At 35.6% G+C, this 72,089-nt stretch overlaps 2 protein-coding genes across 10 annotated transcripts in view; both read right to left on the minus strand.

The window, feature by feature from the left end:
* Positions 1-11,889: 11,889 nt before the first annotated feature.
* Positions 11,890-51,968, minus strand: CEP135 (centrosomal protein 135). Of its 4 annotated transcripts, none has more exons than XM_085322714.1 (26): positions 51,820-51,968; positions 47,605-47,767; positions 46,170-46,360; positions 44,730-44,897; positions 43,060-43,201; positions 41,603-41,687; positions 40,471-40,599; positions 38,539-38,754; positions 37,908-37,973; positions 37,297-37,447; positions 36,079-36,272; positions 35,787-35,930; positions 35,106-35,249; positions 31,812-31,889; positions 31,505-31,656; positions 29,778-29,893; positions 29,541-29,695; positions 28,858-28,913; positions 27,564-27,732; positions 24,087-24,197; positions 22,069-22,254; positions 21,038-21,247; positions 19,619-19,821; positions 15,571-15,675; positions 15,041-15,187; positions 11,890-12,432 (listed from the first exon to the last, which is right to left on the minus strand). In XM_085322714.1, exons 2-26 carry the CDS (start codon positions 47,715-47,717, stop codon positions 12,384-12,386), a joined length of 3,480 nt encoding a protein of 1,159 aa, XP_085178840.1. In that variant the 5' UTR covers positions 47,718-47,767; positions 51,820-51,968; the 3' UTR covers positions 11,890-12,383. The 4 variants fall into 4 exon arrangements, with proteins under 4 accessions (XP_085178840.1, XP_085178841.1, XP_085178842.1 ...); XM_085322715.1 differs by having other exon boundaries at positions 11,890-13,290; XM_085322716.1 differs by lacking the exon at positions 29,778-29,893 and having other exon boundaries at positions 29,541-29,718.
* A 1,061-nt stretch (positions 51,969-53,029) lies between these two features.
* EXOC1 (exocyst complex component 1) overlaps positions 53,030-72,089 on the minus strand; it is a 33,235-nt gene continuing 14,175 nt past the window's right edge. For 4 of the 6 annotated variants that reach the window (XM_085322869.1, XM_085322872.1, XM_085322874.1 and 1 more), the window contains 11 exons: positions 68,779-68,928; positions 67,001-67,106; positions 63,568-63,612; positions 62,200-62,363; positions 60,340-60,450; positions 59,803-59,879; positions 59,119-59,347; positions 58,176-58,359; positions 55,645-55,844; positions 54,271-54,465; positions 53,030-53,705 (listed from right to left, as the gene is read on the minus strand). In XM_085322869.1, coding sequence (XP_085178995.1) covers positions 53,553-53,705; positions 54,271-54,465; positions 55,645-55,844; positions 58,176-58,359; positions 59,119-59,347; positions 59,803-59,879; positions 60,340-60,450; positions 62,200-62,363; positions 63,568-63,612; positions 67,001-67,106; positions 68,779-68,928 — 1,614 coding nt within the window. In that variant the 3' untranslated portion in view covers positions 53,030-53,552. The remainder of the gene's footprint in view (positions 53,706-54,270; positions 54,466-55,644; positions 55,845-58,175; positions 58,360-59,118; positions 59,348-59,802; positions 59,880-60,339; positions 60,451-62,199; positions 62,364-63,567; positions 63,613-67,000; positions 67,107-68,778; positions 68,929-72,089) is intronic. The other 2 variants (XM_085322871.1, XM_085322873.1) reach the window with 1 other exon arrangement.

Consider the following 72,089-nt stretch of genomic DNA (forward strand, 5'->3'; position numbering starts at 1 on the left):
TAAAGTATTCAAAACCAAGCACCTCTTATCTGCTAGATTGATGGCAAACAAGAAAGAGTTGGATTTTTTAATTTGATGATTCCTAACCTGTATTCAGATCACATAAAGTAAGCTATACGCATAGCTGCTAATCACAGCCCATGTTAAAATATATCAGTACCTTTGTTGAAGACGCTTACAATAACATTTATGTCCACTGATTAGTGTTTTGATGTAATTAATGGTCCGTACGAGGTGCAATTAGAATTATTTTGGTGATGGGAGTACTTGAGCGTGCATTACTAAGTATTAAATTAAAAAAATCAATTCTAATCCCTATTTATTATCCTTAATCTAATAAAATACAGGACCTAGTAAGCATTTTTGCTATTGGGTGGCTAAATCTCCTAAAATTTTAAAAATAAAGGTCCTCTCATATAATTGCTATACGCAGTTCATGGAACATACACACAATCTGTTTAGGAATATAACAAAATTAAACTACTACAGAATATTTGCTATCAGGCCTACGATTGTAAATTACACTTACCTTTCTCTTTGCTCACCATCCCCCATACAACCAATAGCAGATCAGGTTCAGTACCATTATTGTCAGGCATATTAAATTTTCAGGATGCACAGTTGTGGCTTCCAGGTCTCTATTTACTCCTTGAACTCTGTTTCACTGGGCATTTTTACACTTAAAATAACAGACTAGGGGTATAACAATGTTTTGTGAACTACAGCTACAGATATGCAAATTTGTGAGATCTGTTCATGTTAATACCAGCAAAATGAGTAAAAACACCTAAACCTCATTCACTAAAAATCTCTTAATGATATATAACAAAAAGATTAAAGTAATATTTTTATCTCAAAAAGAGACATTTTCTAATAGAAGAGATTGTGTAAGAAACCAATTTTCCATGAGAGTTATTATTACCTTTAGCTTACCTGCTTCAGTCTTAAGAAAAAGGTAGGAAACAGAAACCATGTACTACTGTCTTTCAACCATGAAAAGCAGCAGATTTCATAGCTCATTAAAACGTGATGGCAGTTATGTGATAAATGGCTTACAGGAGCTTAAACAAAGCAATGCAGCCCTTGAGAAGCATACTGTGCAACAAAGTCATCTTTCTGACAGACTGTGCTTTTCAGCAAAGCTCAAAGAATACAGGATTCTTTGGGAAAACACTAACAAAGGAAAGAGAGAAGAAATTTTTAAAAACAGCAATCATTGAATTCTCTGGCGGCAACAAAGTAGCACCACCTGAAAATCACCACATGCATTCTTACTCCTTTCATTTAACAAAGATAGTTGAGCATTGGCATATAGCTACTTACATGTGCTATCTTTTTGGCTCTCCTCACTGTGCATTCAGCTGCCGCTAGCATATACATGGCTACAATTCCTTTTTATTGGCATTCCAAAACGAAATACCACACGTAGCAAAACCGGCTCCCCGCCTCAGACGCGGCATCAKCAGCAGCAGGCAGCCCTCCCTCAGCAGGGCCGGAACGGCAGCCGCGGCTAACAATAGAAGGYAGCCCCGACGGGTACCCAGCCCGAAACCCAGCACCTGCCGGGCGAAGGCAAAGACAGGCTAACGCCTGAGTGCCAAGGTCAGGATGCAAAGCAGCATGCTCAGCTGCAACAGCTTCGGGCTGGGGAAAGCCTGGCACTGAAGCAGCAATTCGTGAAGGAGACAAAAAAGGTCCTACCTGTTTTCCCTCGCTCGTTTGGCAAGAAGCGACCGAGGAAAGGGTGGTTTCCTCTTGCAGTGGATGCAGCAGCAGCAGCAGCAGCCGCCCAGCGCGCCTCAAGCAGCCTCCCCGGCTCCCCCCGCGGCTGCCCCCCCATGGCGATGCAGGCGCCGCCGCCGCTCACATGCGCCCTGCAGCCCGCCTCGCCCCGCGGCGGCCGCGCCGCCTCACCAAGCCCCCGGCACGCCGCATCCTGCCCGCCCTTTGCCTCCACCACCCAAACCCATCGCTTCGCTCTCGACCTCGTGTTCAACTCCTTTCTTTGGGAAGAAAGGCACAGGCTGGATTTATCGGGATTCAGSCGGATCCTACTAATGTTTGTATCCATGCAGACCCCCCTCCCATTGCAACGCCCCAAGAGAGCAGCCCTGCAGCCCTGACTGCACCCAGGCTCTGGAGGCTGATTTGCTCTCATGAGGCACTAAATCCCAAATCTGAATCTGCTGCTTAGCTAGCACTGTATCGGGACAAYTTTTGATCCCTCTCATTTACCAAGCAAAGAGAGAAATAACAAAAAATAACCCCCCCAAACCAGCTGTTCCCCACCACAGCCACAAGGGAAACACCCTCCCTTCTTTTCCACATCCTTAAAACTGGTGGCTGTCAGCTCTTTKGGGGCCCCACGCCTCCTGCTCTGCTATCGACGCTGAGATTTTACCAGTGCTGGACACCACTTCTGGATACATTYTCCACAGAGAGCGCAGCAAAGCCAGATCTTGCACTTAGTCCTATCCCTGCTGCCACTTGTTTGCTCAAAACTGATCATGTGATTCTTGTTCTTCCACCACTGAGAAAGAAAACTTATTCTACCAGTCAACTATCTCAATTCAGATGCACCTATGGACAAAATGCCACTCAGYTTTGGATTCTACTTGCTCCTTAACTATCTGGCCCAGTCAAAAGTGTTCCTTCTGCTATTCTTAAAAGGAACTGCATCTTACAGAAACATAGCACTTACACTACATCAGACCAAAGATCTATATTGCACATTCTTCTGTATCTGTGACCCATACTGCATATTAAAGGAAAAATATATGTACAGGCAAGCTTTTACCGTTACATTTTTAGAAAACCYGCCCACTCACTAGCGATTTGCAGCTCAGTGAACTCCTGAGACACAGGTGTTATTTGTGCAAAAGATTARCTGTATGTCTCTGGAATAAGCATTAATTAAGTGCTAGAAGGCATTTTTTTCACCTGCAGTGTTGTACTGATGACCAGTCATATAAGCCATAAGAGGTGCATTCCATTCCCCTTCAGTCCTTTTGCTGCTGAAGTCATAGCAAACAGGGCATGATATCTTTAACAGATGCACCAGAAATGAAGCTGTACACACCAGATCCAGTATCTGGAGGGATGWTAAGTATGTTAAACGCATCTTTGTATTAGTAACTTTTTATATATGGATACAAAAATCCCTTAACTATCAGATTTTGCAGCACTCCATTGAAGGATTCATTTTTTTTAGTTGTGTTTCATTTTTGTGCTGTAAAATGCTTACACATTTTTGAGCAGTAGAATTTGGCAGTATAGATGCAAAGTTTCCACAGTAACCATCAGAATACAAGTAAATTCTGCTTTTACGAGGTCCTTCCAATAACTTCAATTACTCAATTTATTTCAGATCTTGTTTTGACAAAGATCAATTTTACATTTTCATGGAGGAGAAAAATAAGCTAAAGTAAGATTTTTTTTTTCTTAAGAAGTGACACTTTCTGTAAAGTAATGCAATAGTAAGCCTCACTGGAAAAATTGTGGATGAGCTTTAAGAACAGATGGCTTTATTATTAGTTGTTCCACTCTGAGCCTATTAGAAGTATCTAGACTTTTTATGGAATAATCCTAACTTGCCAATGTTAGGGATCGTTAGGGAAGACATCAGTCCACTAGGTGGTGCAAATACACCACTTAAAAACGCGGAGCAGGCTGCTCGGAGTGGGGGGTAATTTCTCTCCCATTCAGCACATTTTCATTGATCCATTTATTCAAAACAAAAGCATATAAAAAAGGTTACACACGCAGCTGTTGTCCAGTAACCCACATCCCTCTCTCTCTCTTATAGAAAAAAAAAAAAAAAAAAAAAAGAGAGAGAGAATGTCAAGGTGTTCTTCGTACTTCCAGCCTCAAAGAAAAAAGGTACAAACTTCCTAAAAAATAGCATTTGCTCCTGTAGACTTCCTGTCTTACCAACACCAGAACAAGCATGCTGTAACTCATTTCTGTATTTCTGTGTCTGCATTCAAGAAAATATGGCTGTCACTTCTCARTGACATTCTCACTTTCTCCCTTTCCTCCATTTCCCATCATAGTATTCTAGTTAATTTAAACTATCTAATTCCCTCATCGCTGACTCGGAATGATAAAGGAAGCATCCCTGACAAATACCTGGTGAAGCAACTCTGCTCAAATGATGCTGAGCTAGCACCACAAACAGGTAGGATAGGCAAAAATAACACAAAATATACCAAAACTCATGATCTACCTGAGCTCTAATATAGATAAATCCTAAACTGAGCCAAAATAATGGTAATGCTATTATTTTTATCTTGATAATTTAAAATAAGAAAATGAAAGCTAATATAGGAAATAAAGTATGATTTCACAGCAGATACAGGGACGTTAACCTAATCAGCTTACTGTTAGGAAAATTTCACAGAATTGCTGGAGTTGGAAGGGACCTCTGAACAGGGTCAACAAGAGCAGATTGCTCTAGTGTCACATTTTGAGTATCTCAAAGAATGCAGACTCCACAAGTTCTCTGGGCAACCTGCTCTAACATTTAACCATCCTCACCCTGAAAATGTATTTTCTTATGTTTAAAAGAATTTCCTGTATTGTGCCATTTGCCTCTTGCCCTTACACTGGGCATCACTGCGTAAGTCTCTCTCACTTTTTACTCTCCCCACTAATCAAGTTTTTTAAACATGATTGTAAGATTCCCCATGTGTCTTCTCTTTTCCAGGCTAAATAATTCCAGCTCTATCAATTCATGTATCAGATGCTTATTCATCTTTGTGGCCATCCACTGGACTTGCTTATGTACATCTATATCCTTCTTGTACTGGGGAGCCCAGAATTGGACTCAGCAYTCTGGATGTGGTCTCACCAGCACTCAGTAGAGGGTAAGGAACACCTCTATCGACCTGCTGGCAGCACTCTTCCTAATGCCACCCAGGATATCATTGGCCTTATATGTCACATAAGCATATTGCTGACTCATGATCAACTTGTCATCCACTATGTACTCTTCTGCAAAACTGCCTTCTATTCTCCCAGTTTTGTATCATCTACAAATTTGCTGAAGGTGCAGACTGTCCCACCATCCAGATCATTAATAAARATGCTAAGCAGTGTTGATCCCAGTATTGACCCCCTGGTGGACACAACTAATGACTGGCCTCTAGCTCTGGACTAAAGACACCCTTAGCCACTAAAGACAACCCTTTGACCCTGGCAGTTCAGCCACCTTTCAAGTCCACCTCACTGACCACTTATCTAGTCCATACTTCTTCAGCTTGTCTGCGTTGTAGAAGATAGTGCCAAAAGTCTTGCTAAATTCAAGATAAACCACAACCATTGCTCTCCCCTCACCCACTAAGCTGACTACTCCCGATCACTTTCTTGTTCTTCATATATTTAGAAATGGTCTCCTGGAGGATTTGCTCCATCACCATCCCAGGGATCAAGGTGAGGCTAACTGGGCTGTAAGTTCCCAGCTTCTCATTCTTGTCCTTCTTGAAAATAGCAGTGACATTTGGTTTCTTCCCGCCCTCAGGAACCTTTCCCTGATCACCATGACCTTTCAAAGATTATGAAGAGCGGCCTCACAGTGACACAATGACACTGGCCAGCACCACCAGCACTCGTGGATGCATCAGATCAGGTCCCATGAACTTGTGCATGTCCAGTCTGTTTAAATGTTCCCTGATCTGATCTTCCTCTTTTGAGCTACATACTTCCTCATGGTCCCAGGGTCTGAGGTTTCTGAAGGAAAATCTTACCAGTAAAGACTGAGGCACAGTAGGTTTTGGCTACCTTGGCCTTCTCCATGTCCTTTGTCACCAGGGCCCCTGCACTATTCAGCAGCAAGCCCACATTTTCACTCATCTTCCTTCTGCTGGTGATAACACTTACAGAAGCCATTCTTGTTGCCCTTCCTGTTCCTCACCAGATTTAACTCCACATGGGCTTTGGCTTTCCTAATCCCATCACTCCTGCACTGTCAGACAGCATCTCTGCATTCCCCCTGGGTCACTTGTCCATGCTTTCACTTCTTCTATGCTTCCTTTTAATGAGTTTATTCACGAGCTCCTAGTTCCTGACACCTTTGCTTGACTTCCTGGATGGACAATTCTTGAGCTTGGAGAAGATGATCCTTGAAAAAAAAAAAACACCAACCAGCTCTCCTGGACCCCTTATCTCTCCAGGGCTGTATTTTACATGTATCTCATATTTCATACAGGTCCCTGAACAGATTGCAGTCATCTCCCGAAATCCACGGTTATGATCCTGGTATTTATCTCATTTCCTCTTCCCAGAATCTTGAGTTCCACCATCTCATGGTTACTGCAGCTAAGGCTGGCCCTGACAAGTTCTTCCTTGTTTGTAAGTATGAGGTCCAGCAGAGTACCTCTCCTCATCAGCAACTCTATCACTTATCATGAAGTTATCAATGTCCTCCAGAAACCTTCTGGAGTGCCTGTGACCTTTTATGTTGTCCCTCCCACAGATATCAGGGTGGTTAATACCCCCATAAGGACCAGAGCCTGCAAACACGAGACTTCTTCCACTTGTTTGAAGGTGGCCTCATCTACTTTTCCTGATCAGCAAGTATGTATCAGACATCCACCACAATGTCACCCACATTGATCTGCCCTCTAATCATAACCTATAAGCTCTCAGCAGCTCTCATCATCCATCCCAAGGGCATTTCAACTGCTCTCTCTGCTTTGCCTTCCCAGTCTGTCCTTCCTAAAGAGCCTGTACCCATCCACTGCAGCACTCCAGTTATGTGAGTTATCCTACACCTCCGCGATCCCAATGAAACTGCAGCCCTGCAGCTGCATGCAGACCTCAAATTGCTTTCTTGTTCCCCAAGCTGCATGCATTAGTATACAGGCAGTTCAGAGGCATGCAGTCATGCTGATTTCCCAGAAAATGTATGAGTTTCTCTCAAAATGCTGTTGTCTCAGCACTTTTTTATTTGTGTGCATTACAGTTACAGAYGACCTCCTTCCATCCTCTTCTGTTGTTTTCAGGGCTGATTCCCGTCCACATCACTCTGCACCCTTTGCTAACCAACCTGGATCGCTACTTAATCACTTGTTTGTGGGTCCTCATCTCCTGCCCCATCATTTCTGGTTTAAAGCTCTCCTCAGCAGGTTGTCCAACCCATTGGCAAAGATGCTTGTGCCCCAAGAGGATCCTGTCCCTTCCTAGCAGTCCTCAGTCCTCCTTCCTAGCAGTCCTTGATGCTCAAAGAGGGTTCCCAAGGTTGTAAGGAATAATGCAGGATCCATCCACTCTTCTTCAAGTCCTTCCCCTTCACTGGCAGAATAGAGGAGAAAGCTACCTTGGGCCCCATGCTCCAGGAAAATATTCAGCTGTTTAACTGAGAGAGATTTCATCACTGTGTCATTCGCTATACACTTTCCCACTTGGAACAAACACAACAGCAGTTATATAGACTCAGTTTCTATTACTCAGTCAGAATTCATCACCTTCCATCCCTCACTGCAAGACTGGCATTGTGTTTTCTTCCATCAGAAGTACAGATTGAGATGATTCYGTTTACTTAAGGCAGGATTTCGACAAAATACTGAAAGAACATTAGTAAAGAATACAAATAGTAAGAACATAGAGAATCAGAAGAAAGTGGAGACTTGTAAAGATGAGATAAGAAGGAAATACTGTTGCTCATAGTTTTTATGAAAACGGAGTCTAATTGACTTCTCACATAYGAAACTGCTTTCCAGCCTTTTCAGCTGTGACCACAACCAGGTTTCTTGGGCTTTCAAAGATGCAGCACACTACTTGAAAGAGTTCATGCATCTGAATGACTTTTCCCTAGATTAGAATGCTAGCTCTTTAGGGTACATGTTGAATCTTACTTTCAGTACCCAATACACACACGTAATATAGTTCTGTATTTAAACAGAAAACAAAATAGTAGGATAAACTGTTTATCCMGAAAGCAAAATTATCATTCTTTTAAAAATACCCCAAAAAAGTAAATCTATCATTTTCTTAAGCAAAAAACTATTTCCTGAATAGTTGGGATGTTAATATTTGCATCATAGCTGAATACATAAATTCCCTTCACTAATGCTAAAATTTCAGATAAAAAAGAGGGAGATAAAATGTCAGTAGATAATTTCTTTTTGTTTCAATATCAATAAAGCTACACTCAACACTTTTTTTTTTATATAGCAGATGACTGAAATTAGTATTTTGCCTGATAAATGAGTGCAAGGCCATGCACAATTACTTATCACTATTTATTACTTATTAATGTTACTTATTATACTATATTTACACTATTAACACTACTGCTACACAAATACTTATCACTATGCTAGTATATCAACAGCAAGTAACACTGACAATGTCTAAGGGAAAAACATAAACAAAGCATATAGAAAAATTACCTCATTTTACAATAACCATACGTCTTTAAATCACATTTGCTATTTTACCCGTGCAAAAAATATAAATCAAACATTTCCTCTTGGRAACTTTAACTTTCTAAGAAAATGGTAGGCCAAGAGTACACCAGCAATGTCCTTGCATTCCCCATCCAGGGCATACACATCAGGACAACTTTCACCTCAGTTCCTCCTGGTAATACAGGATTTAAGTTTCATTGTTGTAACAGCAAGGAAACAGATCACAGCATATAGAAGGACTTGGTTTCTTCTGGACTTATTAGGCCTGCTGCCAGGTCCTCTATAATAGGACTGGAAATACATTGATCATACAAATATGGATATCTTATGATTATGAAAGATATCTCTCTGCTCATGGGACATCATATCCAAGATTCAATCATACGACCCAGATAAGTAAAWACATCTATTAACATCAAAACAGACATCCAATGAGCAGGATATCTGTTTATTGGATAGGTGACAGGATACATCTAGATACATAATTAGGATGAGGGCCACATCATACAACCTCAGTGCCTTCATTGCTAAGTAACAGGGGAGTTCCCAGGTGCACTTAYGTTCTACTGATGATATACAGATTACAAAAGATAGAGTCCAGAAATCTAACTATTAGGAGCAATCCGATCAAAATGACATTGGAGCTTAACATTTCCACTATGTGGTAATTCTGGATAAATGTATTCACTGAGGCCTGCAAAATATTTTCTAATATTAGAACATTTTTCAGGGGACTAACRCAGACTGCTAGTATTCTTGCAGTATGTACTTGCCACTTTCCTTGATATACCAACACTAAGTAACTCCTAGCACATCCTGAGACAAACAAAAATTCAGTCTTGAGCTGCTTTCCGCTGGACACACTTATCACRCTCACGAATCCTTCTCTGGGCTCATGTATCTGAAATCTCATCTATTTTTTTCCARTCATACCTCTCACCACAAACTCTGCTTTGTTAATATGCTTTGGCCACTGTGGGCATAATGCTGCTGGAAGAAATTTCTTGGCAATAACCTCAAAAGAAATAAAAAAATCCTGGAGATATTTCCACTATATGTTTCCTCTCAAACTGACACTAAAACTGGAACTGAGCGTTAAAAGAAATCTAGTTTATGAAACTTCCTTGCACCTTTACTCAAATATAATACTTAGCAGGTATATAAACTGCTTTAAAATTTAGATTAATTCAAATACTTATTTCATATTAAGACTCAAGAAATATTTGCTTAAGAAAAATTTGGGGAGAGAATCTCTCTCTTTGCTGTCAATATCATTTTTACCAAGAAGGGTTAATGTGCTGAGCAGATGGTACATTGCTTCAGGCTCAAGTGGTAGGCCTTTAAACCTGCTTATACAATATTTAAATCTCAAGAATGAAACATTTCCTCATAAGCTACTTGGAGGAAAAAACCCACAAAAATAACAAAAAAACCCCACATAATACCCCAGAGCTTTAGAAGTTTATAGCTGACATGGTTACTAGCTGAACATTCAAGAAGCCCATCAAAAATCCAGAAATCATTAAATGCATCTCTAGAGCTGATTCCACTAAATCAGAGTCAGTACCAAGCAAAACACTCTAGCTGAACACAGAGTAAGTAAATCTGAGTTTTGTTTGGCTTTGTTCTTTTTTAATGAATCCATTTTACACCTACATTGAACAGGTTCTCTCCACAAATAGCCTACAGATGTCTACAATCAACATTCGTAACATGTAGCGTGTGAGCAGATTTGTGTGAAAGAAGCAACATATCCTATGTGATACTACATTTGACTGAAAAGATAACCATGCTGGAGGATGAAAGTACAGGCTATAGCTCTAAAAATCGAAACCGCCACAGCTAATTATGATCTTTGCACTGCCCAAGATAAACATCTTGGGCAAAGGATCAACTGAAATTGGAATGTCTGTATACATAAGACTAAAAGATTAGGGCATCAAAGCAACACACCTTTTTTTTCTTACACTGTTAGCACAGAAAAAGAGGAATTATAAGGAAAAAGAGGAAGCAAGTCTGGGTCAGACTTGCTACACATGCATCAATTTCTCTATGAAGTATTTTAGATGGAAAGATGGAAGCCCTAATCTTAATCTTAAAAAATAAATAATAATAAWAAAAAAWMCTAGCATCACAGAGGAATCTGAAGCTTTCTCAGATTCCGAGTGAAAAAATTCAGAGGACAACTCAGGTCTTCCGAACGAACCCTACAATTGCTTATTTAACTTTAGATTAATCACCCAAATTTTAGGGACATCATGTAAAGCAGAAAAAATATTTTTAATTCTAAGAGGTTCTTAAAAAATATTCTGAGGTTTCTTCAAGGAATTCAGGCTTTAATCAGCTGGTAAAAACTGTCGTTTTATTCTTCAAAGATTCCTTTTTTTTTTTGTATTTGTATTACTGCTTCAGCTTTATTATTTTTCCAGGTGCTCCCCTCACCCCTGGCAGACACTAAAACAGACAACCAGCCTATTCCAACTTTTTCTATGACTTAATTAGGCTGCCCCACTGTGCTTTCAACTCACCCCAGATGAGGACTAAAACAGGTCATAAGGCTTCCTTGATCTTTTAATCTTCCAGAAGGTAAGGACAGCACAGAAGTTTCCTTGAGTTCAATTACTCCAGCAGAGTCCAAAACAATCATTTTAATATCCCTGACTTACAGAAGGCTTGTTTCATAAATGACATTCCAGTGATTTAAATCTTCCAAAATTTTTTACTCATTTTGTACTTTCTGAAATAAAATAATTGATTTTAAAGCAAAAATTGTATAACTTACTTCTGAGTTGCTAACAAAATATATTCATAATAACATATGAACAGAAGGTAAAATGACTGCCCTACTACAATCTGAATATTAATATCATTTCAGTTTTACAAAGCTAAATGAACATATGGACTTGAGCCACTGAAATAATACTAGTTTTATTATACCAGCTGTGCTGGACATTCCTCATTCTACATAACTAATTTTCACGCAAGTAGCATTATTAGAAGACGTGGAGGATTTTRCTTGTAATGTCAGAATAAGGTGTTATATGCAAAATAATTAAGATACTTAAAAGTTATCAATGAAGACACTGAGATCAGAAAAATAAGTTCTTTTCTCATTCTTAATGAACAGTTTCACCTGAATAACTGGTGTCGTTGGGAACTACTGACCCAATTAAATACAGTATTAAATTAATATCTAAATAAGACTAAGTAACAATGATCTCCCCATTCCTGTGGGAAATGAGTGACCTAAAGAACAAAAAAGTGCAAGATGCACCCATTGAAAACAGACAATTCCTTTCAGAGGCTTAGAAGCCTATGCTGATACAAGTATTTCAGGTTCTTCTGAACACGTGCTCTAAGTTGTTTTGAATAATTTAATACATACATAGACACACTGAATAAAATTCACAAAATACAATATATGAAAAATAAAATACATCTGTATAGCTGATAACAATTATCTATGAAGACGAGACAATAGTTCCAGTTAATACATTATTCTTTATTAATTTATAACTGTAACAATTTTAGTGCAAAATAGACAAAATATAAAAATTTWAAAAATTTCTTTCACATCATTTAATATGTTGCTTACATATTAAAGATGCTTGTAATTTTAGCTGGTGATCACAGTTTATTTAATGTGCAGCAAGTAGCACGTTACTAATTGTCAATGCAAGAATGCACAACAGTATACGTTTACCATTTCTAGTCCTCTGYGTAACACCAACCCATAGATATTTTATCAATCTGAATGGCACAATTATCAGAAAAAAATAGAACAATGATCTGCTACACAATTATCTGTATAAATGGACTTTAACAGTTTATCACAACATTCCATGTTAGTTGTGCCCTACTTCATAGYCCAAATTTGCTCTTCTCCTCTGCTAAGTATATCGTCTATTTTAAAGATTAGTTGTCACTGCACTTACCTAAYGTGTGTGTCATAATGTAAAGACCTGTGTCACCTCTCTAACAGCTTGAGCTCAACTGTGTGAAGGATTCCAGATTTTGTTCTGATCTTTTAAAAAGAAAATTTGAAAAATATCTCCAGATATGATTTGGAAATATGAACATAAAATCCTGTAGAATTAATTTTATARTATTTGAAGGATTTCAATACTTTTAAAAAATATCGTTTTTTCTTTCATTTTCATTTAATATTGGGAAAATACTTTAAAATTCATTTTCACAAAAGCATTAAAGAAAAGCAGATGAGTAATTCTATTACATGTCAAAAACGTTTATAAATAATGAGTCTATTCTTTAAGAAAAATCTACAGTAAACAACATGTATTCACGAAATACATTGGCATTCTTCATGGTATTTAAAAGTAATGATATGTAAACAGAAACACTTGTTAAAAACACAAATACACAGGAAACCAGTATCAGTATACACATATGTTGGCTCAGCAATTTTTAAGATAAATAAGCATGTTCTCCAATGTTCACATTGTAGAGGTTCATACTGTAAGATGAACCTCTGTAACCATATAAGATAAGCAATGGAAATAAAACAGTAAAATGAAAGCAAGAAGCTGTCCTATCAAGGACTTGTTTCCTTCTTGTAATTATTACATTAGGTTTGCAAAATAGCTTAGCCAGTCTTGATTAAAAAAAAAGAAAAAGAAAAAARRAAAAAAAACACAATTCAAAACAGTGAGCAAAACTCTAGTCAACCCAGATAACTGGAAAAGTAGAATTTTGCAAAGCTGATTATTTCAAAGGTTTTCACAAATTTTAAAAATAACAACTGATCTGAAGAAAACTCAGAGGTAGAATACATGTCAGCCTTCATAATTTTCAAAAATAAGTCCTTGTAACAAGGTAATGCTTCTATTGCTTAAGTATTGGTTATTCCTTGAAGCTCACATTTCTGGTGGAGAAAGAAAAAGTTTCAAAATAAAGCCATCTGCATATAATTCTTTTTACTAATTAAAATTAGAACAAGAAGTTATAATTAGATCTAATCTCTTCATGTTCTCATGTTAGCCAAAACCATAATACATATCATTCTTAATTAATTGCTCAAGTGAARAGAAAATTTCTGGAGAAGATTAAATCAAACTACAGAACAGTGTAATTACACAGTACCTTTACTGTGGCAAGCTCCCAAGAAGGAATAAATAAGTAATGTCAATAAGAAAGATGGTGATGGTAATATAGAGATCATTCTAATGTAAAAATTGATTAATAGGTTGAGAAGGCAATATAGTAAAARTTAATCTGTATGTGAATGCAGTTGTTAAAAAGCACTTTCTTTAAAAATATACACTTCATGAAAACATGAATTCCCTGATAATATATGGCATAGARTTGTCATTGTTAAAAGGGAATAAATAAACTTAAGAATAAAAATGGTACACCCTACAATATTCCTCAGATAAAGCAACTGGACTATTTATATTGCTTTTGGACAAAAGGCAATATATTTTGACTCGCTGTAAACTATGGAAGAATACAGACAATTCTCTAATTATGCTACTTATTCTCAAAAACATATCATCTAATAGCCTGTCAAGAATGAGACAAAAAGCAATCTGCCAATTACTGTGCAAAATATTGGTCTGCAGGACAAGAGGATATGTCCAACAGCTTGGCAGCAGAGCAAAAGTYGTAAGTGCTATATCATACCCCACTATTCATATCTCATCTGCTACAGCTTTCCTTTTTAACTCTCTGGCCATAAACTCTCAGAAAGAAAAAAAGAAAAAAATTGCCTAGAAATGTGGATCATATGCCAGTCCAAAAAAGCAAGCCTGAGGACAAGCCATATGTATTTACCAATATGAAAAAAGTCTGAACTCTCACCAGTCTTGAATTGTCTCTGGAGTTTAGCAATTAACTAGTTAGGTTTGTGAGCACACATCGCAATTTCCTGAAACAATCACTGTTTATCTCTCTCCATCTTTTAACTCCTTACTGAGATGTATGATATAGTATGGAAGAGGCAAGATGTAAAGTTAATAATCAGGCCTCTAACACCAAACAGACATTATCTAAAACACAAATGATTTCTAAAAGTAGAAAAATGACACTGAAAATGAACAGATGAGAAGCTGATTATGATTTACTTTTGGCAGACTTTGAAGACCATAACTTTAGATATTAATAATCTTCAAGTGCAAATAGGAAAAAATASATTCTGATTATTCTTAGACACTTCTTTGGAGACAGCTTCATCTAATGTGTCAGGATCAAATGTATTTTAGTTAAACTTTCTCCTGCAGAGTGTCTTTCCTTCACTGATGTAATTGAGAGAATTTTGTGGTTCACCTCCTAACATGAATCATTTGTTGGTTGGACTTAAGTAACAAAAAGAATAAATTGACAATATATGTTYGGACATAACTACTGACAATAATAAGTCAAACTGGGTTTGAAAACTGTCAGCTGATGCAAAACCATTAAAAAAAAGGAATCCGAGTGTCATACAGTCTTTAGAGARCACTCTGCAGCTAACATTACTAGTCAATATTTTACTGTATCAGACTCAACAAAATAAAGAACTTAACATCTCCTAAAATGTTTAAGGATTTAGTATAATTTAAAAAGTAAATATTTACAAACAGTTTAAATTCAACTCATATTGAAACAATTAATCTGATAAAAATCAAATTACTTACTTTTCAGGTACTGCTCGATCAGCTGTCCTTATGGCGGCACGCTCTGGAGAATGTGAAGGAGACCTTAGTGTTGWACTGAGAGGAGGCGAAGCGCGTAACGATGATGTAGAGAGGCCATGTCGACGCATCTCCTGAATTGCACGCTCTCTATCAACAGATAATAGTTTCAGTCACATAACAACTTTGGTACTACAGCATATTAGAGGAAGAAAAATTAACTTTTTCCCATGTTTTTTTCTTAGTGATACTTGCAACGCTTTACAAAGAGCCTTGCTTTCTTACAACATTACTCAATTTTCTTCTTGTTTTCATGGGAAAGAGAAAAAAAAAATTAAGTGATAATAAATTCACAAACTTTAGGAGGGAATTCAGAAAGTGTGTAACTGAGCAGTTTTCAACTTGAGAATGTTAGATTTTTGCATGACACTGGAAACACAAATTTCCATAAACTTTCCCAGTATTTTAAAAAAAATCAACAGTATCAAAGATGAAAAAGAAGTCACCTTACTATGAAATAAACAGCCCCTTACCGTTCAAATCGTTCAGTTGTTAGCTGTCTTTTCAAAACATCATAGTCTGTCTGCAGCTGTGCTACTTTACTTCGAAGAATAGAAACCTCTCTGTTATGACTGTTTCTACCAAAAAAAAAAAAGTAAAAAAAGTTTTATTTGAACACTGTCAGCTAGGAGCTTAGACGAATTAGTGCAAACAAGAACGAAAAGAGATATTTAACAAGTTGCTTCACATAGCCCAAAACAGAAACAAATCTGAAGCAGTGAGAACAGAGTAAATAYAACAGTATGTTTCTGGAAGCAACTGAAGTCAGAAAGGAGTGAGAAGCTGGAAAGCCTCTCACTATGTTCTTACTATAGTACATGATATTCTTTTTCGGACAAAATTAAACATAGATATCTTTTATAATAACACAYGAAAAATGATTGTTTATTGATTTACTAGCCTCGGTTGTAATATGAGAAGGTCCTTAGGTGTACATTTAAGAAGAAGAAAAACGGTAATAGCTATCCACAAAATCACAGAAGTAACAGATACAGTTTCAGTAAAAAGTATATCAAGCAGGCTACAACTGTGTGGCTAGAAATAAGCATAACTGAATCAAATTTAAGTAGAACTGGTATAAAGCAAACTCAGACCAGCTATCTCTTGATTGGGCCTAATCAGTTCAATCGCAAGAATTAGAAAGAAAAGTAGCTTTGTCAATCTTAAACAACAATTAAATGTACTTCTCAGTTAATCATCAGTTTAGATAGCTCAGTGTTTGTTCACAAAAYGCCATAAACTCTATTAGAAAGCAAGCAAAATCATTAATTTAAGTGTAAAGTTAGGTGTCTAAATCAGAATTTGGACAACCAGATTATTCCATATAGCCTTCAAAGCCAAGACGATGGAGAGTGCTCAAAAGTCACTTCTGGAGGATGCAAAGTTTGTGGCTAAAGCCCTGGACCCGAATTCCAGAGAACGGATTCCATTCTTAGCTCAGTCATGGACTTTCCATTTGGCACCCGCTGGTCTGAATCCAGGGAAATACAAGCTACTCAAATGATTTGATCCCCTCAAAAATGCAGATTTTTCCTGTGTTCCCTACTCATCAGCAGAATTCCTAGAATGATCTCTTGCTCCAGTGTGTTGTGAACAGGTGCAGAAGAGAAGAGGTTTCAGCTTTCGATGGCATCTTATTCTAAGTCCTTCAGAGACTGGCATATTCTTTCAGGATGGAGGTAAGAATTCAGTACCCAAYATCATTATTGTAAAATAAAGAAAGAAAGCAAACAGTACTGTAAGTTCTGAGGTTATTACGTGTAAATGACACTAAAACAAAATCAAAATCATGAAGTCAATCAATTACTCAAAAATTAGAAAAGATTAAGACTAATTTAGTTTGGAACCTTCATGCAAAGTCATGATATAATAAGATTATATGATCACATTTTTCCCACAGGACCTCTACTTCTTTCACAGTAGATACAGATAGCTCTTTACAAGTAGCTTAACTATTTAATACATTGTTTATTTAATATTTAATCACTGCAGAGTCTCAGATCTCATTTACTGCCTTATCACCCAAATAGAAACCCAAGCTTACAACTACTCACTCCTTTGTAAGCTTCACAGAACTAAAAATTATAGCACTGAAGAGCTTCTCAAGCAAAACTTCATTTTGAGAATCTAAAGTTTTGAGAATCTAAAGCTGTAACAACTCTATTTTATAAATAGAGAGRGCAAGCGCAGGCACAGTAAGGCCAAAATTGTAAATAACATTCAATATTGACAGAAAATTTTCATCCACTGTCAACTGAATTCTTTTATTTCACAAGATACAAGCATAATCACCATGGACTTCAGCCACAGCTGTGAGCATTTAAAGTTTCTGTTCTTTAGTCTCCAAGTACTACAGACTCAATAAGGCATATACAAATAGTTCCCCCATCTGAACATCTGCCTAGAAATATACAGAACATCTGGRGTAAAGACAGTTGAACAACTCAGCGCAATAGACTAGCCACTCTTCCTCCAAGAGGACATTTTCCCTCTTCCTGCAATATTCTACTCTATCAAAAACAAAACTACTGACATTTCCAACAAACAAGAAAGAGTCCTATAATGTCTTTAGAAGAAACTTTGTGAAGAAATCACTATGAAGTAATTTAAATAGCTGTATAATGTTTGTACACAGGAAAGTCAGATTAACATTAAAKGAAAACCTAATTCATTCATTAATCCTTTCTTTCTTTTGATTTTTGTAGCTTTTTCATTGTTTGTTTAGTAGTCAGGACATTCCAATAGTTAATGTTCTTTGTACATGATTTAGAGTTTTCTTCTTCAAGTAAACAAAATGCAGTGATTCTAAGATACAGAACCATGAGTTGCTTTTTGTGACTGATAGCACTGTCATGTACAGATTTAGTATAGGAATGCTATAGTCTGTATTTTATAAGGGAGCACGATCTGTCCTTTTAGCTTCCATATGTTTCCTTTCTGCCCCACCTCAGTACTTATTAACTGATTGTATCTGTTCTTCCTTTCTTGAAATTCTGGTTTGACTTTACTCTTCACCACCTTCTACATTCARCTGCTACTGCTCCTTCTTGCTATTTAATGCAAAGATACCACTATAATAACTGGAAAATTAATCACTGGGAGAATAAAAGGTATTTACATAACTTGATATCTATAACCAAAACTTCATTTTTCCTCMTCCAAATCATATGGAAAATGTATTAAATCCCTCACATCTCTGGTACATGAATTTCATACGAATAACATGTTATCCTTTAACTTCATTCTTCCAAACAGGTTATAACCTTACCCCTTTCCTCTTCAGAAGTGTTCAGAAAAACAAATAAACAAATTCAGGCAGATGCACAGCACAAGAAGTTGCGGTTAGTTTACTGAGATTACAAATAAAGGCAGTTATAAGTGCTGGCCACATGTACTGTAGGTATCAGTTTCAATTCTACATTTAAAGAAACAATAAATATATCACTTTTTCCTTCACAGTTCATATTAATAGAAGCAAATATAGTTTTGTTTTTTCAAAGAGTTGTGACTTTACTATTTAATATGCAAGTGATTCATATTGTAATCAAAGTAAGGWCATCAGGCATCTTCACTGTACATATGCCAAAATAATTCAGGTAAGATTCAGATTCTGTTTCCTTTGAGATGCTTGATGATTCCAAGCTGCTCTAAAGGAGTKAGGACTTCAGAATACTCTCCAATAAAAAAAAATAATTAAAAAAAAAAAATTAAAATCTAGTTCATAATTAAGAAAATTTGAGCTGCCTTAACAGTTAAGCTCACAGATGCCAGTTYTTCAAAGACAAATAAAAATGTGACATTTTGGCTAAAAAGCAGAGCTGAAATCCATTGCTTCCTGAAGCTAAGAAGAAAATCAGAACCTGTGAAGGAGTCATGTACTTTAAGGAGTTATATATTGTGACGCAAAGTTTAAAAATTCAAATCATACTGGAATGCATACATACATCTACAGGCACACTCAACTAAGCAATTTTATAAATTATTATGCCTTGTCTAGCTCTGTAGTAGAAATAAAGTTCAGTAATGCCAGCAACAGATCAGCTACCTGTTAGGCTTAAGGAAAGGATTTTAGTGACTCCCCTGAAAAGACAGGAGAATAAATCAGACATGTAAACTTCATGAAAAACATCATCTCATGTGTGGGATGTGGGAAAGATTCTGATGTGAAAATGAGTAACGACTAGCACAGAAAGAACTAAATTGAAGAAAACAATCTGGAGTCATACTAGGAACAACTTCAGAGAGAAATAATGTACTTATTCTCAAGACTGTGAAAGCAAGCTCAGCAGAGTGTACCACCATGGAAACAGTAGGTTTCCTTTAGAATACTGCTAGCACTAAACTGATGTCTGCTGCAATTAGTTGGGATCTTTCAGATCTCTTTTGTTATTCACAAGAGAAACTTAAAAGTAAACAATGTCATGATAGGCCAAAAGGCATGGCTGCTAAAATCCACTCAACCAAGATTTGACTATAAGTTTCCTCATAACTCATATAAAACAAACAACCGTTGAAACTTACAGTTTGCTCTCGGCGAGTGTTAGCTTGTCTTTCAGTAGCTGAATTTCTGAATCTTTCTCATGAGATGTTAAATGGTTCTGAAATTCTTTATCTCTACTAGTAGCCAGCAATGTTTCAAGGTTCTGAATTGTAAGTCTCTCACTGGATAACTGCTTTTTCAGCAACTCTGCCTCTGACTTTACATCTTCTAACTCGGCTAGAACCTAAGGCAGAAATTTATATTCATTATTAATACACTGGTTTACAAATACAAACAYACGGAGTTCTCTTTCCTGAAGTCTTGTTACAAAAACTGAAATGATTCAAAGTTTCATAAAATGAAAACTGAAATAGAGCTCAAAAAACATACTAAGCCCTAAAACTACTTTAAATTACATTTAGTTATATAATAGACACATCTGTCAAGTATTTTACCAGAACTGGGATCATTCAATGCTAGAAATACTTGAGTAAGGAACTRGAACATTAACCAGCTTTTCATAACAGCAGGCTATTTTCCTCATCCAATTTATGAATATAAACATTCAGTTCTCTGAGGATGAGACTTGCTGYCCCCACATTTTTGAATACAGTAACAGAAAGATCAAGTCACCAAGTATAGACACAACTTCATTTAATAATCAGTGGCACAGAAAAAAGCTCATGTATTAAGGAAATGTAATACTGTTTTTATTTCATTTAAATAATTATTTTATAGAATCATAAAAGAGTTGGGCTTGGAAGGGANAGCAGGATTAGCTAAAGCAGGTTGCTCTGGACTGAGTCCAGTTGTGTTTTGAATATCTTGAAGGATGGAGACTCCACAACCTCTCTGGGCAACCTGTTCCAGTGTTCAACTACCCCCACAATTAAGTGTTTTCTTGTATTCAGGTGGAACTTCCTGTGTTTCAGTTTGTGTCCATTGCCTCTTGCCTTGTCACTGAGCACCACTGAGAAGAGTCTGGCCCCATCCTMTTGACACACRGCCATCAGGTATTTATATACATTGATAAATCCTTCCTGAGCTTTTTCTTCTCCAAGTTAAACAGTCTCAGCTCTCTCAGCCTCTGCTCATGTCAGAGATGCTACAGCCCATTAATCTTTGTGGTCCAAACGTTTCAAAATATATTATGCATTTCAGGTAAATCTAAAATTTCATTTCAATTGAAAAAAATCATTAGGAAAAAGTCTTTAATAAGAGATTCACTATTCATCTTTTATAAAAGAAAAGCTTAAAATTCGAAAAATTGTGGTAAAGTACATAAAAACACATAAATATAGCTAGCCTTTCTAGTTAGCAAATCTATTGGCTGCCACGTGTTGTAATGATAATGAATCAAATTCCCTTTTTCTGTACAAAAAATATAGTATAACGTGTCTTGATTAAAAGCAAAATATGACATTCTACTATAATACATTAAATTTGCCTCTGTTACTTACCCTTTCATAATCCATGCTTTTGGATGTCAACTGCCGGGATAAAAGGTCTTTACTAGACTCAAGTTTCACACACAATTCTCTCACAGAAGTCAGGTCAGCCACCACAGAAGACTTTTCCTGATTTTCACGTTTAAGGTCCTCTTCCAGTTTCGACATATTTTTTGTAATGGAGGAGATCTGAGATTCATATGTTTGATGTGCAACAATATGCTGAACAAAGACAAACATATTAAATGCGACAATTCTCTGTTGAGTAACACTTTTCTTTGTACTTTCTTTTCCCTGCATGGTAAACTGAACTTTAGATTATACTAATTGCCTTCCCTCTCCCTAAATCACAGCTAAGAACAACTATTAAGATAATGAAGAATTACACAGGCATCACACAAGAGTGGAAAGAGGCTGTATTGCAGCATTGAAGAGGAATTAGAAGCTTAAAAAAACAAAAATACAATTTATTCTTTACTCAGCTTATAATATCAAGTCCATTACTTTTTTTTTGATAATTAAAAGATAGACAAAATATGGCAAGTCTGCAACTACTGTACTCTAAAACCTTCTTGACCTCCATAACATTACTGCTTCTAAAATATAAACCTAATTATTTTCTATAATACTGGCCTAGGTTCTGCATAATGGAATTCTTGAGGGATAATGGATTTCTGGATTTAGACTACCACTAGATTCAGACTACTGTTAGATTTTATCTACCTTTATTCTAGTCACCAATCCTTCAAATTTTTTATTCAAAAGCTTCAAAAATATTTCATAACTAAATTTTCAAAATACTCTTAAAGCTGTATGAAAATATTTTTAAGCAAATAAACAGAAGTTTCCTACAGAATCTTTAAAGAGAAAATGTGTCTAACCAGAATCAGTTCAAATTCAAAATCTGAAGTGTCCACAACTGAAACATTCAGGTGTAGGAATCAATTTCAATTAAAGCATTAAAAGAAAGAAATTGAGTTAATTAAAAACAACTTGAATGTAATTCACTTTYCTTGACATAATTAGACTACATTAATTATTACCTCTTGAATCTCTTTTTCTAGAAGTTCCACTCTCTCTCGAAGATGTCTCCGGTCTGTATCTACAGAAAGGAGTTCGAGCCGTATTGAGCTGCTTTCTCCTTCAGCTTGGTGAGCCTTGATTTCCCAGTCTTCAGCTTGTGTATGGAGCATTCGGAACTTTTCCAACAAATCTTGATTTTCTTTTTCCTAGATGAAACAGTAAATCACTCTATAATGATCAACATACTTTCAAGTCACTTGACTTTCTTAATGCTTATTCCTCATATTTATAACATTTTTTCCACAAGAAAGTAGAAACTTTCTCCATTTTCCTAACCTTATTTGCTGGCAATTAGTAAAGYGCATCATCCCTTTTGCAGGTCCAAATTGCAAATAGATCAATGACGGCATTCAGTTTTATTAAATGGAAATACTGACAAGCAGTTACAAGGCTTTTCTTTTGGATCTCTCTGCATTGCCAAGTATCACATTACTGAGATGTACTGATCATGGCGCTTTTCCTTCCAAAAAAAACCAGCAGGACTCTGCCTTTAACAGTCTTTATATACTTCACTCTTACTAAYGTTTATATTAGAACAGTGCCTGAAAGATTGATAATCTATTTGGGCATATACAYAAACAGACTATCATAAAAATACAGAAATGCAAACTTAAACTGCTGACAAGTTAAACAGTGATAGAACAAATGTTGCTTGTGAATTTTAATTCTGTCCTACTGGAAGCGCATATTATAAGGAAGTGCTTTATTTTTCCTCTGTATTTAGTTCCCTTCCCCTCTTCATGYAGTGTATAGCAGGCTGAACATGCTGCTAGTATGAATCAGGTTTATCTGGTGAGAAAGGCTATTGTTTGCAAAAKTCCTTCTCTATTTCCTACAGAGCTTGGAAGGTAGGGACAGAATGAGGTAAGGGCAACTAGGAAAAGAGAAATTCATAATTAAATAACCAAACACTGCAGAAATAGTGCAATGCAGAACCACTGGAGAAAAGAAAATCTTTGCCTCTACAGACAAAAATCATGTGTAATACCAGACAAAACCCTGAAACCAATCATTCATAATTGGCCATTGAGTGTATATTCTACAGCTTCTTGGTACTTGACTTGAATAACTGCACTGCCATTACCAAAGTTATGAGTGCCCACATCTGTAGCTGTACTGCTTTGGACATATGACTTGCAACATAWTTATAAATATTCTTCAAAACTAAGCTCCAAGTGGTTTAAATTGGGGATCTAAAGCTAATAAGTACTACTGACCTAAATCKCTATGTTTCAATAAATATTTGTAAGAAGTAGTTGAATTTATATGCATTCCTCTAGCACATGTAAGCTAAATCTGATCAAAATTCATTCTTTCTTATYCAAAGTCACATAATACATTTACCAGTTCATGTTGACTTGAACATAAATTATATTTAGACCACTCTAACGCAGGCTTCCTGATTCCAAGTATCAGGATAAAATACATTAGCAAACCAATTTTGTCAGTACAGGAAATATTTTTAACTTTCATCGTTCATAGAGAAAACACTAAAAAAAAAAAAAAAAATCTTTTCCATAGCAGAACCACACCTAAGTTTTCTCTTTACCAAAAGTGACAAATAGTAAAAGCAATCACTTAAGCTTGCTTGTTGTCTATAATGACAAAAAAGTATTAGATATTTTACTAGTTGTCTTGTAAAAAAAGACCCCAAACTCAAAAAGAAAAACAATATTTCAATCTTGGTTTCTCTACTGTTACGGCCAACTTAAGTATCATCAGTGAAGTTGATATGTGCTAAAATTTACCAAAGCTTCAGATCTAAGATGTTTTTTAATGAATCCAGTAGTAGTTTAAAATTACTGCGGTTAGAAAGAAAAAAAAAGAGAGAGAAAAAAGATAGTGGGGCAGGGGAGAGCTCCAAACCCTACAATTCTTAATTTGTTTCTTGTATTCTAAAATTTAAATTCTGAAATTTTATACTCTCAACTTAAAGCATTTACTGAAAACAATGAACACCTACAGATWATATCTTTACCTTTGAGGCTATCAAGCTTTCAAATCTGGAAACTTCAGTTATATAATTATGAACTCTAGTCTTCATCTCTTCTTTTTCACGTATTGCATCTTCCAGTTCAGTACTGACAGCCTGAAAAGATTGCATAAAAGCAAAACAGTGCATTAGGGTAAAGCAATCTGAGTATTATTGCATTAGACTAAATCAAAGTAGTTGTATATTCCATAGATTTTATTCTCTTCTACTTTTAAGTAATTTAGTCAAATTCATTTTGGGTTTCTATAGTTCAGATATATTCCTTATTGCATTAGGTAGACAAAGAGTTTTCCAGYCAACAATAATCACAGTAAATGATGAATGTTATACCAGTTTTTAAAACATGCAGGTCCTCTGGTGACACACATCATTGCCCTCTGGAAGATTTAACACATGCATGTTCAGAAGCTGGGATTTTTTTTTTTTTAGTCTTGCTTTAAGATTCACCTATCCTCAAGCAAGGGAATGTTGTTTTGTGTTYGCTAAATAGTCAGCTTAGTAACAAGAGAATATTTATTCCAAAGCAGAATTGCAATAAGATGCTACAAAAATAAAAGTAACCAAAGGCATTATTAAGACCATATTTAAACATCAAAATTGCTCTTTGGAATCTAGTGGAGATGCAACAGACACCTCTGGCTCTGTCACAGGTTCAGCTCTCATATTCCTCTGTGCCCTCCGGACCYGACAGTCAAAAAGGCAAGAATCTTCTATTCTATGCCCAGGTAAAATGCCCCAGTTTTCACTGCATTAAGAAAACATGCTTTCTTGAGTAGYTGACACCACATGATGGTATCAAGTGTGGGGGAAATATAGGCTATTGCTGTATTGCTTTCCCCTCTTTTGATGGTATGTCAACATTCACMAACAGCACCATTTCTGTGGTATGCCTTATTTAGCATTTGTTTAATGCAGGCTGCTTGACTCTGTGGTAACACAGCAAAACACCAGGTAAATTTTAGTCATCATATTATGAAAGTATTTAATACTTCATTTTATTAGATACCTGTGAATGGCATCCATAATTTCAATAATACACCTGTATATCTATGTATTGAATCATGTGTTTTACAAAATCTGTTTAGAGTCACCATCACTTACAACTCCTTGCCATATTGTACATACCATCCTCARCTGAGCTGACTGAGGGGAATGAAAACAAATGGTTAAACTAATAAGACCCTGATATCTTTAGAGCTGACACTTACAACAAATTCAAAGTAACATTTGCATCTGGTATAAAAATTGTACAAAGCACTTGAACCTCTTGRCAAGTTGTAACAGTTGCATTTGTTATACAAACTCAATGGACAGTAATGAGCTGCAAAAAAAATGTGGGCTAGCTCTTCWAACCATATTAATATCCTCTCTAACCAACTTTTTCTAATATTTATAACTTACCTTATAAATACTGGTCATCTTTATTATATATTGTTCATATGCACATTCTGTTGTAAGTGGATATCCACCTCACGCATTTGGAGCTAGGAGACTTTTGGTTRGCAGTAATCAAGTAGTGCACAAAACCATCTCACTACTACTCAAACTTTATATGAAGAATTAACAAGACTGCACACAATTCTGACTTTCTCAGCCACGGATTTCAAGGCCCAGAGAAGTCCAAGTAAGAAGAGATAGAATAATGCTGATTAGAAAATGTGGATATGGGCATGCATTATACACACCGTCTAAACTTTTAATAGAATAGGCCTTACACTCCAGTGGCTATTTTTGCGAGTGACCAACTCAGGRGAACTTCTCAAGATGATGGCTACAGGAAAAATAACAATGTTTGAAGTTTAGTTCATTGGACTTCAACTGTTTCTACCTTACAGAATTTTTATTTCACCTACACCATCACCTTGAGACAGTTTATCTTTCAATAAAATATAAATTACACGGCTCATTCTAAAGCCCAATGATATCCTAGGGAAATAGGTAATTCTTCAAAGCACTAAAGATTTTTTTTCCAATTTTTATTCTATTGCTGACATAAGTTTAAGCTGTGCCCTTCTAGCATACACGTCGAAAGGAAATGTGTTTAGTCATTGAATGCTGAGAGAGATTGTGCATCTTCCAGCTGGAAGGATGTTGATGAATACACATGGGTCAAGTCTCAGAGCCACTAGGCAATCATAAACAAACTACTTCCTACTTACCTAAGAAATCAGAACATAAAAACATTTTGGCCTGAAGCTGCTGACCAGCTAGCTGCTAACAATGAGGTACACTGATTGTAAAGCACTAGATAGCTAAGAAAAAAATGAAGTAGACAAACATAAAACTCTTCATACTTGGGTCCTTTTTTGACCTGAACATAATCTCCAAACAAACAAACAAAAATCCAAAGCAAAGAACCTCACCCAAAAAAGCTGCAATATACTGCCAAACTCTGAGATACCACCTCACCATGACTATCTTACCAAACCAAGACATCCTAATAAGGACATTTCTCYAGGAAAATAGATAGCACTTTGAATTGACCATCTAAAAACCCAATACAATCTTAACACATTGGAAAGAGAACCCCTCCTATTTCCCATGGTCTGTACATTCTTATCCATTTCTGAAACCATGAAACAAATTCAGACTATTCAAGAGTATCGCACCTTAAAAAAAAAAATAAAAGTTTTCTTCAATTCTGTTTCCTAGTATTTAAGCTCTCTCATCTCTCCTTCCTGCAAATTAACCTCTCCCAATTCATCAGTGAAAGCAAAATTCTTGCAGAGCAACACTTATTAATAGACACTGACCTTGCCAGACCAGGAGGTAAAAAGCCTGTCAACACATCTTTAGAGTCACTTTTACTAAGGCTTACAGAATGAAAACATTAGCATGTTTTGGAATGTACAGTTTAATCTCAGTGTTGCACCCCTCATCTGACACATCAGTTGTTCCACAGAACGAGACAGATAAAATGCAAGAATGACTATGCACCAGAATACATTCAAAGGTATCAACAATCTTTTTCTCTCCTCTTTATTTATGAGGCACTAATGACCTGTCATCTGCTCTTCTGCTTTCTTGCCATCGATATACTCCCTGTTCCACAGGTATTAACTACCAGTTTCTATGAATTAACTACCAGTTTCTATGAATTAACTACCAGTTTCTATGAATTAACTACCAACTAGCAAGTGATATAACTAATTAATATAAACTTTATTACAGTACAGTTGCATCTTTCACTAAATTTGTTTAGCTTGCTTTTATTTTATTTTTTTAATCTGAGGAAAGGAGACAAAACTGAAAGGTTTATTTCTTCTCCACTGTACCAACTAGACTAAAAGTACTAACAGTAATTGCTTTTACCATTTCTACTCAGTTATTAATACCTCAGCGTTCAACAAATACTGATAATTACATATATCAAGTCAAAACCCAGGGTGTAGCAACTTTGATTTACAACCAAATGTAGGCAAGCAATGCATAATACTTCAATACCACGTAGCACACTCATACCTGGTTTTCTCTCGTCATTGTAGCTAAGTCATCCTGTAATCGTCTGTTTTCTTTCAGAGCTATTTCCTTTACTCGTCCTGTTTCTGCAAGCTCTATGTGGGATGCATCAAGCTGGCGATGTAGACTAGCTATCTCGCGGTCTCTGTTGCTCAGCATGTCCTTCAGCTGGCTATCAAGCAGGGGATTTTGAAAATTTTATTTAAAACGTTCCTCCTCATACTATACCACATACYGTTGAAAATTATCAGATATGAGTTCTGAGTATATAAAAAATTTAGAAAAAGATGCTAAACTTCATGCTCTGTAAAAGCCGACAAACAGGTTATCATCATTACACAGGCCTTGAGTTAATAAAGTAGGAAAATAAAATAAGGTTTTAAAGTTTCAACATATTCAAACAAATAGAGTTCATCTTCAACTTTGAAGATGTATCTGGCATGAAAAAAATTACACAGTTATTATGCAGTTATGGTAATTACAGATTTTTTGTTTGTCTGCGTTTAGTAGTGGTTACAGTTTGTTAGCGACTGCATATCAATACGATGAAGGAAGCAGACAGATCCATCCTCATATAGCTTACACTTGTAAGGCAACAATCAAGAGTAAAGAAGATAATAAACAAAAAAAATGCAAATATTTATGAAAATTCATGAATATTTCTATTACTCTTGCCACAGATACTTCATGCATCAAAGTACAAAAAAATCAGTTAAACTGGTCTTCAGATGTTTAACTGTTTTCTTTTGAGAAGTCACAGGTGTAGAAGTGGTGTTTGAAAACTGGCAAGAAAGGATCAGATAAAACTCACTAGAAAACTAAAAAGCAAGAATTTAAAAGCAGACAATAAAGCAGAATATTTTGATTAAGAGAATGCTGGTAATTTAAGCAGGAAGAATTAGCTTCCCAATAATTAGAGATCAGTTCTGAATCTGAATCTAATAGTATCTAGTGCAGTACTTAGAATGCTACAAAGCCATTTTTTTTTTTTAACTGAGAATTAAGATTGTTCCTAATTAGGAAAAACAAAAATAGAAAGCAATCGTTAATGCCTGCCTTAACAACTTAGCAGCCTACCATGTAATTGTAAGGAAAGTGTCTTCAAAAGTCCACATATACCTTTTTCAATAGCATACACTCCTTTACCTGACTAATAATTACACCAAAAATAACTAAGCACCAAAATAATTAAAACATCAAAGTATTTAAAAAAGCCATCTACTATAGCTTTAAGAACACCAAAGATATTCATTAGAGAAAAAAAATTACACRAGAAAGTGTTTTAATCTTTTCTTACTCTGTCGAGGACTCCAACTCCGACAGAGTTAGCCTCAAATGAGTAATTGTTTTTTCCTATGGAAATAAAAGCAAAAATTGTATTAGGTAATATTATATTGCAACATACTAGGATACTTAATCATAGAATGGTAATGTTGGAAGGGACCTCTGGAGGTCATCTAGTCCAACCCTCAGCATAGCCCATACAGGGATTGAACCCRCAACCTTGAGCACCACGCTCTAACCAGCTGAGCTATACCTGCCCCCTAAAAGCTAAAGACCTTTAAATTTAAGCCTTTATTTTAACTCTTCAACAATCAGAAATTGCATCAAGTAATTGTACAYTCAAACTTCCAAGGTTCCTTCTTTTATTGACAAATGGATTGTCTTGCTGTTAAAAAGAGAGGGCAATCAGCTACAGACCTTGTCACCTCAAGTTAGAGCCTTATTTTGACATACCTCAAGATATACCTCCAAGAGCAAAACGYAAATAATACTCCTCTATTTCTTAGAGTGTTGAAGGACTACACCAACAATCATAATTAAAATTCTGTTGAGTTGACAAACGAYCCTTAGTATTGTCCAGATCCAAATATATATGCCCAGAGCTCTGTGCAGTCTTTTGTCATCAAGGTAAAATACTTGCCTAAAATGTAACTGCACTCCATACGGAGTATAAAGTAGTATTTTTACTGCACATACCTTGTTAGCTAAGTTGTCATCTAAGCATGCAATTCTTTCTGTTTTTTCATCTACAGTTTCTTGAAGACTGTCCTTTTCCTTATCCAAAACAGTAATAGTACTTCTAAGCACATTGACTGTCTCATCCTGGGATGTGTTTCTCTGGTTTAACCTATCTACAAATAAAAGAAAAAGTATTCTTGATTTTAAAAAAGCAAGTATGAGGAAAAAAAAAAAAAAAAAGAAAAAGAAAGTTACCTATTTTCTCCTCTAGCTTTACAATTTCTTCTTGAGCTAACTGCAGTTCATCCTTTTTGAGAGATAATCGGTGCTGTAAATCTTCAACAGACCTCTGGAGTTGTTCATTTAAGAGCCTGGGAAAACAATATAGAGTTGAAAAAAAATTGAGAACTTTGTCAGGGTCATCAATTCGAGGCTCTTGAGCTACGTGAAGTGCTGAAACAGTTCTAGTGTAACCTCATGATGGGGTGGGTTGTACCATACTGACCAGCAGCATGGCGGGGGGGGGGAGAAAACTTTCAGGGACTGCTGAAGCCAATACCACTAGGTTGCCATGGCCCCAACAGCAAGTCCACCTCAACACCATTGTAAAGGAATCTAACAAAAGATTTCAGCTTTATCAATGAAGTCATGATTTTACTAATAAATACACTTACTTTCTGAAGACTTTTCAGGGAACGTAGTTATTGGCACAGGATTCCTCACACTTTTTCAATGTTACAATTTACAGAAAAAAGAAATTGCTCCTTTTTAGAAAAACTGTCATGTATTTTTGTGCAAATACTGAAAACTTTCCACAGATAAGCAGYTGTACTAAGAAATAAACAGCATAAAAAAAAAAGTTATGTGGGTACTTCGGCACCCACATGATGAAAAAAAATAACATGGGAGCCATTTTTATTGCCATTTGCATTTGGCAATAAACCTTCTTTCTGCAACGGGGAGCCTTAAATGAACTCCAAGGCATGCCTCTGAGCATCAGTTYTTAATTATCTACCCCTGCTATTGTACCATTATACAGTACAGTAATATATAATATAGTACTGTTCTGCAGTCTTTTCTTGTGTCCCCCAGATCCTGGCTTGCAAAACATGTCTAAGTTCTTATCTACAACATTACCTGTCCAGTAATGATCTTACATCTCAGGCTCTCCTTTCCACCTAAACTAGACCTCAGATTTCCAAATTTTTGTTCAGATTTTTTCAGTAATCTATTTCCACTTTCTCTAAGGCCTCTTTTTATCTCAACATGTTTAGATACTTGATGGGAATTGTTTCCTGAAACAACTTTAATACAGGCCAGCCTATTAAATAGCCCTTCACAAGCCCTTTACTTGACCCTCCACTTTTGATCAAGTTGGCAAAACTCCATTGACCCCTATGGATCATAAGATGTCAGCTCTCCAAACTGTAATATGTTTGTAATAACAATAGCATACGAAAAAGATGGACACAGGAAAAATGGTTCAAGTCAGATGCCCTAAGAGAATGGCTCTCCATGAACCAACCATTCAACTGTCAAAACTTCAATGCCTAACGCTTGGCATAAATTCTTCAGTATTACTGAAATTTCTGTAAATCTGGCACAGTTTGGTCCTAGTGAGGCAGCTTGTACAGGCATCTGCCTTTGTTTTAAGAAATGACATTTGGAAATCCTTTAAGAAATTTCTATTCTGCTACATTTGAAAGCAGAGAACATGGTTTTTGAGGAAGCAATTCTAGGAGGAGAAAGTTTTCACTCCCAATTAAAAGAAAAAGTTTTCTGTGTATCTGCTTACCAAATAAGCCCAGGAGCCTGCTGTGAAGCCACCATAGCACTTTTCTTACTCACATTTACATGTCCTTAAGACAAAAATATTTTGAAGATATTTTGAAAGTATTTTACTGTTTCCCAAGCTATATAGATTTAGAACAAACAAAATTATGCTAGCATCTGCGAAAGATCACATTTTGTGCTAAACTTACTGAAGTGAGCAAAGCTCAGCTTTAAATTGAGAAGAATCATCTGATGTCTGGGCAAGTTTACTAGATTTCATTTTTAATTCATTTTCCAATGAATTTATTCTTTCTTTCAGGACAGAGATTGTTGTCTTCAGTTCACATCTTTCCATCTCAAACTGCAATTGAAAAAAGACCATTTATTGTTGTAGACACCTTCTACAACTTAGCTTTTATATAAATTTAAGTCGAAAACAGCTAACAAAACTAATTGTTTGAAAAGTCTATCCTATTCTAGAAGTAATAAAAACTTCCTTGATATAAATGCACTTACCCCTTGAATATTATTTTCCAGTTCTGAAATATCATGCTGCATCTTTGATTTTTCCAGGTTAGCTGCTTCTTGCTGAATCTGAGATAGAGGTATAGGATTACATGCAATAAGATATACATTTTTAGATTCAAGTACGATTTAAGAAAACAATGCTCTGTACTCTTAGATGAACAATCCAATGTAAAGTTACTTCTATAAAACAACAGAGTGTAGGCTGAAAATACCTGAAGGTCAGTATAACATTGTTCTAYATGAGTTAATCTTTTACAGGATTTTTAGGTGAAAAAGATACATTTATATTTGGTCCCAATTTAAATAATATCTGTGAGGTGTTGGAGAAAAATTAGAGCTACAGGGTAACAGGAAAGGTAGCAAGAAAAATTAGAGCTACAGGGCAATAGGAAATTTAGCAAGAACTTAGTAATGTTCTAAGTCATTTAAAATTAATTTAAGGAATTAACATTGTATTTGTGCAAATACAACCTTGGAAATATGAAACGTAAGACATACTACAAACTTAACTGGTTATTCTCCAAGCCTATGAAGTCTTGTTTGAGATGATTTGTCTGGTGTCACTTCAGTGCACAACTGCAGTGAAATTATTAAGCAAACTCTCAAATTTCCTAAAGACCTGAGCTTGATGGTTTTTGTACAATACTCTTTTCAAATATGAGTGACAACTTTACTTCAGTTTCCTTTTCTTCCAAGAGTATCAAAACAAGGTCCTTCCAACCCTTGCTACTGCTCTTCTTTTTTTTTTTAAGAGAAGACATAAAGCTAAAAACCAGTGCTTTTAGCATTTTTAAATCTAGACAGGAGCTATTAAGGCCAGTATTTCTTTATCTCAGAGCTTACCACTTACTTTACTGCAGAGTTAAAAGACACTTTTTTTTTCCCCCCACTGTTTCTATGCATACATTGTTTACTCCCTGTGGTAACAGAGAAAAGGTTTCCTTTCATTATAGGATAATGAGGCTTTAAAACAAGTACGCTAAGACTACAAGAAATGAAGTCCACTTTAAAATGAGGTAACACCTTGCTCAAAAAGTGGTTAAATATTGCATTTGACAGTTTTGCTCCCTGTACATATTCCAAAATATAATCATTTATTTAATTTTTAAATAATATACATTTTTTGCAACTATCCACTTTCTAAAACRTACACAGAGCACTGAAACTAAAAAGGGCCCACTACCTCTGGTTGAATTTGCATGGTTGGCCTGAGGAAAAGCTTTTTAGTCGCAAGTGAGCATTTCTGACATGGATATGAACTAAATAACACATGTGAAAATTGGTGTCCTTATATAAATTAGAGTCACTTTTCAGGTTATATCTGTACTTTGATTTAGTTATCTAAAAGTTGTTGAATTTAACTGTCTTAATAATTGTTTGCTAAAACTAAAGGAAAGAACTAAGCAATTTTTCTTCTTTTATYATTTAAAAGGAAAAGATTTTTGATTGCTCCCTCTAATAGGCATAAACAATAAGTCTACCTGGATTAAGCTTTGCACAGACTTTCAGAAGCAAAGTTTTACATGGTTATGCAAAACAATTGCTCTCAAAATAGTTCAAGTGCAATGATTTATTCAAACAAAATACCTATATAACCAAAGTTTAGAATGACATAATTTTTAACTACATACCTTAAAATTCCTCATGATTCCATTTTAGCAGAAGTTCCTATTATTTAGGCACCGTTTATACAAATACATTTTTCTGTTCATGGGCATATTTACTTTACATTTTCATAGAATCATAGAATCAGTAAGGTGGGAAGGGACCTCTGGAGATTTTTGCCTGGATACACTTCAAATTATCATGCAACTATTTTAAACTGCAGTTTATATAGGAAAATTCAACTACAGTGTGAATATAAAAAATCTACTATTGTTATCCTGTCCTAATAATCTAACCTTATCAATAAAAATTCAAATCTATAATTATAAAGTTAACATTCATTTACAACAGCAAATACTTCTGAGCTAGGAAGATAACTCTGTTTCTACACAAATCAATGGCAAACTCTTTCTGGATGTCAGCAGGATCTAGATTTCCTGCTCACTGTTCACAATGGAGTGTTTAAGACAAAAGTGATACTGAAGGRCTATGATCAGCTCAAAACAAACTCRATATTATCATAATATTAGATGCAAAGTATCTCAAGTAAATCCAGAAAAAGGCACAAATTTATGCTTTCCCAGCATAAGGCAGGTTAAAGACTATATTACTATTATATTTTACCGATGGGACAAATGGTTTGGGTTTKTTTTGTTTTGTTTTGTTTTTTCTTTTTTTAACTTTCAGAGAGCCTAGTTCTTGATGTCCTTCCACAGATGAATTTCCATGCATAACTCTAAAGTATAAACTAAGACTTTCCTCCTCTTCTCTCAATGGACTTTGGTAAACACAGTTCACAATTATATACAACATCCAAAAATAATTTGCTACTAAAGACCTGTAAGTTAAAAGAAGATATCAAAGTATCACCCAGCTATGCAAGATATTTCAATATGGTGCACATGKAAGATGCTACTGCCATCTTTCTGAATAGCTACAGTACAGCAGATGCTGCTGAAATAACTAAATRCTTTCACCTGCCAAGCTGTGCACATGCAAGTATGGATGACCACCTACAGGAAAGGACGGAGCTGGAAGCTTATCTCCTCCGCTGCGTGGACGTGTGTTAGCACAGAAGTCAGAGTTACTCACTGTACTCTGATACACTGCATTTCTCTATTTTGGTGGTAGTAACTCAAGCTATGAAAACATTCAGCACAGTCTGTCTTCACATATGTATGCCCACTGATCAATCCATGAATGATGATTCTTAAACTTCTGAATTTTTGGAAAGTTTTCAAAACCTGTATACATTATAATAATGGCCCAATAATATAGTCTGGTGGTGGTGAGTGGAACACCCCAAACTGTATGCTCTTAATTCTAACAGAGTAAAACATAACACATTAATGCTAAATGTCAAAAAAAAATCACAGTAATGAGAGAATTATTACTTCTAGCAACAAGTTTTTTGTTGTTGTTTTTTTTTTAGAAGTAATGAAATTTGACCTGCTGTGCATTTATGCATGTTCCTCACTCTTCATCGCCACATAGAGACAGGTTTCATTGAGTCAGCTCACTCAGCTCTCTCAAGTGAGCTTGAAATCAGACAAGTTTGAAAGTTATTGAAAAGGGGAACTAACAGACAGCCTGACACAAACAGTATCATCAAATAAGCCGAAATTTCCTATATACTACCTCAATGAAAGCAATGAAGCTGAAAAAAAGTCCCATTACCTTTAATTTTTCTCTTAGGCTTTCTTTTTCTGCCGTTAGTCTTCTAAAGTCAGTCACTGCAATGTCTCTTTCCTCTTCCACATGACTTTGAGAAAGCAGATTATGTTTTGCTTCTCTTCTTAACCTGTTTAATTCACTTTGAGACTTCAAAAGTTTATTGTTTATTAGCATACATGGATTCCAATTAACACAACATATATACTAACAAAATGAAAGTAAGTTTAAATGCTGTTATTATAATAGAAGTGCTATTATATTCCTGTTATTCCCCAGACATCCAAAATCTTAAATCACAGAGGCATGAGAACTTAWCCTCCCAACAAACTTATATCGTTCCACCTACAGCCTAACTTTATTCTATTTTCTTATCACCTATTTCTATTTCTTCCGTACTTTCCAACCTATATTCTCATTCTACTTTTTCATGCATTCTATTGACTTTTTCCTGATCTTTCTCCAGATCTTTCCAAATGCCAGAACAATAAGTTAGAACAGCTTTGAAGTTAATACACTTTGCAACACATCATTTTATAAAAATGAATAAAAATAGCTATAGAATATAACCAAGAAAAATATATTATAAGAACCTCCAGTTCTATTATGCAGAAAAGTTTTTTCCTCTTTTAAACAAACAATATTAATTAGTTAATTCAATGTCAATTACAAACAATCTCTTTTTACCTGCTCATAAAGAACATTTAATCTGTCTCTTTCTGCAGTCAATAATTTCACATTGGATTGAATTTCTATCATGTGTTTTTCAAATCTGTCTAACATAGACTGTAGCTCATCTCTTTCTCTGGTGACTAATCTAAGATCTTCACTCTGCAAAGTGATTAATAAAATGCATGTTAAAATATACATTAAAATATTTGGATAATTAAGTAATACAAGAAAAAAATCACAGTAGTAATAATACACAAAAAATACATATGCAATAAATTGTAATTCCAGAAAAAAACAGGAACAGTACCTTTTCTGGAGTTCTACGGCTTGGGCTAGACCTTCGTTTTATCATTTTCTGAAGATATTCTAGTTCTCGCYTGTAATAATCTCTATCATCTTCTAAAGTCTTTACAAATGCATCTAGACGAGATGGAGATTTGTCTCCTAGAGCAATACCATATCCTAATCTCATTCTTTCTATTTCTAGGACAAGTTCTCGTTCTGCAGAAAAAGAAACAAAAACAATTAAGTATATAAGAACCTCATGAAATTCCAGCAATACATTTGCATTTGGGATGAACTAATTCCCTGCAGTAGGTCTTCTGAAAAGGATGTAAGGGTTCTGGCTCATGGTATGCTAAATATGAGTCAGCAATCCACTCTGGCAGAAACAGAGGCCTGACAGCGTACTGGGCTGCACCAATAGAAGTGTACACTGAGGGAAGATTATTACCCTTTACTCAGCACTCACCAGACCCCATCTACAATATTGTCCAGTTTTGTCCCCCCCCAGCCGCAYCTCCCCAGTACAAGATAGACATTGATAAACTTCAGTGGTCCTCCTCTGGACTCACCCAGCTGGTTGGGGACTATGGCATTTGCCCTGTGAGGAATGGCTAATGGAACTGAGCTTGTTCAGCCTGGAGAGGAGATGGCTCCAGGCAAGAACTTAACAGCAGGCTGTTAATGCCAAGAGGAGGATATCAATAAGATGACACAAGGCTATTCACTGAGGAGCATTGTCGGGGAGCAAGAAACAATGGTGATGAATTGCTACGGGCAAAGTTCTAATCCGATATAAAGAAAATTTTTAATCTCAAAATAAATAAAAAAAAAAGGAACAGGTTACCCAGAGAGGTTGTGGAACTGTGGAACCTTAGAGGTTTTCATGACCCAACTGGACAAAGCTCTAAGAAACATAGTCTGAACTCATTTACTCAGAGAGATGACAGAGGCAGAAAAAAAGCTTTGGACAAAATAACTTATCCTGTATAAAGCTACTGYATTACTAGTATTAGGGTGTCCTGTAGGATCACAATAAAAGATTCATCTTTCACTCTGCAAATAAAGAATGAAGATAGGCTTTTGTGAAAAAAATTAATTTCAACTCTGACTGAAGAACTACTGTGCTTTTTATTTGACACATATCAAGTCTYTTGGTACTATTAGTAAAATCATATTTAAGATGCAGCTATCTCAAGAATTATAGAAAGATCAATTAAAGGAAGCTCTATTTGATAATTACCTTTTATTTCTAAGTTCTCTACTTTTTCAGACAGTCTTTGTTTCTCTTGCTCAAGCTGGTTTAACAATACTTCAAGATTCTCTTTATCATCAGATTTTCCAAAGAGTTCGTCACTCAGTCTTTCTTTCTCTCTACGACACGAACACAATTCCTAAAATGACAAGCAGTATTACAAAAAAATTAAGTAGCGATAAAGATATTCAGAAAAAGTTATAAAATATTTTGTTAGACTTCACTACACACTTTTATTCAACACGGATGTTTTATACTTTAATATTTGTTAAAGGCCATCATTATTTTTATACTACTGTTATTGAATTAAAGTAAGCATTACTTTTAACATACTTTCCAATCCTTCAGCTTATTTTGTAACAATATGATATAGCTTCTTTAGCTGTTAAAATTATTACATTAGTTTAATAGAATTTGGGGGGTAATACAAATTTTCTGCTTAAAAAAAAGGAGCAAATCACTGACAATTTTCGTAACAAAGGAAAGAATCATCTGGATGACTATGATAAAAGTGCTACAAACAAGACATGGTGAATGGAAACAGCAAATTATATCAGGAATTTTTTGAAGAAACTTCAACTGAAATTATTTGTACTTACCGACTTAAGTCTTGTTATTGTTTCTTCAAGATCCTGTATTTCACTGTGTTTTCTTTCAATTTCTTTCTATTAATCAAAATTAAACTACATGTTAGRAGTTACATATTCAAAACGACAACAATTTGTGTTACAAGAAAATGTTTACATTATATATAAATTATTTTTRTAGGAAATAAAGTATAATTATTTCCTTGTAAATTGGCAGATTTTAAGTACACRTATCCAATAAAGCTCCTAAGAATTTGTTTCATACACATTTTTATTCTTTTTGAACTCAGCAATTAAAAGAACTACTGCATTACTTCTCAGAGAAAAAAAATTTGCAAACACAGGCAGCACTTGCCTATTATATACTAATAGTTTTAAGAATCTCAGATTTTTGTTTCATTTTCTGTTCACAGAAGAATCAAGACTAGAAGTGCCTCTTAAATTAAATCATCTCACCTAATAGAGTAAGAAGACCAAACTGCTCTGATGAATTATCTTTCAGTGAGAAATGCTAGACAATATTATGTAAACTGGAAAAAAAAATCTTCCTATAAAAGCCAATATGTAGTTTGTTGCAGCTAAAAGGTATAAAACCACCTGAGAGCTGAGCAGATCTTTCACATTGCAAAGCATTAGTGATTACCTTTGCTTCTCCTATTTCCTTATCTGCAGTTTCAAGCACAATTTCCTTGTGTCTTTCCAACTCCTGTGCCAAGTGGTCTATTTCATTTAGTTCTTGACACAGTTCTTCATTTTTATTGCTTAATTGCACCACTTCACTAGTCACATTTTGTTTAGTGTCCAATAGATCTTGAATGCGATTTTCAAGTTCTTTGTTTGTTTGCTGAAGATACTCAACCTAAAAGGTATTTTTCATTAAATATTAACATGTATTGTTAAACAAGATAGTAAAAGTTCATCCAAATCTTCAAAATACAGTATCTCATAATAAAAAAAGACATTGTTAAAAAATGGCAAGATTTTCTATTTTTAGAACATACTAACTATCAACATGGAAAAAAGATCTTACAAAGGTGCACAGTGAAGAAATTCACTACTGCACCATGTTCTTTATATAACCTACCAAAACATGAAGTTTATTCTAAAAAAATGTAAATTACTGAAAAGCAGAGATCTGTACAGAAATCTGTGTCAGGCATCAGTCCAGCAGACCCCGTGTATTCAAAGCTTTGCTAAATTACCCTAGATGTGAGGAAGGTTTCTTCTGTCCACCATTCTGGTATATTAGTTGGACTTAACTTCATCATTACTCTTTCAAGAAAATGAAGCTTTATCAGACTCCTAAGATCTATCTTGGTCCCKTAAACACAACATCCCCAGAAATCCTGCTCTACAGACATTCTGGTTTTGACAGTGTATTTTCCTCAGAGTAAAYAGAAGAGAAGATAGGGACATATAGTAGGAGGGAAAATACACATACAATAAATTAAATTATCCAGGAAAAGGGGAGCCTGGAATATCTTGAAAATACATATACTTCAGGATAACAGAGGTATTGTCACTTCCATCTCAATATCATTTTCCTCAGAACTCCAGAAGAAACTACTATGGACAGGAAAGCAGGCCTGAGCCCTCTTACATTCACAAATACTTTGGAGTCTACATCTTCAAAGAGTAAAAGTGGTATATTGGCACCAAGTCTGAAGACGACGACTTGCTGGACCAAAACTGGCTTTATCCTACGCTGGAAGCATAGTATATACCCCTGGGCACACTCTTTGTGCCGTCAGTTTGTGCTCTGCGTGACTTAAGAATTCAAGATCACTGAACATAGCTGCACTGCTTCCAAGTCATAGCTCATCTGTATTCTTGTAGCASTGAACCCAAGCTAACGAGCTCTGCAACCTGACTCTGCAAGCCACTGTACATCATGTATAACTAGTATACAAAACAACACTCAGCTGGAAAACAGAATTGATGGTGTGCATGCACAGATGGGCTTTACTTGTGCATGCACAGATGGGCTTTACTTGCTCTAGAGTCTAGTGTGTACCCCGCACTTCATTTAGAAATCCTTATTCTGAGATCAATACTGAATGCATGCCAATATGAACATAACCATTTGTATCTTAAAGTTATTCTTTCCTTGCAAGTCTATGTCAGAAGGTGAGGACTATCTGAATTCAACCAGGAGGATGCCCCACTRTCTGATGCAATTACCTGCAGGAATACTCCTCATCATACATATATTTACACAATGTTAGTTTCTATAAYATAAACAGAATGTACAAAAACACTCCAAAGTTTTAAAAAGAAAAATCTTTTCAAACACAGTCAAAATAGTTTATCATACAGAAATTTTCTGAATACTCTTAGATGAACATTACTATATAAAAATGTGAATTCATTTTTTAATCAAAAACATTCTAAGATTTCTAAACTAAGAACTGAAGTTTCTTTAAGTAAGAAACACTGTTATTGAAAAAGCAAAGCAAGCAAGTTAGATTGAGTTTATATCCAACARCGATATTTTGTAAAAAGAACAGCTGGAAAGGCTTCTTTAAGATTGCCATTATTTTTAGCTTTGACTAACTACTAATAATAAATCCATTACCTGTAAATTCAAATGGGCAATAAGCTTCTCATTACTTTTACTCCTTGATTCCAGAGATATAACATCATGAGAGCGACCACCATCCAATGCTAGCACTAGACGCTCTATTTCTTTATCTCTTAGCTCAACCTTTGAGGRAAAAAAACATTACTTCTTTATCATCTTCTATACTATTTTACAGAATCTTTGTTCAAACAAACACTTATGTAACATTCAGTAAGAAAAGATRCACCCAATAATGCTACATTTCTTTTTAATATCCAATTATTTTTGAATTCTTGATTTTGCTGAACAAAGAGATTTCTTTGAAATAAAAAATAAGTGAATCGAAGGTAAAACCTAAGTTTGTGAAAAAATATTGAAAAAAAAAATCTTACCAGATTATTTGCTTGAAGAGAAACCAATAACTTCAAATTAAAGTGAAGTTAATAGATTTTGTAAATTAACCACCTGAGGCTAACRTTTAAATTTGTGGAACCAGCTTTTAAACCAGATAATTCTGTTCAGCAACTACATCAGTGTGAAAAACACGGAAAATAGGAAAACCAAGCTGAGAACAAAAAAAAAATAGGATGGTACTCACCCTTCCTCAACTWTTGAGAGCTATAATAACGTCAGAACATCTGGTGCAATGTCTTCAGTTAAAGATAATATGTACCTTATTGGTCCATTCTAATTAAATATTGTAAAAACTGTTGTCTATAGATAAATTCAAAAAATTCAAATTTCAAAAACTATGGTCAAAATTGTGAAAAATATGCATATATCCTTCCAGTATATTTGTAGATCAAATTATGATTTTCAAGCAATTGATACTGTGCACTAAAAAACCCTAGACATATAGAAACTCTGCTGACAATCCTCAAACACAGATCTTTCAATGTAAATTTTAATATGCTAAATACAATAACAAGAGCAGAAGGAGTATAACTGCCTTTAAAAGCATTTTAGTATTGCTGGTATCTCAGAAAGTATAAAATCAAAGTGGTGCAGAGGAAAGAAATAACTCCATTTAAAATAAATGTATTTCACAAGACCTTAAATGCTTTCCACTGAAGTTAATATAAAAATTATAAACAAGGCTATTGCAATGACTAATACAGTCAAATAATAAAAAATCCTGTAAGCATACCTGTTTGCTATAATTTTTCATTCCACGTTCAGATATCTCCAATTTTTCCTGCAGTTCTGTTACTTCTGACTGAAGTTCATGAATTCTGAAATGTCACAGAATCACAGAATGGTTGATGTTAGACRGGACCTCTGGAGATCATCTAGTCCAACCCTCCTGCTCAAGCAGGGTCACCTAGAGCATGTTAGACAGGGTTGCATCCAGGCGGGTTTTGAASMTCTCCAGAGAAAGAGATGCCACAACCTCTCYGGGCAACCTGGTCCACTACTCCGTCACTCTCACAATAAAGAAGTTTCTCCTCATATTCAGGTAGAATTTCCTACGTTTCAGTTTGYGCCCATTGCCTCTTGTCCTATCATATGGGACAGCTGAAAAGAGTTTGTCCCCATCCCCTTGACACCCTCCCTTCAGGTATTTGTATACATTGAGAAGATCCTCCCTCAGTCTTCTCTTCCCCAGGTTGAAGAGGCCCAGCTCTCACAGACATTCCTAATARGGCAGATGCTCCAGCCCTCTGATCATCCTTGTAGCCCTATGCTGGACTCTCTCCAGTAGCTCCATGTCTCTCTTGTCCTGGGGAGCCCAGAACTGGACACAGGACTCGAGATGAGGCCTCCCCAGGGCTGCATAGAGGGGCAGGATCACCTCCCTCGACCTGCTGSCAACACTCTTCCTAATGCACCCAAGCATATCATTGACCTTCTTGGCCACAAGAGCACATTACTGGCTCATGGTTAACTGGTTGTCCACCRGCACTCCAAGGTCCTTCTCTGCAAAGCTGCTCTCCAGCAGGTCAGCCCCCAGCCTGTATTGGTGAATGTGGTTATTCCTCACTAGGTGCAGGACCCTGCACTTGCCTTTGTTGAACTTAATTAGCTTCCTCTCCACCCAAATGTAGTAATATACTGTATAGGTCAATTCATGGAGAAGTTATACACACATAACAATTTGACATTAATATTTTCTCTTTGCTCCCAAAAGAAATGTTTCAATAACAAAAATAGTTTTGTTAACACAAAGTAATAATGCAGAAAATATTGTTTGAGATATATTTAATACGCAAATAAAAAATTTTTTTTAAACTGACTTGAGTTTCTCACAATACAGGGCCCCAAGCCTGTATTACAAAATCAAGAATRTCACAGACTTCCAAAATAAATACACTTACGGAAAAAAAAATTACCTCTAGGTTCTTTCCGGAATAATTGATTTAAAAACTGATATAACAGTAAAATCAATAAAGAAATTTTAAGAGAAATCCTTTAAGGAAATAAGCAGCTTATTAAATACTCATTGCAACTTTGTCACAGGCAGCACTGTCAATCACAAAGCAGAATCCTACTTAAGAACTTGAAACATCACAAAATGCCATCTCATCTCTGAAAGGCAGAAGAGAAAAGGGAAAAAAAAAAAGTCACAGCAGCAGATATTTATAATGTAAAAATTCTTTAAATTACCGATTATCAGCCACCTGAAGAAGGTCTGCAATATAAGGGTCCTCTGGCTGAGGAACTGGATAGGCACTAACACCTGATGGAGGGACAGGCTGGTCTATCTGCATGCGTTGACGCCTGAATGGAATGCTTCTTTTTCTGCCACCTAAAAAAGCCCAAATGCAAATATTTATTATTTGAAATGAAAATAAGGGACTCTTTCTTTTATACATAAAGAAAATTCATATCTATTCAGCTACTTCTGAACTGGCACATTCCATCATTTTATCTTAGTGATGTATGCTGGTGAAAGTTCTACATTGCTGACAACACTATTCTTGCAGGTTAGTATTAATTTGTCACAATCCACCTTTGAAATAGGAAATATGTGAATTCCAGCATAGCTTCCTAGAATATTTAGAAAGCTAAATATTCTCCTTCAGCTCCAGCTTAAAGAGCAGCTATAAGCATCGGAGTCTACAAAATGCTATAGAAAAAAAGATTTTTGCTCTTTAGACGGAAAAAAAAAACACTATTCAGCAACCTAGACAAAAACAGGATATAGAATAGGAGAAGTAAGGAGGCAAAAGACAAGTTATTAGCAGGAGAGGGGCTAGAAAAGTGGGTGATTGACTGGTACAGTAACCATTTCTACTGGCAGTTAAAGAAACTAAAAAAGCTAAGTTGAAACATTACAAAAAATTGTTTTTACAATTAAGAATTATCCTATGAGTGACCTAACCTCTGCACTGTTTATTAATATTTATCTTCCTTCTAGCCTCTTGTCATTTCAGTGAATTAACAACACAGATGTATCAGAGCAGAGTAGGTCATCTGCTTGAATGTAAAATAAAACAGTACTATTTCCAGAGGGAACAATTACTTCTCTTACACAAATAAATAATACCACACTACATTTGATGATGGCAAAATCCAAGGAGATAGAGGAGTTAGTATGGAAAAAGACACAGAAAAAAGTATAACACAGCATCTTTGAAGGGAACAAAAAAAAATGCAAAAAAAAGTTAAATGTTTAAGAAAAAAAGGATATTTTTTCCTCTAATTACATACTGATTTCTTTCAGATGCCAAAACCACATAGGTAATCAAATGACTGAGAGAGAAAAGGGAAATCATGAGTAGTAGTTTGTGAAATTTTGAAACCAAGTCTTAATTGGGGGAGGGGGGGAAGCAAGTAAAGGAGAAAGACACTAACCTATAGGTTACATCTGGTACATAATAATTTATCAAAAACACTTTAAATATTGTTAGCTTCCAGAGGGTTGGATTATATATTTGTGACCTGCTACTACTGAATCTTGATCACAAAAATCTGAATTAGACACTCACATATCAACAGTTCATTGTCAAGAAGACCCATGCATCAAACAAGACCTGCCTCTGACTAAATCAGTAGCAGCATTAGAAAATTAGCTGTTGATTGAACCTTCCAGTCAGGTTTTAACTTAATACTCTTCCACTGACTCCAGGTTCATATTCAAATCTGCCTACACCACAACCTGACCCCAGAGCCAAAAGCTTCAAAAGGTAATGTTATTGTGCTGGACAGTGTTATTTTATTGTAATAAGCCCTCTTGCTATACAGAAAGAAGATAATGCCTAGAACAACAACAACAACAACAACAACAAAAGCCTATAAAAAAGTAAAAACATCTGTGATTGTTTTACACTTACCTGGTGTTTGCACCACTGCTTGTAGATTCTTCTCCTGAAGCTGTTGAATCTTTTCAGTCTTGGCTTTGTTTTCTTTTTCCAGTATTTTAATTTTATGCATATATTGGTTGTTCAGAAATTTCAAGTCAGCTGTTTCATGTTCAATCTTCCTTAAGGTGGCTTTCAAATCTTTTTTTTTTTTGGGGGGGGGGGAGGGGGAGGGAGAGGGGTGAGAGAGGGAGGAGGAAACAGTATTATCCTTACCATTCATTATTATTCTTCTTTATAGCATCAACATAGGACATTTGAAAAATTCATCTTATGGAAAAGAACACAGAAGAATCCTATGTTTAAACATTGCATGTAGGTTTTACATTCTTTCAAAAACAACTCTAAACTTCTCCAGCATTTCTGGTTCTGCCAAATTGTTGAGAATATAAGAGTAAGAAGTCTGAACTTCTGTTTCACACTCATTTTATGTACTTGCTTATTTAGCTATGGATGTATATTCTTTTACCTTACAGCATAATCACTTTGGGTTTCTCTTCATGTTCCCATCACTACCCACCTCAGAACTCTTCCCACGCCTTTTACTTTGCTTAGCCAGCAGGCCAATAAAAMAGAGCTCGTGCTGCTGTCAGTGTCTACCTAAATGTGTTGATCGGCCAGATTGCTGCTGTTGGAGTTTTCCCTCCCTCTTCATCTTAAGTAGTACCTCTCTTCTCAACCCTTCTGAGTGTGTGGAATGGTGGTGGTGGGAGGGTCTTTGTTATTTAGTTTTTCCAAAAATCCTGTAGGWCATTGGTATGTTTAGAGGTTTCAATGCCCCTACCAAACACACATGACACTGGTCAATAGATCAAAAGCTAGCAAAAATGACAGACGAACAGCATAATCATTAGAGCTCTGTTTCATTAAAAAAAAAAAGCTTAAAAAAAGAGAGCTTTATTGACATACTAACTGTCATAACTTATGCTGCTTGCATGACTGGCTTTAAAAACTTCAGTGCATTCTTTTAAAAAACGAATTTTATATCAGTTGAGTGAAACACTGTAAAAAAGAACTAAAAAGGATTTTCATATATATATATATATATATATACACACATACACACAAAAACACATTAAGTATGAGTTTATATATATTTATACAAATAAAAACCCTTTGTAGAAAAGGCACATTTTACAACAGGATTTCTGCATTTTAACTAAAAAGTAAGAATTCAAGATATGAACATGTACGTGAAAAGGTTCAAATGGTTTCATGCTTAATTAAAGCAATGATGTGCAGGAGCTCAAAAGCATTTTAACTAGAAAAGAAATATCTGTACGTGAACCTCAGTTCATTAAAGGTGCCACTCACATACATAAATACACACATGTGAATTTGTACATCAGGGATTTGTCCACAATTTTAGTTTGACACTAAAGGATCTAAAAAGCATCACAACTTTTATATTACCTTTAATACGACGATCAGATTGCTCTTTCAATTTTAGTATTTCTAAATGTAGTTCGTTGTTTTCCCTGGTAAGTTTAGCATTCTCTATTTTATAAGGTTCCAAAATAGCATCATAATTGCTGCATTCTTTTTCTATCTTTCCAGCAGATAACTTTGCACTGCGCAGGCTCTCTGTTGTATGGACAAGGTCACTGGAATCAAGGAACATGAGACATGTTAGAAATGTTACCAAACTTTACATTGCAGATGCAATTTTTTATTTTGGAAAAAAAAATGTTGACTATGACCATCTTTACTGTAGAACAAATGGGTTCAAAGAAAGGCAAAGAACATTCATTAAGAAAAACTGAAAGATCGGAATTATTCACTCAAAAAAAAAGAAAACAAGAAAGGACATGATGAATATGCAAAAAAATGGAAAAAGCATATAAAGAGCTTGCATCTGATAATTGAATAAACTCTTTTCTACATAGAGAAATTCAAAATTGACAAGTTTTTTTTTCTTCTACACACAAAAGTTGTAGTACTGTTTATCACAGAAGAAAGTTACCACAAAGTTAACAATCAAAAAGATCAAAAGGGTACTACTATCTATATGGAGATCAAAAGCTACATAAGAGATTAGTGATAAGTAGCCATAAACATTTTTGTGAAAATAATATCAAAGTCAGTGATTCAGTGATTAAACCTGTAAGCTATCAGAATGAGACTTAATGTTGAAGGTAGACTATTCCACATCTGCCTATATAGAGTTCTTTTATCTGTATTAGATGTTAGCTAGCACTAAAACAAGAATATTAACCTAAGCRCATGTTCAGACAAATATAATTGGATTACTATGGAAATTACCATGTTCCTAATGGCATCAAAGCCATGAAATGGCAGAAATATTAAGGTCACACGAAAGCTTGGTTTTCTTCTGCTAGAACAAACTGCAGAGATAACAAATTTTTACATATACTTCTCCAAATGGAATCATAAAAAAACTGAGCTGTGAACATTTTCTCTTCAGTCACAGTTCAGACATCAGCAGATATGACCAGTTGTAAATGTGTCTTTCAATCACATATCAATAGTAACTGTTATGTTAGAAAATTATCAGTATATAAAAGAAAACTCTCATATAAGTCTATTACATAGTTATCTAACTCTTAGAACTATTAGTTCTCTTATGAGGCTAAAAACTAAGATTTTTTTAGACCATAAACCTTAGAACTATGAACCAATTCTACCAAATTAAATCCTAAAATGTTCTGATTGCTTAAGCAAATCCATTTGACCCCCTCAGAAACACCAGAACAAAGCATTATTTTCAAGTAATGTTATTTCAAAGCTAATCTTCAGACTAAGCATTTTCACTTGTATGTCATAATCAAAAAAGGCATACGAGTTATGTTTTTTAATGAATCTCCTTTTGAATAGAGAATCACAATACCTAAAAAGCTTTTCCACCAGAGGTAAACTCTCCACTCCCAACGGCTGCCGATAACCCAGTTGATCTAGACGCTTCCTGAGATTAATGAACTTTCGCTCTGCAGCTGTGGTCATTGTAAACACACCTCAAACTTGCTTTCTCACACTCAAGAAAAACAGGTCACCTGCAAAAGATTGTCTGTTGCAGCATTTATCCTTCAAAATGACAGTAATATAGAAAAAATAATGGATTTTTTTTATGTAGGAAATATTTAAGCATATTCTTAAAAAAATTAGGAAAATCAAAACAATTAAAATTTTTTGAAAAGTTTTACATGTTTCTTTACAAAGATGTATTTACCTTGAAAATTAGTTATTTCTATCTGAGCATTTCATAACATTTTATAATACGAACATAAAATTCTCTTTCCAGTCTGTAAGAAACAAATTCTGAAAACATTTTACTATGGGAAGATAATGAAATCAGTGGATTCTGATGCTTTTAATCACAATCATCAAGGCATCTTCTAAAAAACAAACTAACAGATTATTTTCTAAATTCCTCCATGCTTTTTTTCTTTCTTATATAGACTTAACAAAAGATTGACTTAGTAAGCAAAAATGTGAAAAAAAAAATAAAATGTTGAGGACAGATTAACATTTTGAACTTGACCTTTCTATTTGGGAAAGCAGGAAAGAAATGACCCTCACTATGGGACAGTCCTAACTACAGAGCTTCCTGAAAAATTCAGTTCAAGAATCCCTTTATGAGTTTTTTTGACAGCTACACTTGAGGGGGGAAGCATTTTCACATCTTTATGTCTTTTTGATTTAGCTATACAATGAGAAATGAAATGGAATACWAAAGCTGATATTTCTCAGATATTTGAAAACATATGTCCTCAATAGTTATTCATATTTTAGAAAACTAATTATTTCTGTAAAACATTTCCCTCATGTTTCTTCAGGAGTTGCAGTATTAACCTGCTCTTTATGCAGAAGACCTCAGTAGCCAAACTATGAATTGGAGGAAGCATTGTTTGCATCTCATAGACAGGTGAAAGAATATAAATTGTTATCTAAACTATGCTGTTTTGCAATCTCCTAGATTTTAAAATAGGGGATTGATAAAACCGACAAAAATTATGCAAGTATTTAAAATAAAATTATTTATTAATAATAAAGTTAGAAAAAAAGTTTCATGTCAGACTGGAAAGGAAGATTTCATCTAATTGTATCAAAACAGTACAAATAGGTCTAATAGTAGGACTACAGTTGCCAGGCACTGCTCAACAGATGAGAGAAAATCACTACCCTTGTGAGCACAGGATCTGTTCCAGGGATTACCAAAACACTAATTTGAAGAGGTTCAGGATTTTGAGATATAAAGGGCAACAGCATGGAGAACAACAACTTATACATTGTACTAGATTGGTTGAAGGAGAAGGAACATTTCGTTCCACAAACCAGTAATGGACAGTAKTAAGTCATTATTCTAAAAGCTCTTCATTCTCCTTTGGCAGCCAAAGAGAAAAGCTGTAAGYGATGACTTTGGTATTTCTGCATTCACATTGAGGATTCTTTATGTTGAATTCAAAAAAGAGAGTGATCGTGTTACTATGGCTAAGAACTAATCTCAGGAATCCATCTTATATTACTTACTAGAAAAGTATGCTAATAACTCTTGAGCACATTCTCTCCTTAAGAACTAYAGTAGTTAAAAAGATGAATTGTTATTATCACATCAAAAAGCATCTAGTAACTTCTCCATCAGGAAAACACACCTTTCTCGAGATACAAAGCAAACAGAAGAACTGCTGTACCRATTCAGTAAAATCAGTCTGGCCAAATACCCTGCATCTCTGACAGTAACAACAGTGAAAGCATAAAACATAAATAAACACGAGGCAAATCATCCTCTTAAATTATCTTCTTTTACTATAACCTTAGGGTTATAGGGACTCTGTCCTACACCTAAATCATTATTTTAATAGCACCTGACAGACCTTTCTACCACGTCTGTTTTTAGAGTCTTTAGCACGTTTATATCCAAATCCTGATAGCAATGAATTCTTGCTATCAGATATTTGTATATAAATTATATCCATTTGGATATGAAGACATACARAATAACTCTTTACTTAGTCATGGTTTCAGTCATTCACAATGGTATATTTAACATATCCCTCCTCAGTAATTTATTTTCCAAAACTTTCTGGAAGCTTGTGCAAAAACACTGCATATAGCTGATTAACCTTATCACCCCTTTCTGTGCCTTTTCTGAAACTGAGTGCACTTCTGAGCACCTTGTTTTTGAAATATGGCTGCACCAAAGATTCATATAGCAGCTATAAAGATATCTGCTGTAGCATTCTCTATTTAATGATTCTAACATCTCTTTTTTTGAGTGACAACAGCCCCCTAGCGTTCGTGATTTGCCTTTATCAACACTGGCCCTTAAACCCCATTTTATCACTTAGTGCTGTAATATTCCTCTACAGCTTTTTGGATACCTCTTAACAATTCCACATAATGAGAAAACTTTTCCCTTTACTGTGTAAGTTTTCTTCAGATCAATTATCAGTGTTAAATAACACTTTTTTTTCTTCAATTCCAAAAGAAATGCATTTTCCTAAAGGTTTTGGTAAAGAACCTTCTCAAAAGCTTTCTGTAAATTCAAGTGTTCTCCATCAACTGAACTATTCTTACCCAGTCAAGTCAACTTGGAACATCATTGTCTTTAATGAAATTTAATAGTCTTGTGAGTCTTTCTGTCRCAATTGTTCTGAGTCATGTCAATAAGGCATGCTGACCCTATTAGATTTGTCTGCAATTTTGCTAGGATACACTTAAACAACTTTGTTTCAATATATTTCCCACAGAAAAAAAAAGGCTACATTAATTACATAAATAGCTCACGTCATCCAATATCTACACATTTCATGTACATTAGCCCTCCTAGGAAGAAAATACAATTTCCATTTTAGATAAGAAACATCTATTTAAAATTAGATAAACAAATGAAAAGGGACTAAATAGTACCTTCAAGCAGGAGTTTCCAGACAAGGATTTATCAAGATGTCTAAATCTGCAGATMTTTGTTATTCACAGGAGAAAGATTTATAGCAAATAGCCTTTTTCGTTTGTTTATCCTTTGCTCATGAAGACTGCTAAAGAGGGCAACAGTCATACGCTCATTTTGTGAGATACCTGGATGCTTGTGAGCAGTCTTTTGAAGGACTAGCTTTTTATAACAATACATGTATTTTGCACCTGTAAACTTCTAGGTCACAAACTTTTTCATTTGAGAGAACTGAGCAGCAGGGTTGGAGGCATCTGTTTTGTGAAAGATGTTCACAAAGCATCTGTTTCTGTCCTGGAATTGCTGTGTTGCTCATTTTGCTATGAAGATGTAGGGGTTTTTTTCCATTCATATAAAAAAGGCACCCAGTGGACTAAGCTTACTATATTACAGTCAGGTACAGGATCCACAGCTGTATCGTGAAGGGCAGCTGTAATAACATTTTCAAGGTACCTGCAGTACCTTGAAATTCAGTAAGTCTGAATTTGTTGTTTTGGCACCATTTGTTTGCAACTTGATTTGCTGGGAGTTGACTTCTGACAAAGGCATTCAGGCACTACGCTTGTTCTGAAGTGTCACCAATTTGCTACTAGAAAGACAACTTTTGTCCTAGGAAAATGGATTTCTTCTTTGAAGAGTCACTAAAAACAGTAAGTCTACATTATAGCACAGTCTCCCCAAACTGCAACGTATATGGAAGACCTTTCAGTAAACACAATCTATGCCTACAGAAGCCCTCTCCCCTTTGAAATAGGTTTATTTTCCCTTTCCCCGCCCACACCCCCGTCAGTCTCTCCAGGCACCCCGTTAGAAGCACGTTCTCCYAGAGCAAAGCCACTACGCAGTAGCTGCGACGCTTCAGGGCGGCCTCGGCGAGACGCTGCGGCGGGCGGGGAAGGGGAGGCTGGGGAGCGAGGGGGAGCCGAGGGCCCGGGAGCTCGTGCTGAACGGCTCTCCCCGGCGCCAAGGGAATGACGCGGCCCAGCACACGCGCTGCGACAGGAGCCGCTGCTGGCACTACAGGAGCACGAGGCGACGCGGACCCACAGCAACCGCCTCCCTCCCCCTGCTCGACGCGACGCGACGCCCCGCCCCGGGCAGGGCCGCGAGGAGCTGTGCCCGCCCGCCCGCCGGCCGCTCCCTCGCAGCGCTCACCCGGGCTGGCGCTCCGGCTCCGCAGGCCCCGGCCGGACCGGCGGTTTGAAAATGGCGCGCGGCGCAGCGGTCGCTTCCGCCCAGTCACCGCAGCAACGGGGCACGCGCCCGCCAACGGCCGCGCCAACCGCCGCGCCACGCCGCGCCGCCCCTTCCGCGCTCCCGGCAGCCCCCGCGCGGCGCCCCGCCCGCCGCGGCAGGCCCGGAGCCGCCCGTTTTTCCCGAACTCGCCTCCCCGGAAGCTTGGCGGGCGGCGGGCTTTCCCGCAGCCCTGGAGCAAGAAACCAAGGAGACGGTAAAGCCAAGCCGGGACCGGAGCCAAGAGCAGCTCCCTGCGACCCCAGAAATGTGACAAGCTTCAGCCGCAGCACTGATGGGCTCCTTTTGGTCATTCGCAGTGCATTCATCACTGTGATCTCAGTACCTTTGACACGGGGCAAGGTTTTATTTCAAAAGTGGCTCCTGTTGTGACCTGCTGGCGCCGAGTACAGTACGTAACTGCACCAGCACTGCATCCACACTTGAGCTCTTCCAGGGGAAAGAAATGTTGCTGCAGTTCTCCATAGCTGTAATCCTTTACCAAGAGGCATAGTCTTGGTTGCGTTTATTACCTGTAATGAGGTACTGAATTGCCTAGTTGTTTAACTATGACCAGGATTCCCCCCAAAAAGCAAAACTCTAGGAAGTCCACATTGAGGTGCCTACAACAACTAATTTGGCTGTCTCTGTACCACTTCAAGGGAATTTCTTCAAAGGGTTAATTCGCCCCCTCCCCCCCCCAATGCGCACACACACCCTTGAGGCTGCACTGGGCACTTCTTATCACATGTAGAAAGTTCAAGGACAAAATACTAATAAAAGATAGCTAGGATTTAATGAGTTAAAGATTTAGCTCACCACAAGACCCCCAAAGGCTCTTTGCTCCATCAGTTTTATCTCACAACTTAGCAATTTCCTCAAATGTCTGAGCTGCACTTACTCACCTGTGCCATATCTAAACAAAGCCTTGCATCACAGGCAGCTGAAGCCCAAGAGAGAAGAGGGGGTTATATGAAAACAGGACTATATTAATATTTGGTCAATACTTATTAAAAGGGAGAAAAAAATTGTTGAGAAATTAAGTAATTCTACTTCAGTCCCCAGAGATAGAAAAATGGCATTACTTCAAAAACGCAAAAAATTARCTATTAACACTTCACAGAAAAAAGACTATGATGAACGCAGTTTAATTAAGAAATACAACCATGGTCACRTTATCTCCTTGAACATGAATTCAGTATTCCCACTTCATAACTTCCATATRCATTCTACAATGAGGAAGGAAAAAAATGGGTGGTCTTTTAATGTTTACATAATTTCAAAGCAGCAAAGTATTAGTGAAGACAGTAGCATCCTTTTACTGTACTAGGAAGTTAGTACTAGTTGCTTTTAGCAAGGAAAGGGATTATAAATAAAAGTATCTGAATATTAGGGGAGGGGGAAAAAAGTAGATCCAGAGTGTTTCATAAAATTAATGCTTTCAAACAGTACTTCAACCCAGCAGGAGGGSAACCTGTTACTGAAGGTTTCATTTTACACTGAAAGACATTGGAAATAAGAGTGTGACTTGACATAGGACAATTAATTATATAAATACACAGATTTCTGCCTTTTAAAACAAATTGTATTTATAGTGTTTGATTTCGTTCCAAAGAGGCACAAACTTTGCTAGCTTCTATTTCCCTTTGCAGAAGTTAGTGAGACTGTGCAATGCTGGAGCAGTAGTCYAAGATATCTTGTATAGTGAATTCCATAGTAATTCCTGATCCAGGATAGCAGCGAGCTATCAGCCCTTCAAAGTGCTTGTACTGACGTATAAACTCATCTTGCATAGAATGCCATACAACCTGCCAAAGAAAGCAAACTTTAGAAAACAGCAACTGACATAATGCACAGAATGGAAGCTGTTATTGATTCTTAGTGATCACAGTGAAGCTGATATCTGAAAGGTTACTGTACCTTGATGTTGGCAAGCTTGAACCGAGTTTTATCATTAGCAAAAATTAGCTTTTGCCCATTGGATTTCTTTTAAGGTCTTAAATGTTTACATCATTCCTGCTAAATTTACACTTCAAAGTAGAAAACAGGAAAAGACATGAGGGGAGTTTCCCTAAAAGAAGTTGTATTGCTTTTGTCTTCAAAGAAAAGAAAGAAAACCAAAACAGTGTTACTAATTCAAGGTGACCTTAAAGAGCGTCTAACAAGTGYTTAAGTCATTAACTAGTAAGAAAATTTAAAGAATATTATAGAATCAGCATGGGATTATAGGAAGTCCAGCTCAAGTCAGTGTTCTTCAGAACTGCTCTGAAGCTAGACATGTCCTACAAAATACRTATGCAAAAGCACTAATCAAGTTTGTGCAAATATTACAAGAGATTCAGATTATTCTTTTCAAATTATGATTTAGTTTACCTGAAGTAAGTTTTCTTCTTCACAGAGATGTTTGTCTACCTTCTTGTAGAGGTTATCCAATCCCTTCTTCACTTCCTTACCAGGATACTCCTTTATAACTTTCCGAAGCTCTTGTTTGTTGAAAGCCAGTTGATAACTTACTTCTTCTTCACGTATACCTTGAGCCACACGAGCTTCAATACCTTCAAAAAAATGCTAATAATGATGGTATTAATTAGTTTAGATTTCCTATAGTCATTAAATGTAACTATGCATATGCTTGTCTGATGGCCTATCTTGCTTCTGCTAAACAAYATGGTACTTGCGTATTCACTCCGTTTTTCTTTCTAATTAGATAAGATAGCATTGTTCAGCCATAAACATCAGAGCCCAGCTATCTGATACATTACTCCATTAGTATCGATGTAAAACTAAAGATAGCCATTTCTAGAACTAATCAAACTTTTCTTTACAGTCTTATAACCAATATTGAGTCATTCTCAAACTCCTTAATTAACAAGATCACAGCCTAGAAAAGTGCTAGATCTTAAAGGTAGGAACCTGGACTATTCATTTGAATACAAAATCCTCTACTTATACCATAATAATTATATTGCATATATTATGTGTGTATAATTATATAGCAGCAGTATTTCTTCATAATTGCTGTCTTTTCTCACCTTCTCCCAGCAGCTGGCTCACTTTATCATTAAAAACAGAGGGAAGGATGCCAATGAACATCTGTGTAAAGCCACATCAATTGAGGTTGGAAGCAGTAATAAGCTATTTAATTCATAAAAAGAGAATACATCTTAAACTTTTTTTTTTTTCTCTGAGTCCATCTGTCTCTCAGAAAATGAGTGTCTGAAAACAGCAGCAGGCTGAAATTCTTACAGAAAAAAAAGTAATTAACACTGGGAAGCTTTCAGTGGACAGAACTGAAATTTTGAGGCTAATGYTCAATCAGCATTTGGTTTAACAATTAGCTAAACATAGGACACACAGGATTTCCTTACGAGAGTTATAGCAATGATTATTGTTGAATGTTTCCAAAAAAAMCCACAAACACTAATTTTCTCTGCAGTTGAGGAGGAGAAAGTCATTGCAAAGCTCCTWATTAGTCATGAAGATCATAGTCTTGGAAGAAAATAACCAAGTTTTTCAAGGCAATGGACAGTACTGATTAACCAACTGGTCTAAGTGTCTTAAATGGTGTTGAGGGAGGAAGAAGTGAGGGGAAAGTCGAGTACTGGCTATCATGTTTAAGTCTAAAATAAGATAGAGATTATAATATATACAATAATAAAAAGACCAGACCTTACAAAGTGAACACTTATGAGAGTTCACCTGCTCTGCGTTATTCAAACGTATCAAGCTAAACCAGAATATACTTGCATTTAATTTCTCAAGAGGCTGTCCAAGTGAGTAGATTACATAAGACTGAAGATGATCAGTATATTTCTGCTTGGCTTCTTTTTTCTCAGAYTCAAGACAAGAAATTTTCAAGCGAGAAAGTGTTGCAAAAATATGATGAAAGTTCTCCATCATGACCACATCCCTTGGTGTTTTCTGGCTTTCATTTGCCACTTTCTCAACTGGAATTAAAAAGAAACAAACATAAAAGGCTTAAAATACCTGAAGGAGAGACAAATTCTTTTAAAAAAGTAACAATAAAATTGCAGGAAGAAATTTGGAATTTTATTTTGAAAACAACCATTTATATAATTGCCATAACTGTTAAATAAATGAATATTTAAGAGACTTYAAGAGAAGCCACATACATATACTAGTTCTAAAACTATGGCATTTGTTTGTCAAAAATCACTTATGAACAGATACAAAATAGTCACTGCAGAATCATTTACATAACTGAGAAGTTACCAAAGCATTTTGTGGAGGCTTACAAGTGTGCCTTTATTATCCTTTAAAAGTTTAATGTGACAACTAAGAAGAAAATATTTATTCTAAGAAAGAGGAGAAAGTATCTTCTAATAACAAGGTTTGATTTTTTAAAAAATTTCCTCAGTTTCTCTTCAACATTTTTTGCTTAGTTTATTTTGTGGTGAAAATTCCACTACCCAAATTTGATAATGAAAATGGATAAACATGCATATGGGTCTATTACTTTCAAACAAGTTCAGTGCAGACAAGAAATTCCACCCTGTTGCTCCCTTACAGTACCTAAATGCAAAACGGAAGATGATGGCTTTAGCCACAATGAATGCAGGTAAGTCTCTATGCCCGCTCATCTATTAACCGTTTTGCAAAGACTACCAAATAGGATGCGTTCCCTGGCACACCYCCCTGGGCACCACAGTATTAATGAACAGAGCTGACCATTTCAGCCAGATCACTGAAATGTCATTTGGAAAAATCTGCTACTGCCAATTTTGATCGTATCTTTTCTTCAACCTGAAGTACCGCATATTTCTGTTTCAACATAACTTGTGAATTAAATATCCTATTGCATTAAGTGGAATTTCCTACTTGCACCAGTTTTATGTATCAGTTTGAGTTTGTTTCATTGCATTGTTTTGCCTGTCACTTGTGTTTGTTGTTTTCTCTCTTGAACTATACCTTAATAAGGACTAAAATTTCAGGTGCAATCAAACAGCATTAAAACACTTAAAATCCACTGTCCTATCATCTAGGATACTACTGCTGATTTTCTATGGACTCTATAGTCTTCTGTACTATGAAGTGATTACCTCCTCAATACTACATAATATGCTCAGAACCACTACGCTACAGTTTCTYAGACAAGTTTCACTGACACTATTTTGTCCTCTTCCTGTTAAAAAGAGGTTATGTCTCACTGGCTGGGAAGTGCTATAGGTGGAGCTGTTATAAAGTAGGCAGGTGAACTAGCACAGAGATTTCCTTTCCCCCTGCCAACCACTCCCTTTTCTCTTTTTCCAATTCTAAAACAAATCCTCCCACCCCAAGTCTAGGCAACAACAATATTCCAGAGTTCACTGACTTATATATTTTTTTAATAAATAAAATGGCCAAATAAGGGGTTTGCTGCCAGTTTTCTAGAGTACACTGGGGAAAATAGGGAAGGCTGGAGAAAGACACTGCTGTGACATGTTGAAACACAAAGGACCTAATCTGCAAAGAAAGAGGCAGATTCATAGCCAGAATTCAAAGGCTGCAGTAGATCTGGATGGGATCTCTTGCAGGGCTACGAAGATCAATGCCATTGGGTCTGTGTGCCAGGGATCATACCCCTGATTCAGCTCCTCAACTAGGCCACGCTGGGGAAGAAAAAACAGGAAACCATTCAAGGGCAGACTTGCAATGCTGCTGCAATCTCCTCTCTTCCTCCAGACTCCTGGCCAACTTTAGGGAAGTTTATGGAGCCAAAACAAGGCAGTGATGTCTGACTAACAAAGGAAGTCGGCTTCACAGCCCTCACACACTCATTTCTYTGTGAGATGGATCCCTGCTTTACTAACTTGGCATTATCTTTGTCATACCATTATTGTTTTAATTAAATCTCAGTGATCAGCTGAAACTTTAAGTATTTTCTTTACATTCTTTCACAAAATAGCAGAATTATTTTTAAAGAAAAAGGCTTAGTAGCTGAAGTTAGTACTAAAAAAAATGAAGAAAAAACACTGCAAGTTTGACATACATATTGAGTACTGATTCTTGTTATAACTGAAAATTACTTTTCAGGTTTTCAAAAAAAAAAAAAGAATATTTACTACTTTGCTTTAGAAAAAAAAATACATCAAAGAAGTTTACATGAGCTTCCCACTACTGATAATTCTGAAAATTTCAGTACAATGTTGGTCACAGAGTTTGTGATAAAGAGTACAGTCTCTTCAAAAACAACAGTATCTGTTAATTGGAGAAAAATATATAAACAGGTCGAASAAAAAATAAAAATCTCTTAAGCATAACAACCCCAGAAGACCTACCGCTGACAAAAACAGCTCTAATAAGTTTTATATAGGCTTTATCTAGATCTCCTCGGCGCTCTGCATTTTTGAAAATTGATTCAGCAAGGCCTGCAAACTCTTCAAATTCAGCAACAAATGGAAGGATCCCGACTTTACTTTTCTTCGAAATTTTTACTTCATCCATCTGTTTCATTTGGTTACTCTTAAATTTAAAACGAAAACAAAGAAGTTAGTCTCCAATATATAACTTTGGATTGTATCATAACAAGAAAAACAAAAAATTTAGATGTATTGAAAAACTGACTTTTATTGAAGCAGAGAAATCATTTTTAAGTAGTAGCTCTACTTAGGTCTTTCTCTATTTTTAACTCAAAGGATGAGGGGAAAAAARGAGGCATGGGCATACTGTGTTAGGAAAAATATTTCCAACAGTAGGAATTGCCTCTCTGACAGTCATAAGATTTGCTATTTTATGTCTACCAGCTTCTTGYTGAATGAGAGAGAAATAGGTATCTATTGTCAGAGATATCTATTTGGCATATTATAAGGGTTTTGCTTTTCCCCTATGAGCGTAAGACTAAGGGGTTTTGTTTACTTAGTAAGTCAAAAAGCCAGAGAGTGCTTCACTTACCTCAGTAATTTCAATAAAATCAGTTTTATATAAATAAGTAAATAAATAGGTCTGCTAGCTCACAGCAGTGAAATCCTGAAAATGAGTAGTCTTAYTTCTTATAAATAGTTAAGCATTCAAGAAAACTTCAATGGAGAGGGAAGAGAAACAACCAGCAGTTACTTAAAATTATTTTGAAAGTGAGGCCAATATATGGCAATAAAGTCATTCATTTTCACTTCGATTTAAAAGCAAAATCCAACTATAAGGAAATGCAAAAATCAAACTGGATAGGAATGGGCTTCCTACAGCATTTTAGTCAGACTAATCAGAATAAGTAGAAGAACTTACAATGCATTTATCAAAGTTTCTTTTGACAGTCACCAAAACATTTCCAAGTGTTGTGCTGAGAAAGGAAGCTGGGTCCACATTTTGTGCTGTCCATACATGATGGCTCATCTTAACTAGCATATAAAGGGAGTTAAAGCTATCAATCTTGTCACCCAGTGCAATAAGGTTATTCAGCTCAGGTTCAATACAGCGAAATATTTTTGTCATCATTTGTCGGATCATGTCCTTCCTATTAAAAAAATATATAAGTATTACTCTGACAGTTTACTAGGCTATGTATCAAAGGCAACTGCAAAATATTTTAGGATGAATTTATTGCATTTGCATTYAACAGGTATCAGGGTTTGGTTTTCAGAATAAAAAATTGAAAGTCACAGATATAAAACAATTGTCAGAGTACTTTCTATGTGGAGGTTTCCACATGCAAATCCAGAATATTGCTAAGCATATTTTACATGGCAACAAAGTCTTGTTTCCTTTCACTTTGCAAACTATTAGACTATTAAATTCTTTTCCTACTATATTCAGAAGCATTTCTGCTACACATTAAAAATTCAATATTGACACATTCAGTGCCYAGTTACAAATTTAGAGTTTATTATTCAGTTTCACTGAAGGAAACAATGTATCACTATGGAGAAAAAAAGAGATACTTCAGAACTAAAAATAAATACCAACACATACTCAGAGGATATAGTTTGAGGACCACCAGAAGAATACGAACGAGATAAAGTTCCTCCATCCATTTCCTCTGCTTCATTCTGTAAGAACAAGGAATGCATATACTGGAAGCTGAAAGGCTGGCTCAAATCTGTATTAACTGACAAGTACGTCTGAGAAGAACAACAACCTAACTATCAGCAATTTTTTTCTTTTCCCTCAAAAGAGGCAGAATGGGTTGCAAGGTTCTGGCAGAATTCTAGTCATGTTCCCCACAACGCAGTATTATAAACAATTATCTCCCATTGCCTTCCTACGTAACATGATAACAATAATATCCTTAGCCTGGCCTTATGAGGAAAAAAGGCCGTGGCAAAAAACATGTCAGTCCTATTAGATTTTGAATTGGCTGGCCAGCAATAAAGATTCTGTCAGCTAACAGAATATGAATTAATGACCATCTGTTTTACACAATTGACAAATAAATTCAGAAGTTTTTCATCCCTTTTGTTAGGCCTGTTCATCATTTTTGACTTAACAGCAGAACTGAAAGAGCCATACCGTTGTTGTTCCAGGAATGCTCTGATGTTGCTGTAGTTTGAAAAATTTACTAATGAAGTCCTGTTCTGCCAGACACAGAGGCTCTAGCTCGCTTAAAACTTGTTCAAAAATCTAAAAGAAAGCCAAATATTACATTAATATACTGAATAGTTGAAGCAGTTGAAAACACTCATTTTTAACTGTTGCATATGATTTTATACTTCCAATCCTCAGTAAACTTTAGAAGGCTGATTTCTACTTGACAGAAATGGAAACAACTCATAATTTTATCTTTATAAATGTTGCCTGGATCTCAACATAGTTTCTCCTCATCCATATAAAAGAAGGAAAGAGGAAAGAAAAAAGAACAATAAACTTTTTTCCACAATGAGTTTTTTAATCGCAGCCTGAGGATGGACTTTTATGCTGTTGCAAATAGTAAGTCACCCTATTTTCTCCTTTGTCGCTAAGAGGAGGCTTTTTACCTCCCCCTTCACCCCCCCCCCTTTTTTTTTTTCAAACCAAAAGCCTCAAGGAAGAAAAATGGATGAGGTGTACATGTATAAGATGACTGCACTACTGAAAAAGRTTGTAAATTACATCTTAAAAAACTAACAAGTTTGATATTGAAATAAAATTCATTCATCATGATTCTTCTGTTTAATCTGAAGTTGAACAGTAAGTATTTTGGCTATAATTCAACATAATTTACTAGTATGAATTATTTATATTGCAAATCAAGTATTAAGACAATTCTAATCTACCTTTATCATCTTTACACACATATAGTATATTTTCTCTGCAAGTGTTTAAGGATTAAAACATACAGTAATTTACATAAATAAAACATTCCAGCAAAATAGTAAAATGCTACTGAATAGTAAAATTCCCCCCCCCCCCCGGGGGTGGGGGAATCCAAACCCACAGAACTAATTACTAAGTCAGCTCAACAGCTGAAATTCTGTATGCTTCAGTCATACTTACATTCCCCAAAGGGGTGGGATAGAAGTCAAAGTAAGGTGAGAAAAATAGCAGAACACTTGATCTTTTGTATAAAATTGGTTTTAAAAAGATATCATTTTAATTTTAGTCACATTATTATTGCAGCAGCCAGTGTATATTATATAATATTAATATATATTAATATTATATAATACTTCCTCTCAGAAAGCTAGAAAGAAATTAGAGAAGGCAGAARAAAAAATCTTTTATATCAAATAATTCAATAGAGAACAAGTACATCATTTTTATCTCCTACTCTGAGAACAGCCCTTTTCTCACATTTAGATATTAATTCCACACGAAATTAGTACTGACACTTTCAAAGGTTACCTTTTTACCTTTTTAAATGGRTACCAAAGACACCCCATCGATAACTTAGTGTCAATAGTTAAAGCAGACCACCTTGATAAAGACTTTGATGTGAAACCAGTATAAATGAAATTTTAGGRCAGTTATGCTTTCTTATCTTTCACTTTTGCTTACATACTGACAAAGTGTGATAGAACCCATGAACACCTGAGTTGGTTCAAGAATCAGTCAGTTCAACTTCTATTTGAGGAAAAATACATATTGGATTTAAACTTTTTGCACCATTTCCTAATGCYTGATATTCTTTAAACATCAAGCCAAGCTTACAAAGGAACTAGATACAATCTGTAATAATCACAGAGAATAATAGTCTGATCTACATATTTCTTGGAAGTTTTCTTTATTAGATGTGCAGTGCATATGGCATTCAAAACATTGTCATGCTTTGGATTTAAAAAGAATTTTGATAGAAGTTCCTATACAGTACACTTTTAAAAACTACACATGAAGAGCATTCAAGAAAGTGATAATACAAAGCCAAGAAAATTCTGCATAACATTTCTGCTTTACCTTATCAAATTTTGTTCTATCAGCCACATCAAGATCAGAGGCAGACATATTTCCCATATCCAATAGTGAGGATGACTGAGACCTACGATTTCCTGAACTCTGAACAGAGAGTTTATTTAGGCTAGAAGTAGACCCAGTCAATTTTCCAGAACTTCCATGGAGACCTATGAAATAAAAAGACTGTGAGAGAGGAAAGCAACAGTAGAATAAAATACTTAAGAACAGATCCATTACAGAATGCCTGAGATGGGAGTTGCTAATAGTTCTACATTAAAATCAAACAATTAAGTGAGCTTTCATTTAGGTTGCAAATACTTTTTGTTATAAACACATTTTTCATAACAAGGCAACTGTAACACTTAAGCAAGTTTCAAAGCTAAGTACAATGTAGCTATAAAAGCCTGCATTGTAAGTTATGGAAAAAGTATAACAGGAACATAACTGTTGTTCACATAAAGTTTTCAGCTAGAAGAAACACTTGGAAGCAAAGACCAGTTTTGATCATTGTGAATTCAGTTTGGCCAAAGACTGTCAGTAAGCACGAAAATTAATCTACAAAGGGAAAAAATTAAAAAGTCTCATGTACAAAGGGAAAAAATTAAAAAGTCTCATGTACACACAGGCACTTTCCACCTTGTCTTGAAGTTGATCTTTCCACTTTTTAACATCCTTTTGCCTACATAGTTTATCCTAGTTATTTTTTCTGATCTATAACACCAAGTATATTCTACTGTATGCTGCTGATGCTCCCTCCTCCCTTTGATCATAACAAACATCAAGATGTTTCTCCTTGATATTCCAGGGCCTTGCCTTGGTGGTGAGGAACATTTGTTTTCTGGAATTTCAATAATGTTGGAACAGAGTAGAGAAAACTAGTAACAAAAATAAGTTATCATCAATATTTGATCCATAAGTAAACTTCTCGAATTTCAACTGCAAAAGAACTGAAAAGCAATCCTGTAACATTTCATTGAATTGCTATGTTGGTATCCYGTCATAGCTATCATGGTCTAGGGGCACATACAAGACAAAGTTCATAGGTCTAATAAAAGATTTTACCTCAACCTACTGGAAAAGTTGGAAAGCTAAGACAAGCTTTCAGGTACAAACTTTTTTTTAAGATCAATTAGTAGCATGGGAAAAGCAGATGGTACCTTTACCTGTAAACCTTGTCTTATCCAACTTTTAYGTTGAACAATTGCAGTTGTACTTCATTCTTGCCTTGCAAAAACAATGATTCTGCTAATGTTTATTTCATTCTGTACAGATTGCTTTMATGTTAGGTACGTGTTCCACGATGCAGCACTACATCTTCACATTGATACACATGCATTGACAATACCAACTAATGCAACTAGTTATACTCACTCTCAGTTTCCTGTTTGACAGCACTTTCTTTTCGAGGCAGTGTAGCTGGGATGGATTAGGTTGCAAGCATCAAAGACAAAGACAAGTTAAAATGCAGTTTGCACAAACCATGCACAAGATGCAAGTTAAGCTCTAACTGGAAAGAAACATGCAGAGAACTATAAGCAGCAAGTAACTACATTGCAAACACATTTAGTTGGAGAAGTACTACTCTAGAAATTCAGTGTCTAAACTACATGGAAAACAGATTAAGTATTAAACTAACTTTTCTCTACATGGTTTGCTCAGAGAAAAAAGAACTTCCTTTAGTAACATTTATTTTAAAGTTCTCCCAAACAGAGAAGTCCATTAACTTACTTTATTTGTTAGAGTTAATATTGCAAAAGACTCAGTTTCCAAGATCAACTGTTCTATGGACACTAAACAAAGAAATGAAAACGTATTTATGTAATTTTGTACTGAGTCAGAAATAACTTCCACCTCCTTTAATTAAATGAGCCCACSAATACTGCAAAGTCATTTTAAAGTCATCTCTAATAAAACCAGCAAGCATGTTGTGTTTTTCTGATGTTAGCAACTTGGATGTTTACACAGAGAATATACCTTTGTTATTCATGCTGCATCAAAAATTAATGATTGCAGATTCAGAGAGGATGAAAACAACAAATTTTTAGTTTAAAAAAATTTGTTTTATATTTTTGATTGTCTTTGCAGAATAAAAAAATTTCCTCAAGTGGACTTCAAACTGAAATTCAGAGTAAATGAGCATGATAAAGTGTCCTCACATTTGCAGTAAATGGAGACTCCCTAACCAGTAAAAGGTATTTGCATACATACACTAAAAGCGATACATGGTATTAAGAAGATCTTTGATGAGGATGGATGCTTCAAGCCCTCCTAAAATGGAGCAAGCAAGCAAGACCTACAGTAATAGAATAAGTAAATACTTCCAAATGCCACAAACATGTCTTAAATACCAGATGTTCTTAAGTAGGCAACAACACTGACAATTTTAATGTCAAACACAAATTTAATTCCAGCCTACCTTATATGTTTTTTTTTTAATATAGTTTTAAGTCTGGTGTATTTAGTACATGCATCTGTCATGCGTCAGTCCCAATTCTTCACAATCCCCAATTCCCAAGCACATGGGACTACATTACAGAATGCAGAGAGATGCACGCAAAGTTCAGGCTGCAGAYGATCAGAAGAGCCATAGTGAATATTGCATTTGAGAAGCCACATCATATAACTATGTAAAAACAGTAGCGCTCTTTCCCACATTTGATTTTATGGTATTTAAGTATCAAAGTCTTGGCTTCACCAGAAGAAAAAACAAAGACTGTAAGACAAGTGTGAATGCTCATGACCCAGAATATTTTTGCCTTAAAAATGCAGACAGAGAACCTTGCACATAGAATGCCAGAATAATTCTCCCAGCATCCCATCTGCACTTGAGGCATTCAAATAGCAGTGCTATTCCCAAAGCACACACACACAAAAAAAGAAAAACAAAAGAAAAAGGAAAAAGGCAAGAACACACACCAAGGCAGCTTGAAATCAGGTCTTCTTTAGTGYTGGAGTACAGCTGGAGCATTATATATCTAACCCTATTCCTTAAGTATATTATTAAGTAGTGATATATTTTGAATTAACGAAGTAATGTACAGTTAGGAATATTATGATCACCACCTTCAATATATATGCCTTAAAAATCACACAGTATAAGCTGTTACAAAATAAATACATCACTTGCATATAGATCCATTTCAATATTTAAATATCATTTAATAAAAGCTGTTTTTTAAAAAAGCAAAGTTTGCTTTCCTTCTTTGCAAATGGTATCATTAAGAAGATGACTAGTACTGAGGAGCAGTCTTCTTTAAGAAGGTGATCTAATTCATTGTCAAAATTGTTTGCAGCCTCAAATATGCAGCCATTAATACTCATTATTTAAAGCTTACTAACCATAACGTTAATAATCCTGGCAGAGTCCCCCACCAGACACAGTTTCCAATTTTGGCTTTATTTAGACTGATGACTACCAATTTTTGGAGGACTGAACATTTGGGTCAAGTTTTCCATGTCAAGCAGTCACCAGTGAGACTCAAAAACATACTTTCTTGCAGGCTTGTGAAAATATAACCYGTTACAAAAGTAATCAAATCAAGACAACCAGTAAAAAAATAAAAATAAAAATCCTTTGTTACTCTACTCCTAGACTCTGTTTTGTACAAATTTTAAACACACTTGAAGTTTACCCAAATATTCAGCAGAAACTCTCTCAAGGTGAAGCCTGGCAAGTTCTTTCTCTAAATTAGGAGCAGTTCAAGACACTTACAGAAGTCAAGAATAACTGTCTCCTCACAAATACAAATCACAGGAAAAGTTGCAGGATGAAGTGTCTTAAAAATCAACTTATATTAAAGTTTTTTGTTCTTAGAATAAGATAGTTTTTCAAGACTTATAAAAATTAACTGTTGTGACTGTCACATACTATGGCACCACTTGCTCTCCATGGTCAACAGCCTGCCAAGGCTTTTCTTTCCAACTTTCCTCCTCACCCTGCCCCAGCCAAGTCTTACAACTCTCCTGTTTTCTTTTTCTCATTATTTTTTTCTGCTTTCTATCACAAGCTTCAAAGCATCAGCTCAGGATCCCAAATAGGTTTGACAGAATTTACTAGTTCAACCTACACTTCACTTCCAAATTTAGGATTTACAAGCTAGTCAACTATGGCAAATATAGATATCTTAAGCAAACATTTTGAAAGTGTACTTCAAAATATAGAATAGCTAATATATAAATGCACCTATATCACTTGCTGTTTGCTAAGGGTCTAGGTAGCTTTTAAAATGGCTTCACTTTCATTATCATTTTTTCCCTAATAGAGATGCATACTCCCTCAAGTGGAAAGGCCGACAAGTTAAAGCAGCATGATTTCTAGTCCTAGACTATATATGTAAATCCCACTAAAAACACAACAAAATACACAGGTTTCCTTGGGTAGAATTAACATTAAAACTAGCCTCTTGAAAATCCATCAGAAATCTTACAAAAAGCAGAAATAGCAGAAGGAACATGTACGCAAGCTTCCTGAGCTTACTTTAACTAGAGGAGTTATCTTTCAAATATAATCCGGTAATAAAATTGAGTAGTTCTTCAGCAAAAATTGAGACTAGGTTAAAAATCTGACAAATTATAKCTCATCCTCTGATCCTGCCCGATTTCACAGGAAATTTCACTGTGCTTCTTTGACCTTAGTTTTGCTAACCACATTTTCCATTCACCTCCTACCTTGACAAACATAGCCAATTTCCAGCTTAGGCACAGGACAGCATTACGGTTTTGGCTCTGGAAGTTGCAATGAGGTTTTTTTTTTTATTTATTTACACATAAAATAAAGCAAGAAATACGCCTCCTAGACTCTTACCAAATTTTTTGCCTTCTTTGGTTGTGCCTGTCATCTTGATCTTGGCAACTTCAAAGAAATCTTTTATTTCCCTTTCATATAGTCGTGATAAATAATCCATATAATTCTTAAATGAAAAATCAAAAGTTAGTTACCAGTTGGGTATACATACTACTCATTTTTTAAAAGCAGCATGGAAATAAAATGTACAAAATAAACTGCTTTGGACACATATACACRCAAACATATACTCAGGACAATTAAGTAGGTGATACCCATTTTACTAGAGAGTTCGTGGAGAAGCAAATCAGAAAGTGCTATTTCCYGTCCATAGGAAATATATACATGGTGGTACATACAGGAGTTACAGGTCGTGGAGCAGAACTTAATCCAAGGTAGAATGGAGAGAATTCAGCACTATTCTCCCTAGTCTCTTCTATTACTATGCCAGAAAAAACAAATAAGATATCATTCCTACACATCCTCTTGAGTATATGTCTTCCCTAATTAAACCACCCCCTGCTAGGAGGGGTTCTGTTAGAAAAAAAAAAAAATAGAAAAGGCTGTGTGCCTACTACAAAGTTGAGTGAGTGACAAATTCATTTTTATTTGAAACACTGCTGAAAATAAGCTCAAATTTCAAAAGATAAAGAGTACGACAGATGAAATAAGTTTGAAGATATTCCGGTTTTAGAATTTAGTTAAAAGATTTACTTCATGGATAGACCAGCTCAATAATTTGTTTCTGTTTTCTTCAGAATTCTGTTATTTAACTCACACAATCTATAAATCTGTCACTTTTAGTTTATTTGAAGAAAAAGATGTTAGCTGTTCACTGAACATTTGACTGGCACTGAAAGCAGATGAACAACTATTTCAAAGCCATTTTAGGAGTCTGATTTGAAATTTCCACAATTTGAACTAAGATTGAATGACAGTACTTTTATTAAAGACAATTTGCTGTTAAGGACTAACTTTCCTCTGACCTTTTATTTCAAGAATTTCTATATATCTGTAATCACTTTTTCACTTCAAGCCAGTGTTAAGCAACATGGTTAAAAATTACACAAATACAAGGCCAAAATGTTTCTATTTTGAGAATATCAAAAGCTTTAGAGGTCTGCTGAACTAAAACTAAAAATAAGTCTATCAATATGAAAATAATTATTCTTCTCACTAGACTGTAAAACAGCAAACTATTTTACATAAACATTGAGATTAATATTGTATGATGCTTCAAAACAAACACACATGGAATCTGGAAAATAACACGGAATGCATCAAACACCAAAGTGAAGTTTCCTAGTCATAGAATCAGTAAGGTTGGAAGGGACCTCTGGAGATCATCTAGTCCAACCCCCCCTGCTCTAGCAGCGTCACCTAGAACATGTTAGACAGGGTTGTATCCAGGCAGGCCTTGAAGATCTCCAGAGAAGGAGACTCCACAACCCCTCTGGACAACCTGGTCCAGTGCTCCGTTACTCTCACGGCAAAGAAATTCCCCCCTCATATTCAGGCAGAATTTTGCCCATTGCTTCTTGTCCCGTCACATAGGACAACTGAAAAGAGTTTGTCCCCGTCCCCTTGACACCCTCCCTTCAGGTACTCGTAGACATCGATAAGATCCCCCCTCAGTCTTCTCTTCCCAGTCCATAGAGGAACAAAAAAGGAAGGCAATGAATTACATTTAAAATTAAGGAATGCTTAAGAAAAATGCACACACTCATGCATTTTTTTTGACTTTTGTAAAAAGAATATATTATGTAAATTCTCTAGAAGCATCTGAGCATTTCAAATACCTTTGTTAGACCTTCATATTTTCCATAGTCTGTGTTCTTGAGCCATTCCATCAGTTTAGCATAACGAAGTAAATCTCTGTGAAATGGATGATGATTGGGTAATGTCAATTCAACAGAGTGCTGGGCAAGTGTGGAACTCTGATCATGACCCTTAAGAAAAGAAAGTATTAAAATAAATCTTTGATATACTATACGGATTTCCTGAATAACTTAAACATTCACAGCATCCCATTCATACAAACAGAAAAGCATCAAAAGTATTTGTGTAAAATCAGAAATTACCTCAACTTCAGATCCCTAAAGTAATATGTATCTTTCTAACTTGGGTCTCTAGACACTATCATAACACAGATATTATAACACAGACTAAGACATTATAGTTGTAGCAGCAAATCCACCTTAGTAAGCTTGCTCATTGTTAGGCTGCAACTGCTTCTAACTTTGCCTTCAAGAAACGTCAGTTGTACACTTTTTGCATGAGACTGCAAGACTGAAGGTCTAGTAACAAGAATTCAACTGTTTCTGAAGAACATAAAGGAATATTATATTATTTGTCTTAATTAAAAAAAGAAAAAAAAAAACTGCTTCTTCTGACCTCTGAAAACACCAGTTCAGTAAAAGTTTAGACTCTACATGTGTAGAGTCAAGCAGATTAGGACATGCAGCATAAACCAATCCTTTAAAAGCAAGTTACTAACTTCATGTTCCTCCTCCTTTTTCTCCAGGAGATCATCTGAAAAAAACAGTAATCCTCAAGGAGAGATTGCTTTGTATTCCATAGCAACTTAAGATCTGGCTTTTCAAGCTTTCAGCTGCTTGAACCCGCAAGCTTCCTAGGCAATCCAGGAGACAAGCAAGATGACACCACAGTTCAGTGAGGTAGCAGAACACAAACTACTAGCTCAATGTTAAAGCACAGGAGAGGAGCTTAACGTTGAAATGGCTTTAGTATTTTCCACTAAGCATTTATTACTTGGGTTGTAAGAGATACAGCAAAAGACCTTAAATATTAGCTTGTGCCACAACAGCATAAAAAAACGCTTTAAGCAGTCAGCCCGTAGTTCCTGTGGTAGAATACGCAGGCAATTTAAAAAGGTCAAACAAGTGTCAATATCCCCTGACAGAAATGGCATTCCTGGACACTTAGGCTTAGATATGACAGGTAGGCAGAACATAAAAATAGTTTTAAAGCTGCCCTTGCACTTTTTAAAGTTGTAACGGCTGTCAGTTTGGATCAGAGAGTCAAAAACAAGCAACTTTGACTCATTCTTCTCTATTGTATTGGGTACTAGTTAGCCCTAATGGTGTTGACAATGCATTTTAGAATTTTTTCTTTTAAATGAAAGTATACTAGTCTTGCTATTCATTATAAAGACTAACCTTTATTAACTAGTTAATGCAACGCAAAAAAAGCCAGCTTCTACATAAAGCTGGAATACTTTCATATCCAACCTCAACACATGCTTATTTTAAGTCCTGTTCTCCTACTAATGACATACATAAATGAGACACATGTGGACCACTATAAGCCCATAGTAAAGGCAAAGAAGTCCTAGAGGACTTCATTCAATTATTCTCACAGACAACCAGGAAGGTTCGCACTTACTGTTAATTTCCCTTCTAAAACAAAACTGAAATACTGTAGTTTGAATCCAATAGAAAGTTAACTTTGGAAAGTGTAATTATTGCAACATACAACTTGGAATCAGAATCCAGCAGTGGCCATACAGCTGTTGAACATACAGCATATGTAACTGCAGAGACCATACTCCACACTGTGTATACTTCTTKGCATGCATCTATTTATAAAAACTGACTAGAAGTAAACACCAGGTACACAAGAGAAAGCAGCACACYGTTACAATGTAGTAAATTAACAGTGATGGTCATCTTTATTTGTTACAAGTGAGTTACTATATCTGTTTGAAGTATAACATAATATTTTCAACATGTCTTTGATAGGCTTTATTGAAGCTAGATATAGCAACCATTTGTGGGTCTCTCTTCTAACCCCTAGCATGAAACACTTAAACATGAAAGTGCATACTGTAGGAATAAGTTCATTATAGTTTAAAATTATTTAACTGATGGCTTCCAMAACTTCCTTTGTTAAATCACTTCAAAGGCTAGCTAATGTTACTGCTATGAAATACTCTATTACATAGTCAAATTTCTTGCTTCTTTCATCTGATGCATATTCTTTTGAGTAATTTTTTGGCTTGGTATTTACATTCTTYATAAAACTACATAGAAGAGTCCCTTCCCAAGCCAACTTCTCCAGAATTATAATTATTCTGGTTGTCCTAGCCTAAACAATGTAAAATTTAAGTCTATTCCAAGACAAAATGCATCTGGTCTAATTCTACCTTCCYCAACAAAACAAAACAAAAAAAACAGGCTTCCTCTCTCTATTCAAAGCATACAGTCATATTAACTGTTACCAAATGATGCTGCAAGTTTGTTATTCAACTATTTCATTGCACTGTTCCAAAGGCAGAAAGCTTAGTGTTGCATTTTAATAGAATGTTGAACCTGGTTGTGGAGGAAAAAAACAACTTTAAAATTACAGATACATTTTTGCAAGTTAATCAAATACTATTAGGTCATAGTAAAGACAGCTATGTTAACTGTTAGTAGCAGTTTACTGCAGATGATTTGACACTTCAGTGAGCTGCAATCCAAAGTTGTGTTTCTGTTTAAAATTTTAGAAATTTGTTTTCACTTTTATGTAGAGGAGATGAAACACCCTGATGTTTTATGACAGTAGTTTGAATCAGAGCATTGAGTTTGTTTGCTTTAAAAATAAATAAATGGATAAGCTCACATTTTCAAGCTAWTATATTTAAGCTGAAGAAAAAAAAAGCACAACAGAACTTTGTYGTTCTATCTAATGAGTTCTCAACCAGAACATGACGACCTTTGCCTGATTTAGATTTCTCCTGAAGTGCTTTCATTTCTTTTTTAAAGAAACATTCTAAACAAATATGCAAAATTTTAGATTTTAAGGATAACAGAAAACACTCCTGTTAGACTTTTCAATAATGTGGGACTGAGAAATGGTTACATTCCATTCATCTGACTAACAAAACAATGTCACTTTTGTAAGATAATGCACAAGTCTGTGGCAACACATATCTACAGCTCAAAATGAGGTAAACTTTTTTTTTTTTTTGCAAAAAAAATTAATACAGAGCTCATTTCTTGCAGACTACATGCTCCTGCTTTAACTTGCAATGGTGTAACATTTTTACCTGATGATTAATATCTGCTGGCAAAGAGCTGGCTAAAATTTTTCAGACGGTATTTATGTG

Source organism: Rhea americana, unplaced genomic scaffold (genome assembly GCF_003343005.1).
Source record: "Rhea americana isolate MKP2758 unplaced genomic scaffold, rheAme1 scaffold_8, whole genome shotgun sequence".
In the NCBI taxonomy this organism is placed as follows: domain Eukaryota; kingdom Metazoa; phylum Chordata; class Aves; order Rheiformes; family Rheidae; genus Rhea; species Rhea americana.